At 42.8% G+C, this 72,089-nt stretch overlaps 1 protein-coding gene across 4 annotated transcripts; it reads right to left on the reverse strand.

Moving 5' to 3' along the window:
• Positions 1–8,035: 8,035 nt before the first annotated feature.
• APLP2 (amyloid beta (A4) precursor-like protein 2) lies at positions 8,036–56,537 on the reverse strand. 4 transcript variants are annotated; one of them, XM_010581391.1, is made up of 18 exons: positions 56,367–56,537; positions 32,757–32,930; positions 31,401–31,530; positions 27,755–27,867; positions 26,004–26,179; positions 25,257–25,474; positions 23,381–23,548; positions 21,203–21,318; positions 20,764–20,838; positions 19,404–19,562; positions 18,880–19,008; positions 16,339–16,438; positions 15,603–15,773; positions 14,959–14,994; positions 11,913–11,995; positions 10,999–11,073; positions 10,386–10,541; positions 8,036–9,600 (listed from the first exon to the last, which is right to left on the reverse strand). In XM_010581391.1, exons 1-18 carry the CDS (start codon positions 56,457–56,459, stop codon positions 9,499–9,501), a joined length of 2,274 nt encoding a protein of 757 aa, XP_010579693.1. In that variant the 5' UTR covers positions 56,460–56,537; the 3' UTR covers positions 8,036–9,498. The 4 variants fall into 4 exon arrangements, with proteins under 4 accessions (XP_010579693.1, XP_010579695.1, XP_010579694.1 ...); XM_010581393.1 differs by lacking the exon at positions 23,381–23,548; XM_010581392.1 differs by lacking the exon at positions 14,959–14,994.
• Between the last annotated feature and the right edge of the window lie 15,552 nt (positions 56,538–72,089).

Genomic DNA, 72,089 nt, shown 5'->3' on the forward strand with positions numbered 1-72,089 from the left:
AAGCTCAGCTGTTGTTTTTTCTTACTGACTGAAGGAAAATTAAGTTATCATGTTTGAGTGTACAGTTTAAACTTGCTCATGTTGTTCTGAAGCGAAGTACAGGTAAACTTTAGATTTAAATGGCAAAAAGACAAAGGACTGGAGATGTACTTTACAGCTTACTTCCTGGAGTCACAGCTGCAGCAGTTTGCTTAATCAACTAATTGATTAATTATCACTTGAGCTCAGGGACTGAGACTTTTGTGAGCTCATGTATTATTTGATTCATCTTATGTAGGAACTAGTTTGCATTTTGGAGCCTGTACTGTCTGTCAGACAGCAATGGATGTATAAATGTGACTGTAAAGCTGCTTTGTTAGCTCTCCAGGGTAAAAAGTAATCCATGTCTGTTCTTGTTTTGACAGAAAGCTTTCATTTTGTGCTTTCTGTTTTATTCTAAGTGCTGTATGCTTTCTCTTGTTGCTGTGATTCAACAGGGAACAGGTGTAAGTGAAGAAGCCTCAAAATGAAAGATGACTTATAGCCATGACATATTATCTTTTAACTTGGTACAGTTCAGGTGAAGAACTATGTATGGATGCAGATGAGGGCATATACTTCTCTGCAAGCAGTCACCTAGTCTAAGTCTGTTAAACACACCAGAATAGCCTTAAAAGAACAATAATAAAAAATAAAAACAAACAAACAAGCCCAACACCCCCCCTCCAAGTGCTGTCCCCACTACCACCACAGTCAAAACCCCAAACGCACGAGATAGGTTCCAGCCTGACGTTTACTATTGTAGAAATGAATATTGCAGCCCCCCCCCTCCCCTAGGGTTTATACAGGGGGAAAAAAAAAAAAAGACCCCACTACAATAAGAGACCAATTAATGAGTTTTTATTCAGCTCTGCACAGTAAAAAACATAGAGCCCACCATCATCTACATCTAATAACACAGAATACTAGCATCTCTTTCAAGTGAGCCAAATTCTAAGTCCTCTGTGGAAAAAAAATATAATCATAATTTCCAAAGCTTCTGCCTTTCTTCGTAAAGATATTTCAAACATACCAGTAAAGTATTACATTGCTGGATGGACTCAATCCAGTCCCACATCCCTTACTGATTATATATAGTCTATAAAAGTAGAGAACACTTGAACATCTCAAAAATAAGCCAATGTCCCCATCCCTTATAAAAAATACAGACTGACAGTACAGGAAAAAATGCACCGTCTAAACCATGAGCATGCAATACCTGATCCGGGGTGCTCTGCTGGATAGCAAAACTGATTTCTGGGGAAGATTCAACTCCACTAATGATTTTGGGTCATAGGAAATTCAAGTATTCTCTAGTTTTTAAAAATAAACTTAAGCAAATAGGTCTGAAAGTAAAATATGAGGACTTTTCTCATCTGTGGCTTGTAGTTCTTGATGCATCATCTTGAAAAATGAAGGATGCCTCATCGTGCAGTGCAGCAGCATCCTCCGCAATGTTCTTGGTATTCACCCTTCAAAACAAGGAGACAACAGTAAGAAAAAAACCTCCCAGAGTTATGAGGAGAGGAAGGCACAAAATACCCATCGGCTGTACAAAAGGGATTATTACATTGAATAGCTGGAGCTTGGCTCGGGGACACAGCAGGGTACCCGTGAGCTTGGTCCAAACGTTGCCGCAGGGGCACGAGCCCCGGGATAGTCCCAGTTGGCTCTGATTCTCGGTAGCTGGACCGAGCTCCGGTGACTTGCTCCAAGCTTGTGTCACCAGCAAGTGGCAAAACCAAAATTCAGCCCAGAAAAAACACAAACCTCCATAAATGAGTCCCAGCAGAGAACAGCCAGACCATCACTGTGCCTGCAGTTTCTTTCTTTTCCAGCATGCAAATACTCACGTGGCAACGAGCTGTTCTCCAAAGATGCTGCGGGAGGAACGTCGCCTTCCTCGTGCCTGCTGAAAACTCACGTCTTCACAGGATAAGACAAAATCTCAAAGCCTGTAAAGCAGATTATCCCTTTACATCAAAAGAACAGATGCTAAAATGTGGCGCCCAGGACCCTTCCCTCCACACAGAAGTCGGGTTTAGCTTCACAAGGACTGCATCCCCAGAAAAAGAGCTGCACACAAATAAGCACATTTGCCCAGTGGAGTAAAAAAGGATGCAGTTTTCCTGTGGCCTACTGTTAAGATGGAGTAGGAATTCACCTTTGGACTTTACTGACCTCATATAATAATTCATATAGTTTTTTCATGGCCCCAAACCCACGGAGAGGGGAAGGGGAGCCGCTGCACAAAAAGGCAGCGTTCTATTCACCCGCAGATCGGTGACCTGATCTGACTTCAGAGTTGGCCCTTCCAGCGGGAGTGAGGCGAGATGCCCTCCAGAAGTCCCTTCCAACCTACATTTCTCCATGAGCCCGCACCAGCTGCAGGATTATTCCCTGCCAAACCGCCACGCTGGAAAAAACGATTATTACTCACCTTGCATTTGATTACGCAGTGCCAGCCCCGAGAGAATCAGCTCCACTCTGTTCTTGTGCCAGTCTCTGCTGCAGGAACCGGAGGCCCTGGTAAACACGCAGAAAAACAACTCCCCCTTCCCCAAACACACCCCGCAAACCGAAAGCCCACTGCGTAATGCCTCTTCTCAACTAGATTGCTTTTAGGACTGCCTCTCTTTGCTGTTTGTTCAAAGGCACGTCCTGGGGGGGACCAAGCCCAGGTCCAGAATTGCAGGTAGGCACTGGGTACCCTTCCCAGGAGCACAAACCCAGGGAGCAGGTGAGGGAATCGAGCCCTCCCTCCCTCTGCTCAGAAAGCCTTGACACTACTTTCTCCCTGCAGGTATTTTCTCCGAAGCAGCTGTGCTTTCAGCTAAAAAAAAAAAAAAAAAAAAAAAAAATCCACGCTGGCACCATCCAAAATACCGGAATTTCCCTATATTTTGAGCTCGCCATTGCTAGACAGACTCGTACATCTCAGAGACTTTGCAGGAGGATGCACTAAACAATTGCTACGATACAACCCAGAAGGGACATTCAATCCAACTCAGTCACAACTGCATCTTCCTTACCCCTCATCTACATTGTCCAGCACGAGCAGCAGAACAAAAAAGCACCCTCAGCCTCTTAGATATTAGAGCAATAAATTCTGCAGGGAGAGAATTTCAAAACAATTTAAGCTCATATTTGTTTCTCCCAGTCGGAGAACCTACGGCACGCAGCCCGCGGGATCTTACGTAGCCAGCAATAAATGCCTCCTGCAGGACACCCAACCTCCTTCGTGGCTTCGCCTCCTTAGAAATTTAGGATACAGAACTCAGCCCGCTGGGGAAAGAGGTCGGAAGAGTCCCTGCCCCTTGGCGAGCCCGCAGGGTTTGCTAACGTGGGCGCAGTAGCGATGCCAAATGCGCCTACGAGGCACGGGTGGCATGGCAGCAGACCGTGCTCAGGGTACACGGGCATCGTAACGACAGGACTTTCTCAAGGCTACGGCACCAGAGACACCTCTCATCAGCTTTATAGCTATACGCAGATCGCTAGAGTCACCGCAGCTTATAGGCTAAGGAAAAGACATTTCGCCCTCGTGACGAACAGCTTCCTTTCTCGTAGGAAACGCATCTTCTGTGTCCTCGGATGGAAGAAACCCCGCAGCTCCTGGTAAAACCGATGGCACGCTGCAGTCTCGGAGGTCACCAGGCCTCCGTGGTACAGGGGGAAATCGCATCCTTTTCCTCTCTCCGGGCACAGATACCTGGAAGGAACGGCAAGGCACACAGCCGGCGTGAGCAGAATTTTCAAAGCAAACACAATCAAAGCCTCGGGCGCTTCGCTTATTGCCGCGCAGTCGGGCGGAGAAAAGCCGCAGTTTTACAGGCACGGACTTGGAGTTGGTCCGTGGGGCTGCCCCACGGGCTCTTTTTTGCACACCCACACCATCTCCGGCTGGAGAACAGACGCGCTCCCTGCCACGTAACATTTGCAGGGGGCAGGTGAGGAGGAGGAAGGGCTGAGGGTGCCTTCAGCGGGAATCCCCGCTCTCGCCTGAAAGCACGGTGAGAAGCTCCCGGGCCAGGGCAGCCAGCCTTCGAGAGGTTTCTGCCTCCGGAGTGACCTCCAGCCCGGGCACTGAGGAAGGATTTGGACGGGCTCACGCCGCCAGGGAGGCTGCAGAGGATGCTAGGAGGAAAATCCACAGGTAAAACTGGCTGCCCCTGCCCCTTCTGCTCTCCCATCCAGAGATCAAAGGGACCCTCTGGGGAAGTCCAAGGCACGGAAAACAGAAAATCGACTAAGTCACGCACCTTCCCACAGCGCACGCAGCCAGGCTCTAAGGAGGGACGATGAGGAAGCCTCCAGAAACCAGGAATATCCCCAAGCTCTTCCAGTTAGAGCCAGCAATTTTGGAAGAGGATATTAAGCTTCACAGACCATGCTCCATCCCCTCCTTCTCTTACCTCTGCCACGGCAGGCTTTTCACCCCCTCCTGCTGACATACCCCATGGTAAACTTTTGGGGAGATCAGACCACTGCCCTCAGGCCCCAGCCTTTCCCATCACCCTCAGCCCATCGCTCCCGAGCACCAGGTTTCTTCGGCGTGCTGCCGGCAACAGGCACGGCGGCCGTTTGGAGAAATCTCCCAGATACCCTCCCCTCCAGACGCCGGCCGATGCTATTTTAACAACCAACTCGTTCAGCCCGCAGCCTGTTCTCAGATTGCTCTTGGGAAAGGAGAGCTGCTTGAAATAAAGGAGTCTACATTAAACCGTCCTCGCTGACCATGCAGAGAGCCTACGGGGCAGAGGTTAAGTGCTCCCGCAACAAAGCACAGGCTCCCCACAGGTCACTGGTAAATACAGCAAAACTCTTGCGTTTTTTTGACACGCTCATTCCTGCAGAATCACGTACACACGCATTAATGCCTCGTCTCTGTTATGTGCTGCACTCAGCAGAGCCTTCTCACCCCATCTGCTGCGAAGCTACCAGTACCCGCTGGGATCAAAGGGTGAATTTGGGGAGAGGCATCCAGCACTGCCTGGTTAAGGAACGGCACAGGTTAAGGATGCCCTGACTCCTGCACTGGAGAAACAGCTTTTAAGCCTGCTGCCTTACAGTTCCCCAAGGCTTTCATCCCGTGCTGTTGCCAAGGATTGCGGCCAGGTGATTTGCACGTGGTCCCACTGAGACCCGAGAGCACAAACGGCTTTTTACAGGGGCTGAGAAATTGCTGCAGAGCCGGCACGACCCGGAGCCGGCACCAGCAGCGCCTGGCAGGTGGGATGTCGTGTCAGCGCGGACGAGATCATTATACCGATTCCGTTTGCCGTCCTGCTTACAGCGGGGAGATCAATGCTCATTTCCAGCAGCCCGCTGGCTTTCAAAGGCTTGACTGAGAGATTTTCACACTTTCCAAGCTACTTAATGTCAGCATTGAGCTCCACTTGCCCTCGCTTTCCCTACCTTACTCTTTATTACCCTGCTTGCCAGTTACCTGTTACCATGTCCTATAAAAACGGTCTTTCTCTGGCTTATCACTGTCTGACCCTTGCCGTGCACATCTAAAAGCCTCTGCCATCCAACAGAGCCACAAGCAAAGCTCTGATGCCAACTACCGAGTCGCAACGTCTCTGGAGACCCACACAAAGAAATTCCCGGGTGATGAAACCAACTTTAAGCACTGCAGTAGAGCTGGACAAAAGGACGGAGGACACCTAACCTTGCGATCTGCAGCTTGCTCTCGGAAACAGCAATGCTTAGGGCTAAAACACCCCCAGGTGTAAGGTTTTATGTGCTCCATCAGGTTAACGTTACCTTTTGATGGAGCTGCACAGGGAAAGGCACCACATCACCACGTACTTGAGCTCCTCACCTCACAAGCACCTTCAACCTCTTCTGTCGACCAGGGCTGAACGATTGAAAACACGCTCCACATGCATCTCGGTAAGCATTGCTTTCCACATGAAAGACAAGCGAGGCTGGTAAAATAAATCCGCCCACGTTACATCCAGCTAGCACTATGCGCAGAACTGTTTCAATGTACGTTACCCCACTGCACCCTCGGAGGAGCAGTATTAAGAAACAGCTTTACAATAAGAAAGGAGACAAACTGACCCAGCACGTCCTCCTCTGCTCAGTGTTCCCCGTTACCAAAGGCTCCTCTCTCAGATATCCTTTTACCTTAACTGAGAACTACGCTGCTCCTCGCAAAAGGTAAACAAAGCACTTTTTTTTTTAAATCAGAATTTTCTTCGGAAATGCAGCTCTCTATGACACCCTGCAAGTCTTTTACCAACCAACTACCCCACTCTGCTTTAGACCGTCTAATTTTTAAGTGTCTTACCATGATGAAACTTTTGATGCTTCCCCCAACTACCCTGCAGTCTCTTTGCTGGGATAGCAGCCCTTCATCGCACAACTGGTACCGGTTAGCATCTGGGCCATGTCTTAGCATCGATCTTCCAGTGAGTACTTTTAAACATTACTTTTCAGAAGCTGCAGTCAAAATCCATCATAAAGAATCGATCCTGAGCACTTGGCAGTCTGCGCCAAAGCATGTAACTAATAGACTTTGATTCCAGCCTGATGTATTTATTTTGTAGGACTAATAGAATTTATCGAAGGAAAAATCTAATACCCAAATTAAATTCTGGAATTCAATCCACAGCCTCTGTAAATTTGTTTCTCTTTCAGGTCACCCTACCTGAGGGTGCAGTCCAAGAAACAGCTTTGGACTGAAGATATGCTCCGGCATAATTTAAATTAAATTTACAGTTTAAAATCAAAACTCTTTCCCAAGTAGTTGTGACAAGCCAACAGACGGCATTTTCTAGGACAGCATCTGTTCTTTCCCGCAGAGACTGAATAATTTAACCAGAACATGGAAGTTCCAGTGGAACCAAGGAGCCCACAATTAAGGAGAAACAGGACACACGATTGTTTCCTATTCAAAATTGCTAAGCTTTCATGTTTCCTCTTACCTCTTCTCCCCCTCTTCATTCAGACCTATTGGGAACTGCTCACATCAAGGCAAAGGAAGATAAATTCTGCCTCTTGGCCTCCTAAAACAGCGTTCAAATGGCAATGACTCTTGGGTCATTTCACCGAGACGCGAGAGAGGAGGAATTTGCGTTCGAGGTCACACTTCAAAGAAGGAAAATAGAAGGGGAATGACATACAGGAGCAGAAACAGCTGTGAGCTTTACAGGCTGTTAGTTTTAGGTGTTCTGGAAGAAAAAGTTAAACCAAAAGTAAAGTTATTTCCCTTCGTAAAACAAAAACATTAGAAGTGATACAGTAAACGCTAACCATAGTTAGACAGTTAGTGCGCCGGACTTTTTACGTCTTCGAAGTATTCCAGATCTGGCCATCCACAACAGGAAGAATCCAAGGAAACTGTGTCACTGTTTGAGGCCTGTCTTTTTCTAAGCCCTCAAAGATTTCCTGCAGCCTCCCTTCTTCTGTCCAACCCTATTTCTAATGCTCACGGGCAATACAGGCTCTGAGCGTGAAGCCAGTGCAATCACCCCGCTACCCAAATCCGCTTCCCCACCACCTGGATCTGTTCCTACAGCTCGCGAGGAAGTGCAGGTGGATGGCTGAGCAGCAGGAACAGCTTGCTACCGCAGAGCGCTTTGGCTCCGCTCGCTCCGAGAAGCCGTGCCAGCGGCCGCCTTCACCCGGGGAGAGGTTCCGGCGTTTTTACAGCCGCAGAACCATTCGTGATGTCTTCTACAGACAGGCAGATGACAAACGGCAGCCACAGCTCTAACTGACCTGCGCTCCAGCATCTAATGGCTGCAGCGTTGAGGATGTAATGTTATTCGGGAGTCCCGGGCGCTGGTTTAGTATTGCACCTCCTTCTCTCCGCAAAGGTCAGCAGGATCTGGAAATACCACAGAAGACTCTGGGCACAGCTATACATTCCCGATACCAGCACGTTCCTTCTCGCTGAAGTGGCGGTGGACAAAAAGGTGGGGAAAGGTCTCCACAGGTTTGGCAAGGACACAGTGGGAGGAGAGAGAAACTTAAGCGAGCTTGTGAATAAAGAGAAGAAACGATCTGGAAGTTAAAGTGTTTATTGATGTGTTTAAACTTTGTACATTCCCCACAGACCACACTAAGGAGTTTGCAGGTAAATCTGTGCATAGTGGGAAGAGACACGGAAGGGGGAAGAAAAAATAAAGTCACAGGAAAAATAGAAAAAATACACCACAGGTTACCAGAACCTCCAGATTTAAAAAAGCCGTGAGCATTAACACCAACTATACAAGCATTACAAAGACATGATGGTGAGTGGAACAATACCCCTTTTGTTCTTCTTGGGGCCTATGCATCCAATTTCCCTTAAAGCAGGCAGTTATCCCTTTCCCAACTTGTCCCTCTCTTCCCTCCCCAGTTAAAGCGAACTCCACCTTCATCAGCTCCCAAGGTACTGATTATTGCAGTGATTTGTCATTTCTGGGCGAACACCCAAAGCCGTGCCTACGGCCCAACATCACCAAAAGAGATGCAAAGGCTCAAAAAGCTGCGTCTCTTAACTACTTACCATGCTGGTGAGGCAGGAGAGCTGGGGGAAATTAGAAAGTAGTAGCAAGAGGGGGCTGTTAATGCCAGGTGAGTACTGAAGGAAACTGGTTCAGAACAGAGGATTTAAATTCAATACCAGGAACTTCCAACTCTAGAGCAGAACTGAATCTGGAAGGGGAATGTGCAGACCCCAGTATGCACAAACCATGTTCTAACATTCCACTAGAATAACTATAAACAGAGATGCTAGAAGCCTTTTAACTCCTTGCCTCCAGGGAGTCTTGATTCCTAGAGCCCAAACTGCTAAGCAGCAGGGTGCACACCACTGGCATATGAGGATGGGTTTTTTTCTTTTTTTTTTTTTCTCTTTTTCTTTTTTTTCTCATTATAAGGATTTTTGTTAGTTACCATTCCCAATTGCTTCCTTGCTTATGCTGTCATAGTTCCTATCCCTAAATTAATCTCTTTGCAACTCCCAGCGAATTTCACTTTAAAAAAAAAAAAAAAAAAAGAATACTGCTTTATATATAAAAGCCAAAATGACTGAAGAGCCACAACTGTCTCCTTTTTACAAGGTGGGCTGGTATAAATGACCCTCAATATACAGGTGGTCTATCAGAAATAAAAATCAACATTTCCCATTTTATATATATAGAGCTTGTATCAGACAACAGTACAACCGAACTGGTATTTTTCAGATTATTTAAAAAAAAAAAAGAAAACTACATCTCAGTCAAATATCTGCAATAGATCCATTTTTCCCATTTAAGGAGATTTATATATCATATTGTTATATTATCATTTCTTCACCCATTTAAAAGAATGGAAATTGCAACTCTACAGTAGTAATTATAGTCTTAATGATCCAGGAGTTCTGAATGTAAGATGAAGTCCTCTCGAAGCAACTGTTGGTCAGTAGTTGATCCAAAACGCTGGACCCCTTTGGCCCTCCGCCCTGCTCCTTTCCTGGTCAGGGCTGTTGTATCTTCATCTCTCTTATATCTGCATCTGCTCCAGGTATTTGTAAGTGGGGTTCTCGTAGCCATGGTTTTGCATCTTGCTCAGATGCCGCTCTTCTGGGGTAAGCATTGGATCAACCTTTAGAAAGACCAGACGGTTACCGGTCAAAGGAGGTACTTCCAGGCCTTATTTCATAGTAACAACAGCAGACAAACGACGGATAAACACCGTGGCAAGCAGTACACAGGGAAAAAAGTAAGCCACAAAAAATAATTTGCTTAACAGAGTTCCTCGTTTGGGTGCTAACGCCTCCTGCCTGCCCTTGTCTCTTTGGGGATGTTCTCCACAAATCTCCGATAAGTTAGCTACAAATTTGGGACCCGCTTCTCTCATTAAAGAGGTCGTTATAATTTCATGCATCGGTTGGGCAAAGGGGAAAAGCAGCTTTCTCCAGACTCCATTAAGCTGTCATTAGGAATGTGCATGTTGGAAGCAGAAGGAAGAAGAAGGAACTGCTTCTCAGCGTTCAGCTGATTGTGCTGGCTTAATAGTTGTTAAATTAGTTGGGAGGACAAATTGCTATAGATTGACTGACTTACTCCCCTGCTAAAGATATCGCCTGAAAAGCTCATTTACTGCTAAATCCTATCCTGAGCCAGACAGGGAAGCCTAATTGAATTCCTTGTGATAAGCGAATACAACTGTGAAGTGACAGGTCCCAGCATGGCATGCCGATGACTGATACCTGCATACTAATAAGTAAGCGATGAAGATGTCAGCATCTACAGAGTTAAGTCCCATCTAGCTAGGAGCAGAGCAGTTGATGGCTTGGCAGCTACTGCCATCTTCGCCCCCTACACACAACATGTGATTCAATGCTGACTATTTTCATCCTCGGTTATGGAGCAGGAGTTGTTTCTCACCTCCACAATTCCATGGCTGATGGTCCCATACTGCCTCTTCCTTAGCATCACCAAGCTGATGACTATAACAGTAGCTATGGCAACAGCAATCACCAACAGCCCAATAAGGGCGCTGCTGCTGAAACTGAAGTCATCGCGAAGGGAGTTGTCATTATCCTGGAGGGAAGAAAACAACAAAGCGGGTAGAGGAAGAGCAATGCGGGAGATGCGCTGCTAAACGCAAACCTAAAAGGTGGCCACCGATAAGGTCTTCAACCACCTGCGGAATCAAGACATGACTGATTACAGGGGACAGTGTATATGTTTCACCTCTAAATATTTCAACCAAAAGGATAATGAACGCAATATTGTTTCCCGCTTCGGCACTCTGGACAGACACTGACCCACATCGCTTTCCTAACCCAGGAAACACTTTTGCAACAGAAGAGTCAGGTTAGTATCTAACATGTGTTTACTGTTTACATCTTTATGCAGAAAGGCCGTACTGCGTTAGACTCTGCGTGACCTCCCAGAGCAGTGTCAAGGCACCAGACCCTGAATTCAGTAACACACAGGAACCGAAATCCAGCTTTAGGAATTCACCGATCACTGGACTCGGTAGCCACACACGTACCGGCTCGTCCACCAGCCCACCGACACGCTCCGCATTGAAAATCATTTCCTTCACGTCAAGGGTTTCATCAATTACCTGAAAACAGTCACAAGAGCATTTTATGAAAGGAGCCATACAAAACAGGTGGGAGAAGGAATATGAAGGCAGACAAGAGACCTTTAATGAATACCAGCAAAGGCTCAGAAACACCTACCATCTTTCCCCTGCCCTCAACAGCGTGGGACGTTCTCCCAACTTTTAATGCCACCTGATTTAGTACTGCAACCGTTTGGACGTCCACACTACATCAAACTGAAGACCCAAATGAAAAACTAGGTCCTAGCCTTGGACACAGCATTTCTGTCGTGTCAGATCTAATCTGTGCTTTAAAACAATTTTGAAAGGAAACTCTCAAAAGTCAACTTTTTTTTTTTTTTTTTTTTTTTTTTAATAACTCAGAGAATTGAGGCAAGGCGGCTGCCACTATAACCTAGTGAATTCTTTACACTGTAGCTAGAGCTAATAGCCACTGGGTCACTTCCCTTCAGAGGAAGGCGAGGCCTTTCTTACCATGAAAAATAGGTGGGAAGACGGATGGAACACCCCAGCATTCAGTGTATTCAGATAGCAAGTTACCTAGCTAAAATAAAGGCATATCAAAGGGTCTCTGCTTGGGAAAGCAGTTACTAAATCAGACGGTTCTCCAACTCGGACTGCCAAAGATCTGGATCTCTCTCCTTCCCTCACCCTCCTACCCTTCTGATGCTAATCAGTATTAAGAGCCTACAATAGTCAGAAAACTGACTCCCCCACACCATATGGATAATGAATACACTGACATTCTGTAAGCAGGAAGGAGACATGGAAATAAGCCACAGCTATTAATTAGTGTCCACAGCAGGCTTTGCTTTACAAAATAAAGGTGGAGGGCTCACCACATTTTCATCCACTTTGTTCTTGTTGTTAATCACTTTTTCTTCAGCACCAATCAGCCCATCCAACTCAGTCATGCCAGAACCTGCACCAAAAGAGCAAGGCAGGAACCGTTAGGCAGCCCCCAGTGACATTTAGGAAGGGTTACCTACTCTTTGTAGAGCTGCCATGGCTAGCGTGTTTAATCGCATGGACCGCTGATTATTAATCTGTCTTCATGCTGTTGTGTCAGAAGGGGAGCTCATAAGCTAATGCTACAGTGACAAGTGATTGGGGGGGGGGGGTCGGTTAAGGAGGGGAAATGAGGTGGTAATGAGAGGAGCAGACAAGACTCACCAAAACCAGGCTGAAGAGTAAATCCAGAAATACCATACTGTTAAGTGCTGCTGTTAGAAGGTCCAAGGCAACATATAACACAAACTGTGAGTGCGCAGTTCCTTTCTGCAAATGTCACCCCGGGTCACCGCCACCTCACCGTGACCCCCATGACAGAAGTATGCATCTCCTCTCTGCTGAGAGCCAACGTGCAGGGAACGCTTTCAACCGCACGGTCAGCATCACCCATTCTTTTGAAATCAAGCGCATCAGCAAGCGCCTCGGGAATGAGAATTTCAAGGTCACCCAGCACGGCTCTGTAATGAGCTGCTGTCCCTTATCTGGCACGAGCCCAGAAACAATAAATCCCAGGGCAAGGGAGGAGCAAAGAACTACACTAGCCTTTGTACCAGAACATCACTCACCCATTTCTAGGCTGAAACTAGCACAGGCTCAAGAGAAGAATATAAATTAACAGAAGGTGGCTGCTCTGCATAAACTGTTTTGATCTGAAGCGTTTATAAATAGATCAGATCAATAACAGAAGAGCCTGATGGAAGATACTCAGCCCTAACGTAACATAGCAAGTTAGGAGAACGCCCATTTGCCATTATCAGTAGGGACAACATAATGTCCTTCACAACACCTATGCCACCTCCTTAATGCAAAAGCAGGACAGCAAAGCCTCAAACCTTCACCAGGGTCTCTCCAATGAGGAGCACGAGGTGGGGGAAATATTACTACAGCACTTAACACTTTGCCAGTGATTGCATACACCTCTCCACAAGCTGCTGAGCTTGCAGGTTGCCTAAGACATTATTATGTCAACGGCCGCTGAAATTGGCAGCACGTCCTTTGATGAGATGCAAGGAAAGGCTAGTTGGCTCCAAGGCAAGTTTTTACAGTGACAAGCTTTCACTGCCTGAAAATGCCAAGGAAACTAACGTTTCACTCCAACTCCTCCCAAAAGCATCACCTCAGTTTTAGTGCATTCCCCTTTTCCTGTGCGGTTCTTCGGAGACAGTAATGAGATTCCAAGCATGGCCAAGATTGCCAGTCTGACTTCTCATGGCTGTCAAAGCAGGTCACATTATTGTGAAAGTCAATGATTGGGATTTTCTGGAGAGACTAGCCACAAATAGTTTTTAGAGAACTACTGTGTCAGCTTTTAGCTTATGGCTGCTTTATTCAACTCTCAGGAGCTAACATAGCATAGTCTCCAGGGCTGGGAGTTCACCTGCTGCATTGAGCTTTGCTATTTGTCACAGAGTGCTGTACCAAATAACAGACCCAGTTCTATGTAGCTCAAAGGCACAGTTTAGATTATATACTTCCCGGGGGAAAAAACCACACACATGCACAACTCCCCCCCAAAAGTCCCTAGCAGCCCTCATGAAATTCAACGAAGAAGGAATGGAGAGAAGGGGCAAGTGCAGGATATAATCTTTGTCCCCAAGTCATCAGAAAGTCTTCCAATTACCCAAACGGGGAGAAGCAGCCTATATTTATCATCTTTAAGTCAACAAAGCACTTGTCCAAAAAAAACCAAACCCAAAAAAACCCCCAAAAACCCCAAACCCAAAGAATTTAAAAACCCCATCAAACTAAAGGCTGTCCCAATTCTTTCCAGAGCAGTCAGTACACTGAATTAGCAGTACACTGTTCCACAAGAGGGATGAAGGTGACTTACATTTGTAGAGAAACACCAACAATGAGACTAGTTTCAAGCTACCCGACCTTCACCATGTTACAAAGCTACATGTGGTCACACGAAATGGTTATCAGCAAAATCCTTTGCTCTCCTTTGAGATTCTGCACAATATATTTGGAACTAAAGGCAGATTAAAACGCTGGGTTTACTCCCCACACATAGCACACGTACCACTGCTCTGCAAGAGCATTTTAAAAATTAGCCTTCCATTTCAACTTCAGGAACTAGATCTGTGGTAGCAGATCAGCTGGGCCGGATCTTCACCTGAGACTGTATCACTAAGAGAGGATTTAATTTAATGCCAATATTTCTATGCCACTCTTAAAGCCCAGGCAGACCCTTTTTAGCCAGGCACTGAGTTATGGCAGAAGTAACAACAAGCTAAAGGAGAAATGGATAATCACACGGGACTTTGCTAGTACGGAGAGAAGCTACGTGTGAAAAGGTGATGCCCAGGCGACCACAAACACAAAGAAGGAATCTCCTATTTTACCTGTCCCAGACTAGCTGCACTCTATAGTATTTATGAGGACATTTAGCTGGGAAACACAGCCTATGTCTGCTGCAGCACTCTCACTCCTAGTTTAGTGCTGTCATCGGGTGGTAAGGACAGATTCCGCAGCCGGCAGAAGAGCCTCTAGACTATTTACCATCAGCACTTCAAGGTTTATTTTAAGAGGTGTCGAATATGAGTACACATGGAGAGATGCAGAGATGCAAAGTACTGCATGGTTGCAGACAGACTGCTAGGCCCACATTTCTTGAGGGCAAAGAAGCTACTCCATGCACTTAGAGACACTCTGTGAGCCCATCAGGGAGGAACATACACAATCAATTAGATGCTCAGACTAGCTCGTTTCTTTAACACTAGGCCTAAACAAGCAAAATTGAAAGTTACTGATCTAAATGAGAGCAGGGAAATGAAAATAAAGGTGAGTATGAAACTAAAATGAAGCTATCAAACACACTGAGAAGGTAGGAGAGTGATCGAAAGCACTGTGAGGGAGCAGCTTAGAACCAACCTTTTTTCATTGGATGGTACAAATCCGGCTGAGGATCTAGCAGGAGGGAAAACAAAAACAAAAATAGCAGAGAAAGGAGATTAAGAGAGAAAGGAAAAAAGGCTTGCGCATGATTTCTGACTCAGACCCTGGGAAAAGCTTTTAGTTTACAGCTTTCTTTAAGCTCAGGACTCTGTTCCAGCATTTTTTAAATAAATACACAAGCGCACACCAGCTGTCAACACCCGATGATACAAAAAATATAGACATATATTTAAAAAAGAATAAAGAGAATTCCTGCAGCCCTTCAGCAGGTCACAGCACAAAGACTTAACATAACATGACAGCGTTTTGGTTAAAGACTGAAATTAATTCCAGAGTCAAGCCACAAAGTAAAAATTTAATGCTCCCTGAAAAATGGGAAGAGATGAAACAATTTTGCAAAGCGAAGAATCGGAAAATAAAGACAGCAGCTCAGTGCAAATTACTAGTGGCACTGCCTCTTTCCAATGGACAGAGTCTGAGGGGTACTGCCGGGGCAACTGCTTCACTCTTAAATCACCCAAAGGGATGGAGCTTTCTGTGCCACCGAGCTGAGCCTACCGGCTAAGAAAAAGTGCCTACATTTTGTAAAGCCAGTGAACCCAATTTTCAGTTCCACATACCTTCGCTTTCAGGCAAGGCTGGGAAGGTTTTCACCTGGAATGGACGGAAAGGTTTGCCCTCCAGGGGAATTTCTTCACTCTCCTCAGAGCTCACTCTGACATCCACCTGGGATTCAGAAATGGAGGATGTGAACTGATCCATGTCTGCACGTTGCTCCTGAAGCAGCTCATCTGAAAGGAATAAGAGGAAATATTACACAAACTGCATGAAGCCTGGCAGGAACAGAAAGGGGCAGATGGTTTGAACCTAGCTGAGGCAGGGCTGCAGGGGAACACTGTTTGGGGCTGCCAGGTTATCTTATCTCGCATGCTCTGAAGTCTCATCTGGAATTCTCAGTAAAGGCGTTGGCTAGAAATACATACAAATAAGGGCCAAGAGGCTTGATGTGGCAAGAGGTTTTGGCAAGATGGGATTAAACTCACATAAAGCGGGAAAGCATCTGCTTAATTTTATGGATCTTTTTCATCTCCCTTTGAGAGACAGCTTTGCTATTCTGAATGTTGTTGACTTTTTTTAAACAGACAATGAAAGTTCTTAGGAACAAGCTATTCTGGCTGGCTGCATTGCAAAACCCAGAGAATATCTGCCCTGTGGTACCTAAGCCTAAGCCCAAGTGCTTGTTGTTGAGGGCATCCCCTCAAAGGAGCTAGCAATCTTTCTGGAGCCCGCTTCACTTGATACAAAAGCTTGTAGTCTAACACGGTGGCACTGGAGCTGGCACACAGAAACACTCACCAATCTCATCCTGGATTTCTTCAGCCACATATGGCACCTTGTAGAGCAGAGACAAGCTTTGATTCATCCGCTCCTCAATCACATGGAGATGTGTCATCACCTGCAAATGTACAAGAGTGTGTTGGAGTAGGCAAAGACTGTCAGTCACTTGATTGGTACCGTTACTTCGCTTGTTTAATAAAATACCTAGTACTGGTGGATCTGCCATGACAGACAGTAGAACGGGACACAGGTCCATCCAGTCCAATTCCCTGACTGATGCTCTCTAACATGTCATGCTTCACTGGAACTGGCCATTTGTACATGGCGCTCTCAGTATTTTGGGAAAGGAAAGGTTGGGGGTGAGAGAGAAGATTCAGCTGACTCTTGCTGTAACCAGCTCTCCACTGGAAAACACTGAAGCTGGTATTTCCCGTATGCCAGATACAGTCATAATTCACTTCCCGCAGCAGCTACAAGCAAGTGCTTTATTAAATGGATTATCATTCCTGACTACTAGAAAAGATACACGCAAAGGGAGCAGACAATATTATTTATCAACTCTGGTTTCAGAACAAAGGTGCCTTTCAGAACAACGGTGGCATTACATTTGTCTTACACCCACTACACCCACTCACTGGCAACAGCCTTCTCCCTTCATCTGAAAAATAAATTCAGATTCCACGCAACCTCAAATCACTCTTCCCTAGCATATTAAATTCTCTGGTGAAGTCAAGCCTGACCTGAAGAGGGTGCTGCATAATCAGGGATCACGCAGACCAAGAAAAACATTTATGTGGACAGCCGTTGGAAAAAAGCTAAGGAGTTGAATGGACCTGTTTTACAGTCTGACGTGTACCTGACCTTTAAGAGCAAGGATGAAAGCAATTTAATTTTACATGTAGCAGCTTGTCAATCAAGGGAATCGATTGAGGAGCTTAAAGTGCACCTGAAAAGTAAAGCAAATGGAAATTGAACTGTACCACCCACATCCCTCGCATGTCGATTTGTTGACACTACAGCCTTCAGAATGAATTAAGAACTGTTTAGATTTTAGCTTAAGAATACAGTTCACACACTCCCTCTTGGGCTTTGGCAGCATTGGAACAAAGGGTCAGGGTGGACTGTGCTTGATATGCCGAAGCTGTCTCTGAAAATGCTATCACATATTCTGCATCGCAAGCCAAACATCATCTTGTAAATTCCACAATTGCTACCGCTCTTTCCGAGGATGCACAGCTTAATAAGAATCATAGAAGCAGTGGCAGACAACCTGAGAGACAAGAGTTGAAGGTACACTGCTAGCACGCAGAAACAACGTGAAACCCATGAGACCAGGCACCTGCAAGCGTGAGGTTTGCTTCTAGAAAATCACTGCAACACTGCTCCACACCTCACCAGAGGTGACAGCAACAGAAACAGACTCCAGTCCCTGTCTTACTCTTAAACCATGATATTTCCATCTACTGGTTATACAGCCAAGTAATAAAGCATTTTTTTTTCTCAGCGTCTATTTCTTTCCGTTTGGCAGCACTGGATGTGGTCCACCGCATTGTCTCCTTGCAGCTCTCCATTCTTTTCTGTTCTTGCGTTATCTTTCACACGTTACAGAATTCAAAGATACTACAAAGCAGCAGACCAGCCACAAACTGGGACTGGCGAAACACAGATTACATTCCTAAAGCTGAGACTGGACAGTCAGTTCTCTCTGCTTCTCCCTGAACGTGTGAAAGGACATACCCTTATGAACAGATCTTTCAATGTTAACAGGCCATTCTTAATTTGAATCTTAGTTAGGCCTTTCAGTACATCTTTCACCGTTTTAAAAGCGGGTTGTAAAAACAAGTACATAATTCAAAAGATTTGTGGAATATCTGCAACTGCTCTTACAAGTACAATGGCCAGGTCTGACATCCACTTGAAGCAGCATATTCACATACACTACCCAGCAGACGCAAAATGATATTCTGGCTGCTCAGGAGTAAAATACATGGCAACAGCACAGAATAAACTCATCGAAACAGACTTTCTAATAAAGCTAACGATGATCACGTGCTTGGCAAGGGTTATATATGATGCTTTGGAAACAAGGCAATAACTTTGCAGAGGCACAAGAGAATCCCCACAAACTCAAAACACAGGCATTGTGAAGAACAAGCCTAATGAAAGGAACACACAGACAGGAGGTCTTGGAAGAAGCGAGGAAGTCTCTTCAAGGATGACCAAGCGCCCAGTAAATAATTTCATGGGTGTGTGACAAGAGGCAACAGAAAAATTATAGCGAACCAGTTCTAAACCCCTGGACTTGTCACAGTGACCAACAATAATTCATGTATAAACCAGAGTTCCCCTTCTTTAACACTGAGTCAAGCACCACGGAAAACCATACAGGCAGCATATCTGGTGACAGGCAACAGGCACACAGAATGGGAGATCTCTGCACAAGTATGAGAAGTTGCTATAGTACCCAGCAAATTAGCGTGAGGACTCGACGCATGGCTTCTAGTCTCTGACAGCCAGGGTTGGGTAACAATGCCTCCCTTGATAGAAACATTCTTTTACCTGAGATTTCATCTGTGCAGCCTTTTCTGGGTCAACTGCCAGGACGTGTTGGTAATGGCGGATGGTGTGCAGACGGTCCTTGTTCTCAGCACGAACATAGCGCTTCAGAGCTTGCAGGATGCGGTGGGGCTGCAGGATTTGAGGAGGGGAAGAGTTCACATCCATTTGATTCAAATAAAATTCACAGCGGAAGTACAGCACTTCGGATGTCAGCCTGCTTTGTTACCGGACAGATCAATCACCTGCGCTAACTTCTTAGGTATTTTCCTTATAATTAAGTCTGTTTGACTCGGAACACTATGCCTTATGAACACTAAACAAAGTGGAGGTTTTTTTAACCAGGCAGAAAGGAGAGTGAGTCCATTAGGAGACTCGCTGCTAGGTCTGCAGCACAAACTGCCACTGGGAACCTATTCCCAGCTTCTGCCCCTGCAAGTCACTGGCAGTCTCCTCACCAAGCCATTCCCACCTTCCACCCTGCCCAGCGCTACCCTATTGTCAAAGTTTCTTGCAAAGAAACTCACCCGCGGCGGGTCAGCCTGCAGGGCAGCCAGGTAGTTCTCCAGAGCAATCCGACGGCGATCATTCAACATGGCTTCCACACGAGCCAGGTGAGTTTCCACAAGCTGCTGCTTCTCACTTGCTGCCTCTTTCTCCAGGGATTTAACCATTGCCTGGAAGTGCTGCAACAAAGTAAGGAGTCTGTATGAAATGCACTGTATGCATCAGGGTCACCTACTGTCTCTCACGTAACTCCTCAGAACAAACGGAGCCTGTCACGCTGCATGTCCTAGGCATTTACAGTAGGAGAGAAGGGCACCGACAGATGTTGATGCAGATTTCGCCTTTGCAAATTCAATAGTGACAATTTGCCTTCCAAGCTTCCTTCACAAACCATTTCAAAGGTCTGAGGAGGACACATGGCCTTGCAGATAAAGATCAAGTTGAAGTTGGGAGATCCACACCGTACTGAACGAATGACACAGTATTAACTCTTTCCCTCAACCCTGCAATATAGAAACAGGATAAATCCCTTCAGCCTAGAGCCACTGATCTGAATTTGCAGTTTACCAAGGCATTGCATAAGGGGTTTTTCATTGGCACATCTTCAGATCCAGTCTCTATATATTCTGTCAGAAAGGTCACAACACACATCTCCAAATGAGCCAGACAAGTCCATTAAGCATTGTTACCTTTCAACAGAGGTGATGGAAAACTCTTTTGGACTTATAGTGGCTTACGTTGAAAAACGTACAAAGAGAAAACCGTGTTCCAGGACAAAATCCAAAGTGGGCTTAAAAGCTGGAGTCAGTCACTTAGTTGTATATTGGTTTGAGGAAACTTCATATAGTTGTCACTGCCAGAAGAGCCTGCCCCTAACAATGCCATACTGAGAATATCCCTGATTAACTTCACAGTCTAATGGAACTCTCCTCATAAGGCAGAAGAATGGCATTTTGGCAGCAAACCAGCTTTATCTGCTGTCTAAATGGTTTTCACTAAGTCTGCCCAAACAGGAAATGTGTGTCCAGAAAGTCAGGGCCAATCTGAACTGGGCTGTGAGGCCACTGCTAAGTGCAAAACAGGCCAAAGGTCTGAAGTTACAATTTGGCTCTGCTGTCGCTACGCTTGAGGGGTGAGATAGCTTCCTACTACTGGGTTTAGGAAAGGACCTCGCACAGTATCGGATCATCTCCAGCTTTAAGAACAAAGCACGCAATTGAATCAGATCTCCTCTAAAAGGCAGCTGTTGACAGAACAGGAAAGCTGTTCTTCCATCTCAGTTGTCTTTTGGCTTTGAATATTACAATCTCTCATTTAGTTTTTTGCGAGGATAGAGGCCAAGCACCAGTAACTTTCCTCTTTAGGTCCTTCACCTCTTACCTGAATGAGAGTCTGCCTTTCTGCCTTGGGGAGATTTACAGCTTGGTGCTCTGCTTCCTCCCATTCCTTTTTCACCTGGACAAGAAAAGGACAGAACACATCAACAAGACACAAATTTACGTCTGATCTTTGCAAGCTAATTTGCCTTCACAGGTAGATCCTTGTACAGCCTGGCTAGGTTTTGAAGGCACAACAGAGCTGCTGTGGGGTTTAAACCTAGCACTTAAGCCCTCTGAGCAGCAAGCCAAGTGTCCCCAGTGATTCCTCTCTCCCAATGCTCTGAGGAAATGAAAATCCAACTACCACAGTGTGGTTGTATTACAAGAAACACACAGAAGGCTGGCGACTGGAAAGGAAGTCAGTTCAACATCAATTTGTCCAGAAAAACATGGGCGGAAACTATGCAGCGCAGCACAAATGACTGAAGCTAGATGCTCACCCGGTCCATGCGGTTGTGGTGTCTGACCTCCAGCTGCTCCTTTGCCTTCTGGAAGCGGGCATGTTCATTGTCATCGGCAGGGGTTTCAAAGTAGACATCCACATCATCAGTTGGCACTGCAAAGAGAGGGAAAGGATAAGCAGAAGTTCAGAAAACTGTGATCTTGGATTGCAAAGAACAGGTAGGAGAGGAATCTCCATACCTGCATAATTAACAATCTGGCAGACTGAGTTTACTGAACCGCCACCTACCAGGAGTCCATTTTGGTATCTTTAAGCTGCCAATTTACTGCAACATCAGTTAGTTACATCATCCCAGAAACACAGTAATGCACTGCGGCAACCAGCACCTGTTCAGTCTTCTCATTAGTTCCGAGATGAGCATTATTCAGCTCCAGCAACAGAATGACTTGGATTGCAGAATAAAGAACTTGTTTTCTCTTCCCTTTCACATTGGCTTTGGATAGTTTAAATGACATTTTGTGCATTAGCTGTTTGCTGACAAGCTGGCTCCAGACATCATTAATATGATTAGGGAGCTTGACAATAAATCTGCACAAAACACTACCCACTATTTTAACACTTCAAACCTACCTTCCCTACCAGATGCACCATGCAGGACTAACAGGCAATGATATTAGACAAGACAGCAACAGAAGGAGGCTCAATGTGACAAACTGACGTGTCCAATAAACTGGATGGTTTGTACCTTTAAGACATTCAAATTCAACAAAGGGAGAAATAAAATTTCAGAACTGACAATTTCAAGCATCTGCAAAATCCACAACAGGGGCTTTGCACTCCATATACTGCAGTTCAGGAAACGCTGAACCAAGTTTGTGTGCTGCAGTTCTAGAAACTACACATCCCAGAGCCCTTTCTGAAAGGATCTATGGCAAACATGATGCGCTCCGTTGTTGCCCTTCAGCAGAGGGAGGGCAGAAAGTGGAAGTTAAGGCAACCTTTCAGCTGTATTAGTTATTTGGGTGGAAATAACCTCCAACATGTCATTGAAAGATGGCATACTTCAGAAAAAAATTTACCTGCCACTTAAGTATGGATACAGGTTAAGAGTTTAGCATGCACCTGAATCCACCAACCTTTAACTAGGGAAGGAGGAGTGAAGAAGGGGAAAGGATTACTGTGTGAAATAACAGCAACACACAACATAGGCATCACTGTTGCGTGCAAGGGACAACGTCAGATCAGTACTGTATTCTGGGCCTGCTCATGGCATTTCTGAACCAGGCTTGGACACAGAGAACTCATTCTCCAGCCCCAAATCCCTCTGTAACAGGACAAACTTTTGTACAAAAAGCTCCTGATATCCGCATCTCTTATTTCACCACTTCAGTTAGATCAGCCCAATCTAAAGCACTTGCATGAAGCCCATTTTGTAAACAGGATTATGACTGTATAGTCAGACTGCCAAGCCCCAGATAACACAAAAAGCCTTTCAAAAGGCTTTAATGGTAGCTGAAGTGGAAGTGCTGGAGTTCAACAATAAGATTAACAAGGAGGTTAAAATGTTTTTGGTAGTTTTATCATCTGACATAAAAGCCAGTTGAAATTGGTGCCAAAAACCTCAAGATCTCAAAAACGCAGGGATTGAGTCATGATTCATATTTCAAACCGAGCTGAAAGTGGGAATCTGAATTCTGTACTACTTCTCTGATATTTTCCCAAAATAAAATAGCAAGAAAATGACTACTACCAGGAGAATGGTGAGTAGCAGCCTACTTTTCAGCACCAACTGGTCAAATGTACACACAGCAACACCACTGGGGAAAGTGAGTGCTTCCTTCCATGTATTTGGGAAAAAAGTCAGTTACGCAAACAGGCAAGCTATGTGTTTTCACAAGAGGTTAGAGACAGCCCCTGGTCCCTGCTACAGATCTGGAAGAGGACAACTAAGCCCTCAGCAAGAGCTGCAAGCCAACGGTGAGCACAGACAGCACACGTTGAGGGCCACTTTCCCCAGGAAAGTTCACCCTAAAGACCTAGAGAAGCGGAGACAAGAGGAGACTGCTGCAAAAGGACAGACAGAACTGCTGCAGACACCAGAACCAAAAGGATGAGCTAGACGTATCCTCTCTTGACCGAGGCAAGGAGGAGGAGACACCAAACGCCAGACAGACAGAGGCTAGCTGCAAATGGGCCAGTGGGAGGCAGGACTTACTCATCTTTTTACACACAGCCATACAATACTCCTCTGACTCAAAATTGTTCCTGTTGCCTCCGCAGCCTCCATATATAAAGCGAATGCATTTTCTCTTGTTAGGGTCGAAGTACCAACGAGGCATCACAGCCCGGCAGGGCCCTGTCATCGCCTCCTGGGAGCAGACAGCTGTGTGGAGACGGGTTAGAATATGAGCTAGTGAGGAGCACAGGCCTTGCCGAGTGACTTACACAATGCAGTGGTGGCTCTAGTTCACACCTTCTTCTAAGGCACCAGCACTGGCCTCAGCATCGCTACTTCACTGACCAAAGGGCTTTTGTCAGTTTTGGGGGGATTTTTAACATTGTAAAAGCATTCATCACAGGGCTCACCAGCGCTATTCAGGGAAGCGCCTGCACGTCATGCTTTGGAGTGAACATGCAGCAGCAGGCTACCCGAGCAGTTGTCTCAACACAGAGCTCTCATCTGCTAGAGTGATTTCTCCTTAGCTAGAGGCTGAAACAGCAAGGATCTACTTTGCCAATGCCACAGTGTTATGCCTCAGGTGTCCCAGTGGTAGAGCTTCCACTCTTGGTATAAAACCAACATGACGGAAAGAAAACCCATTAGGGCTGCTTAAAGCATTCAAAGATGTCCTGTTCCGCTGCACTCTGCCTGGATAGACACTTCACATCTTAAAGGTGAGGTGTAAGAGCAAGTGAAAAGGCAGGCTAAGCAAAAGTAACGTGATTGCCATGGCAATCTGAGCCGATAGGTTTTTAAGTTTTGAAACATCTATACGCTAAATATTGAAACTCCAGGTAGCCACGGCACATGGACTGCTTCACAATAAGCAGGCAATACAAGCAGCTGGGTTATTCTGAGGCAAGAGAACAGATACGGCCTGTAAGTTAGCAACTGTTCAGGGTACTTTCGGGAAAAAAGACTGGGTACCCCCCAAAACAGACACCCCGATCATATTGTTCCAATTCTGTTCCAATACCTGCAGATCTATAACAGTCCTGTACATATATGAGCTAAGCCTTGTTTCAGCAAATAAAATTATCTGCAGCATGCTGGCATTTTACCAAAAAGATGCAAGAACTGCTGGCAATGATTCAGTGATCTGTAGCTAATTGAATTTCATTCCCTCTCCCCTCCTCTTTCCTCTGCAGACACTTCTACACATAAAGCATAGCACATCGTATAACGCTGAGGCACCACACAATCGGCAGATGCCCTCTGCAGTGGCACCTACCACTTAACAAAAGCTACCTAAAGTATAGTACACATTACTACAGTAGTAAGTATATATTACTCATATAATAAAATTGGGCCAATTGTGTTGGCTGACTTACTTTCATGAAAGAGAAGGGTTTATGCAAAGGCTATTAAGGCAGCACCAAGTATCTTCCTCGCCCTTTAATGGCCAGATGGCAGCTTTATGCCTCCTCTACAGAGCATGGCCCACAACTTTTAGCTTCCTTTTCATAAACTGGTATAAAACACCAAATCCAAGATAATCACCCCAAACCAGGATTTTAAATTCATAGTATACTTCAAGTGCTTCTTTAAGATTTTCCAAAATTAGCCTATGCAGATATGGTTTTCTGACTCAACACTGCACCTTCATGAAGGTGCTCATTCAATGTGCCAAACACTAGGCTTTCTGCCAGCAGAACTGCTGTTTATCTGGAAACATATGGCCCATGCTCTAGAGAGTTAATTTCAACACTTGAAACATAAGCATCATCAGCTTTCCTCTGTTTGCTAACTTACTGGCAAATAAAACTTCCAAGTGGCATTTATTGACTTGATCAAAAACCCATCACCAACTGACAGCCAACAAGAATACTCTCAAGGAAGCAAGAGGCCTGTAGGCTAGAATGTGTCTTACATTTCATATCGCTGCTGACTTCTTTTTCAGAAACAGCCTTGTCATTGCTAGGCTCTGTGGGGGTCTCTTCATTGTAATCGTCAACTTTGTAGCTATCATAATAGTAATCACGGTCTTCCACCACATCCTCCTCCTCTTCCCCTTCATCTTCTTCATCTTCCTCTTCTTCCACAGCTGTTCCTGTGAAGTCTTCTACACCTGCCTCTGTAGGAAACTCACTGAAGGGATACAGTTAAATTAGGGGGTAAAGTTAAGGCTAAGAACTTCGCAGCCAACCTTTGATGTACCAGAAAAATGATTCTCTTTTCACCTGTTCTAGAAACACAAGAGATGGGAAAAATAAATATACCAACTATCGATCAGTCCATCAACTGGACTTCCCTCATTACAGACAGCTTCTCCATGCCCCTGGCTTAGTGGGGTTTCCTTGCATTTTCTCATCAGCTTCTTTTCAGTAAGTGAAAGTCTATCCTATCTGGGGGAGGTACCTACTGTAACAATCAGACAGTCTTTTGATGGGTAAGGATGAAGGGAGGGGGGCTGTTTAGCTCCTCCAGTAATAGGAGCAGTGCAAAGTCATTTGTCCTTCTGTAATGCTTTTTCAGGCTCAGGATACTCCTTTGGGAAATACAAAAGCACAGAAATTCTCCTCTCAATCGTCACCACAAGGGAGTCACCATGTGAAACACTCACATGCAGCAACTTCACATACAGAACTGTTAACATCTACGCCAGTAAGAACCCTACCTTTTATAAATGTCGTAGTCTTCATCCTCATCTTCATCCTCCTCCTCTTTGGACAGAGCCTCATCCACAACCTTTGTCTGAGGACAACATACATATTCTGTTCCATGGAACTGGTCTACTCCACAGGGCAGCAGCATGCCGTAACTGTGCAGGATCATCCCTTCCGTCAGACAGGCCTGAAAGAGGAGCCCATTTATGTCAGTTTATCATCATGCTCTTGCTTTGTTTGCCTATCATAGATCCCAAGAATGCTACCAACGGTCTAAATTTTACAACAAGGCAACAGCAAAGTACAGCCTAAGTCTCAACATCAGAGGAAAACGGATTTGAAACTTGTAGCTTAAGCAAAATCCCCAGGAAGTCCCAGACTGAGCCATGCAGTGCTTCCTGGTGTTAATGTATCAAACACCCCCCAGCCCTAACAACCGCTGTACCAGCTACTAGGAAGACAATTAACTCTATCCCAGCTGGAACCAGGACGCTCGTCAGCCTGGCTAAGTTCAGGAAAAATAACTAGACATTTTGTGCCAACTCAAGGGAGAGAGCACTTGCAAGAAACAGAACTGTTGTTTGCTTTTCTGGGCTGGCCATTTAATTAAACTTTATCTATGAAACTTTACATTGGAGTAAGTGAATAATCGCTCAAATGGACTTTGTGTCAAGATTATTTTAGCATGCTGTAGATGAAAATCAATCCGATAATTCAAGAAAAAGCCAAATGCAAACTGTGATTAGACATTATGTCTATACACTTCTCTTAAGCTAAGGAAATACATGGCCTTGTGGTGCCCCAGAAAAGAATGAAGAAAGGCTTTATTATGTACATCAGAACCCTTTTGTTTGTGCTTTGCTTTGTTACAGCACAGATGTAAAATGAGCCAAATAGTTGGAGAACTTCTCCAGAAGTATGTTAAAAGCAAGTGATTTTTAAATTTGCTAGACATCAACAAGTTTATCCTCAATTAAAAGGTGACTCCCCTAGCACAGCTTTATTTAGACAGGTTTTGGCTCCCAGGATTTTAAAGAAATGGAAAGTTTAACTGGAACATCCTTAACCTCATCTTTACTAGTACCACCACGACTAATCATTGTGTTTCTGTTTCTACAATTGCTGTTTCTACAAAATGGAAAACATGTACATTTTGTCATGATCTTTTTATTACCCCCAGTTCAAATGGGTGCGCAGAAAATTTGCAACATTTTTGCTAGTCACTTAAAAAAACCAAACCAAAACAAAACAAAACAAAAACCCCAGGGCTAGATTTATTCTGAGAAGATAATCCATCTCTTATGTAAAACCTCCACTAATCAGTCACAACGAAACTCGGATTGTTCCCAAGCAAGCACTGCCAACCAAATCCCCAGCAGCAGCAGGTACATTAACGCAAAATATGCAAGAAAAACGGGAAACATCCTATGACCAATGTAGCTCTCTGCCCTGGAAAAGAAGGATGAGCCATTGGTTAAAGCAATATCCTAGAGACCCAATTTCAAATTCCTAGCTCCATCCTAGAGTATGATCTTGGGCAAGCTACTTAGGATAGCTTTTTGTGACTGAAGAATAACTCAGCTAGCTACACAGGTTTTTAAGTCACTTGAGTACTTTTAAATGTATTTTTTCATTGCTCCCTGCCTCAGTCTGCAACATGGGAATAACAGACCCCAGAGATAAACACTGTTATGCTCCAATACTACAAGCATCCAAGTGGACAGATCCAGAATAAATATTCCGGCTACAGCAGCTCAATTACCTCTTTTGCCACAGTCTGCCAGTGCTGATGGCTTTCACATACATCCATCCGCTCCTTGTGGAAGAATCGGCACTTCTCTGGAACCAGTAGGACATCGCTTACAAACTCACCCACTGAAAAACAAGAAACGTCCATAGTTCACACATGTCCGACTTCCAACAGAAACTAAAGCCAATACCAGAACTCCCCCTAAGTACACCTCGTTGCAAGTGCCTTAAAGGTTTGGTATATTCTTAACGGGGACAGGTCAGATCAGCAGCTCTCTCTGGAAATTTACAGAAAAACAGAGCCTCAGAGTTTCCAAGGTAAAAAGAGGAGTAGGGGCTCATTCCTGAAACATTACGCAAAACCTAAGGCTGAACTGAAGGCAAAGTTTACAGTGCAAGTTAATAAATAGTTGCTCGTGGAACAGACAGGATTGACTGAAGAGATTTCACACAAATCTTTGAAAAGATTGCATCTGCATACGAAGTTTTCAAACCACTTAATCACCAATTTCTAAACAAGCTGCATCATACCAAAGTGAGTTCATGCTGTCTGGTGCTGTAACAGCCTGGAAATTTTTACGTGCCGCAAGTGTTATCTATGTTTTCAGTATCTGGGTATCTGAGTAAGTCTTGTTTGTTTTTGTTTTGTTTTGAACAGTTTCCAGATGGTTTAATTCAGGATTAACTGCAGCACATTCCCTGACTCGGACAGTCCTAACCAAAACACAGAGGGCTGGAAAAATAAAAACTATACAGCCCTAAAAACAGACTAGAACCAGAGTCAGCAAATACACTGCATTCCAATATTTAGATAACCACAACAGCACCAGCATCATGAAATTCTGGCACAATCTTAAAACCAGACTTTTGCTTTTGAGGAAGGTGGAAAGGAGAGAGAGAATTGGTCTGCTCTACAGACTCTGTACTAGTTGGACTTAAAAGATATTTAGCCTAAGTTTTCACCACAACTCAGTTTGGTACCAACACACGTCAAAGAAGTACAAGAAGTACATGAGCACGACTTTCTGTTCTTAGCCCAGATGTCCGAACAAACAAACAATGCCACTGGAATACAAAACGTGACATTTTCTCAAAGCTGAGATTTTTCTTTCTTTCCTGCAGATCTAAATGCCACATCCAGTAATTTGAAAATAAGGAGACATCTAGATACTCTGAGAAGACCAGGAAAAGATCTTCAGTTCAAGTGTTTCAAAGTAACATACCCTGCATACTTGACTGGCAGCTTTAGGAATCCTTTGTTAAAATTGAAGAAAAGTTCTTTAAGTTAAATGTCTTTTCTCGTGGAGACTCCAAGGAGCAGAATTATTTGTTCAAGCAACCTTCAACATTATGATTTCAAAATACATTTTAATATTTTGCATGACCAATTTTTTTGCAGCCCCTTAGTAGTGATACCAAAGGCTTGTGGACACTTCTAAGCGCTGTACACAAGCGAAGTAGAGTTTAGGGACAGATTATCTGATGACAATTGCAAGGTAACAAAATCAACTAGCATTCATCATCTCTTTTAAATTCGTTAAATTTTGAACTACTAGACACAACAAAGAAATGGTCTTTTCCCCATTTTCTTCCGTCAAAACAGGTCAGTTACAATTTTGAGTTAATAATCCTTCCTCTTTCACTCTCACGAGAGGTTAGTTGAAAAGTTTCTGATAAGAAAGCTAAACCCGACCAAACTTTAAAATCAAGAGACTGTGGTTCTGGGGACTGAAGGCAGAAGACTCATGCTGATCAAATGCAATAATCAGTACCAACAACCAGCCATTAAACAGCCTTTTTGAAACACACTGAATCCTAGCACCTTCGCATAAGATACATGGAAGGTTCTCTCAATTCACCTAGGGACTGGAAAACCCTTACGTGCTACACATTAATGGACACTTTTCCCATTCATGGCCACTGCTATCAAAAAAGAAAAAATCTTCTGCCTTTTCAGATCAGAGCAGGCCAGGCGTAAGAGGTGTTTCCATGCCACCTAACAGCCTAGCCAGAACTGTCAGCAGTTTGTCTTTTCACACCTCACCAGGCTCAGCCCTGCTCCCATCATCCTATTGTTACCTTTATTTTACAGTTCAGCGGGAGCGCTAATGGGTTCTCCTCTTCTCCCCTCTTCATCTTTGAAATACAAAAGAGCTTTCATGGGTGGGGGGAGGCAGGAGGAGGTTAAACATGGTATGACAGCAAGATCCTACCTCTAGATAGCCTGTGTGTTAATGTAGCAAGGAAGACACAAGCAGGAAGGGGAGCAAAAAACCATAGTTCGACTATAATCAAAAAGTCATACGCACCCCAGAGAAACACATCATCCATTTACAACAAGCAATTTGTGGACTGCTAAAGAAAACGAAAAGGTACTTTATACACATACAGACTACTGACTTGCAACTCAGATCTGAAAACCAAAGCTGCCTTGCAGGCTAGACCAAGTAAGTCAAGAACACTGTGACAGACAGTAATTAAAAACTTTAACAGATAGTTTAATGCTTATCAAATTTTTGGGCAGTGTCACTAAAAGCCTATTTTTCAGCTGGAGAACAGGCTTGGGGGAGGATTCCTTCTGAGAGAGATGACTCCTTATAAATCCAGAGATCTTGCTTTCATCCTCAGAAGTTCTCAGTATGATCAGCTGGGTTTGGTTGCTTCTCAAACCTGAATTTCCACAACTATAAAGAGATGCATCTTTCTCCCAGCACGTATCCACACCAAATTCCATTTCTTATGAAGTGCTTTATGATCGTCTAGTGGAGGGTAATATATATAGGAGAACAGCACCCATACAGTTCTGCAGATTTGCTTGTGTTCTCCTATGTCAAACCACATGCTACCCTGAGACATGGATACAAATTACGAAAACTGGTTCCTGCTGAATGCTCCCAGCAATCAGACTCTCCAAGACTGCGCAAGACTTCTTGCAAAACAGGTCTTTTCCAGTGGATAACTGAAAAGAGATTCAGCCAGCTGAGACTAAGCTTACTACTACGAACACATGCAGTGCAGCACAGTGTCAGGCACAACCTACAGGTCAAAAGCTGCAAGGTAAACAAGCTAAACATGTTCCCTGATTCAAGTGGGTGGATAGATTCTGGAAAGCACCATGAAATCCACCGCAGTTTATCTCATATTATTTCACAGTTCAAAGTCGGGACATGGGATACAGCTGCAAGAAGCAGGGCCTCTTTGAAACAGCAAAGTTTAAATATAGTCATTGAAACAGAATAGAGATCTCTTGCCAAGACCAAAGCAGGAAGCCTGAACACACTGAGCATTTAAGTCTCCAAGGCAACAAAATATTAAAGCTCCACAAAAATAGGATCAGAGTATTAAATCCCAATGTCTTTGTGATACTCAAAATACAATAGCCTTCAGGTTTTTATGGCAGTTGCAGAGAGAATGGGGATTTCTTTTTCACGCCAGGCACCATTATTCCACCACAGCTGTTATCTAGCCATCGATCTGTTCGAGAAAGGCAGAATTCCATCTTGTGGAAATAAAAATGCTTAAGTGGAAGTTGGACGTGGAAATGGCAACCTAATATGACAGAAGCCTTATAAACTCTGTTGTTCTCTCTGTAAGAAGCCAAGAGGCAATTCTTTGCTCCTCCCACAAGAATGCACAAACACATCATACAACGCACTCACCCAGGCACTTGTAGGGCACAACAATATGAGTGTGGTCCTTGCACTGTTTCTTCCCTCTCTTGCACCAGCTGTCGATGCTGACAGGTTGATTGGCTTCCACAACATTTGTGATCTGAAGGTCTGGATACATCTGTTTAACAAGACACAGAGATAGGTTTCTCTCCAGAAAGGACAAAGAACGTGCAAAGTGGCTCCTAACCAGAAGCAGCGAGGCTGATTCTCTAACACAAAAAGAAGTTCAAATTTGCACACGGACACACATTCTCTTCTGGATCAAGCTTACAACAGCTGAAGACATAAAAAAGCCCCCAGCTGTTTGTCACACAGGGCTTGAGAAATGGCATGTGTCATCATTTCTCTGGGTCAAGAGAAAGCCAGGTCAGGGGCAAGAGCCTTCATTGGCACTAAGTTGAGGTGTTTGGCTTTGCACGGTAGTGGAGAAACATTTACCTGTTCTGTCTGGTGCAGCACGATACGCTCTGGAAAAGGGCAGTCACCAACAAATAGGGTTTAGTAATATCTTCAGACTCTCGCCACTTGTCAAGCTAATACGCACCTACCTCCTCAGGTTTCCTTATGCCTGCTCCATTTACAGTGTATTAATATGATCCCTATGTCCTGCTTGAGTTCTCAAGCCCAGACACTGACTTATATTTAGGCTTCTGCTACGTGAACCAAATGTAGACCTAGTTATATCAGCCTTGTAAAACAGTTTTAAACGTTTTCCAGTCCAGACATGGTGTGCTCTATCACTTTCCCATTTAAAAAACCCATTCTTTGTGGTACTTTATGTGCCTGTCACCTCAGAGGAGCGATTAAAGACGCTTATCAAGGCCAATATGCTACATTTTATCTGGAACACACTGAAAGGAGATTATGGTTTTTTACAATGAAGCACGAAGAGCCTAAAAATACCACCAATATTTTGATGAAAATATTTTTCTAATGTTCTGGCTCATCTGAACATGTTACCGAGAACAACACAGCCACATTCTAATTAAAATAGGTGTCAGGTTCCATTTTGCACAGACCTGGAGCAGATGCTGGTTAACCAGCTCAGAGGCAAAACATTTGGAGAAAGCCCTGCAAACGCAGACATGGATGGATACCTCTCGGACTCACAGACTGAGGACCTTCTGGGGCAGCACAAACTGATCTAAATCAGAGCTAGCTCCTAAATCTCACTGCAGTGTCCTCCCTGCTCTTCCTGGGCAGTAACACAGCAGGACAGTTCAGGGAACTAAGCTAGTCAAAAGAAAGTCAGTCTCCTGCAGGGTTAATTTGCTATTGGCCAGCTACATTGGAATCCAATTCCTCAGCAGCAGTGAAGATTCTGGATCACACAGGAAAACTAACCTCCTGGCAGTACTGCAGAATCTCTTCCTTTTTTCCAAGGCAGCTCTTGGTCCCGGAAGTGTCAGGTTCCCATTTCCCAGTCTGGATATTCACATGCATATTTAGCTTCCCACAGAACATGGCAATTTGAGGCTCTGCCACAGCAAACCCTGTCCCAGCATTGGCTGCGAGTGCCTGTGAAGACAAACAAAACCAAAACATGTTGATTGCATTATCTGATCGAATGCAGAACAACTCAAAGAACCAGAAACACTCTGGCATCTTCTCAGAGCTCCTGCTTAATCCAGAATATTGGTGGAGTCTTGCAAACTATTTTGTAACCGTATTCCTTAAAGCTGGTGAGCCCACACCAAGTTTTCACCAGTAAGCTGTTTGTTTTTCCAAACACTGTTTTTATTATTGCAACAACAGCTTACTAAAACCAAGAGTAATTCACACTTAAAGCTTGTGCCCACAAAGGCTAAAACAGATGTCCGAAAAACTTAGACACGTATTTGAAGATAAATAACTAATACTAATAACTTTTGGCAGAAACACCTCTGTGAGGTTACACACAAAGCAGGTATTGCTACTACTAATACAATAACTGCTTCCCACTGCAAAAATCCAGAGTTTGAAGCCACATGTTTCTCCCCAAATCTTCAAATATTTGGGACAGAAACACCCAAGCTTCTTGCTCAAACATACAAGTAAAGATGACTTCTGCTGAATCAGAAAAACAAAGCTGTTGCAACCAACTCCTCAAAGCCTGTTGTCTCTCATTCAGTGTACTCCTATGGGGATTTGTACTGCCTCGTTTCTGAAGAATATTCTGTGCACTTCCCACCCTGCACCAGCAGACAAAAAACCGACAACCCAGACCCACACTGGGGTCAAACTGCAGATTGATCAATGAAAGCAAGGTCAGGCTCCCCTTCTGAAATCCTGCTGGCTGACCAAAGGAAGAAAAAGGGGATTAAATTAAATTGCAGACTTGGTTTTTTTCTGAAAAGACTTGAGTGGATGCTGGGAGCTGAACATCCCCTCCCTACGTAACTACTAGCTGTTGTAAAAGAGAAAGAAAAACATACAAGAAAAGAAGAGGTATGAGGCAAAAAACAGATGAACTCCTAAATCGGAAGCTCTTTAAGGTGTTTAGGGGAATGAAATCCATTTTAACTACTTCAGACAAGGCAGATTAGAAACAGCAATACACACAGGCTTCAGGGCACCACTGCCCCTAAGCTTCTTTTTTCCTGGCAGGCAGCACTACCCTAGGCCACCAGTCCTGCCTTCATATTTGACTTTGCATGCACTCAAAAATGCATACATTACTGTGGACAACGTTCATTCCCTATTGCCTGCAGATCCCCATCAACTTATATCAATACCCGTACACTTAAAGCAAACAAAGGAGCAAAGAGAAGAATTCAACTGGACAACCGGTGTGCAGCTCCTAGTTGCTGGATACTAGGAAAAAAATTAACATCACTATAAGTAGCTCATTTCTCCCCCTCCCCGTTTGCACACAAAATCACTGCCTGGAGATAAGATATTTCAACACTCAGAACATCGGGGATTGTCTAGCACTGAACACAGGGGCTAGCGCTTGGGGGATAAGACCAACTTGAGACACAAAAGCATAAATTCACATCTTAACTTCAAAAAAAATCACCCCTTGAATTTTAAGAACTATTCAACTGCATGTCACTTAAGAGAAACAGTCTTACACAAGTGGTTACTATTTACTCTAACCCTTTCACCCAACAGACACTCACCAGAGCAAGTTTTAGCACAGATCACAAAGTAATGAAATACTGAACTATACATAACAGATACCAGCATCAACGTCCCAGTAACAAAATGCTTCCAAGCTCATATACACTTTCAAGTTTAGTGTAGGTACATTTGTCATACTCTCTGTCCTAATGGAGAAGACAGTGACGCGCTTCAGGTATAGGACAACTTCTGACGAATACACTGAGGCTAAGGGTAACAGGGTGCAATAATAAACATGTGCTTCTAACAAGTGCCAACTGATACGACTCCGCAAAACCTGGGCTCTTGCGCTGCCTTCCTCCCTGCCATATCATTTCACAAGAAAAAGGCAAACGTGGAATGGTCCTTCGTAATTCTATAAATACACACATAACAAACTTCGTAAGAGGGCCTTTTTATCTCTCTCCAAACAAATACCACTTTGGTACCAACAACCACTTTCCAGAGCGCACAAGACTTGACATGTTAAAGGAAACAATCCACAACACAATTTTGTTTTATGACAACACTACAACTACATCCAAGATTCAAGCTGAACTCTGAAAAGAATAAAAAGAAATGCAAGATCAAGTATGCACAAAGCATTAACCCTTGTAAGAAGAATACAGTGCATCAAAAGAGAATAAAATGTACATGTTATGAACAGTTTGGAGATCATTAGCACCGCCTATGCTTGAAATCTGTTTTCTTCAAAGCAAACTTAACAAGCACACAGCAAAATAAGGTAACTGCAAAAGCAGGAGAGGCGCAGGCTCCATCCCGAGAGGCAGAAACATCCATCAGTAATCCATTCATAACAGCTCTTGCATGAGCAAAACTCCTGTTCAAACACATACCAACCTCCTGAAATCATGACCACCTCCTATTTACATGCTGATGCGAGCTCCTGTTTATTTTTGCGGTCTCTCCGGCCTGACACCTCAGCACTGTGGCAAAGGTATCATTCCTCCTCCGTGGATTGCTCAAATAGTTTGCATATCAGTCGAGTGCTGTTGCCGTAGCTACCAGAACATGCTAAGCCCCAATTCACAGCTGAACAAACGAGACTAATTACTGGCTTGATTTCATCACTTTTAATCAAATGGAAGAAATCTTTTCTTGAATTGCACTGTTGAGTAAGTTAATGAACTCTGTTAAACACAAGTTGAATTTTTAACCCCATGACCTGCAAGATAAGATTTTTGAGTTATGGGCTTCAATTTTTCACCACTGGTGATCCACTCCAGCCACCAATCACATCAGTTATTTAATTTAGCATTTTAATCTCATTCTCTCTGTAACGCGAGAATACAGCACAGCAAACTTCACTGGTACCAGTGGACGCCACACCTTTAACACTGCTACTTAAGTAGTGAAGAAAGTCACCTACAGGAGTTTTTTGGGACAGTCACTTCTGTTGCTTCACACAATTGCCTTTGGTGTATCAAAACCAAAAGCAGATCACTCAGGCTGACAATGCCTAAGGTTAGCTCGTCTACATTCAAGCATCACTTTGCAAAAGGAGGGTTGGGGAACATGTAAACCGGCAGGAAGCTTGGAATAAAGCCACATCCTTAGTTAAGCTCTTCAGTACTTCAGAGAATTCACCCGTTCCACATTGCAGAGGGATGAACAAACTGACAGCCCATTTTTCCTTGGGAATTTCCCAGCCATAAATGGAAGCAGCCGCCTCTTTTAGTGCTGGGGAGCAACTATTCAATCTCTTAAATAAGCAGACTGCCAGCTCAAGAGGGGCAACATATACATAATAGAAGAGAGTTCATCCAGTTGTGTACGTCCTCAGCAAACATTATTTTAGTAGCTATTATCCTATTAACATATATCCATAACAGGAGAGCAAGATGAATGTTGTTGTTTGGGAAAAGACTGTTACATAAACCATTACTCTCTTCACTGGCACTTGCATTTACAAGATGTTTCATGATAAATTCTGCTCTGCCTTTTGGTATAATTCTGTAATCCAGTTTGCTTTCCAAGACCAAAGAAGTATTTGATTCCATAAACACATAAATCTCTGGCCAGTTAATGTCAGTTAAATTCCTCACCCTGTCATGCAGTGCCTGATTTATGGTTGTGAAACTCTGGAATTCAAACCCCTCAATCTTCTCCTTCTCTGATGGAAGAGTCTCTGCCCAAGTATCCCATCTTTTATTTACTACTAGCCTCTTCCACTTGTGACAGCGGGTTTGACTGGTGAGCTTTACCCATCCAGAGGCCTGGGCTCTACGCTCTAAAAAGGGTCACACCTTTCTTCCTGTATCTACCATCTCAAAGGTGGGATGCAAGGCTAGAGAGATTATGGGCACCACACAGCATGATGATGTTCTTTAGGGAGGATTTTTTGTGAATTTAAACCGTTTCAGCTCTCTAGCGTGCCTCTACGTCAATGCTGGGAACAACAGTGTACAGGAATTCCTATCAACTAATGTAAAATAAGGAATATTTCATATCTACCCCTGAAATGTATGCATTACATTGCAATTCAGGTTCAAAAAGGCATAAACATGAAAAATACACCCATTCTCCTTGCCTTGTATTTGTAGGATCTATTAAACCTCATCACAACACAGCTTATTGAGCATGCTGTCTATTCAGCTCCCTGTCCAACGCTATTCAGGAAAGCCTTCTGGCATGCTGCTGAGGACTTCAGGATAGAAAGGTGACTGGAGTTTCTCTTTTGTGAAGACTTGTTGTTCTTTACATTTCATAGAAATGAGTTCCCGAGAGCTTTCCTTCAGAGCACAAAGGTGTCCGCAAAACGTCAAATTTAAATACATTCTGAATTTTCCGTGAGGTCAAACATTACAGTAATCTTGCCCATCTGATCAGATTACCCAGAATATGGGTCTTTATTCCAGCAAAACCAGAGTGGATGGGAGCTTAGCAGGAAATCTTACATTCCCTTTTCATTTCTGCTGAAGAGCTGTTCACATAGCATATTGCTTCTAAAGAAAGTCTAGGAATATGCATTCTAGAAAAATCACAGTCTCCCAGCTACCACATTTGGTGCAAACATGTCAGCTACTGGGCACGTGCAATGCCTGTTGCACAAGCACGATGAGAGAAGTAGGCCCATGGTTAAAGGGCAGAAGGGCTGCAAGGCTTGAGAAATATTGAGAGCCTGCTAGGAAAACTCGTACTGCTCGCGCTTTCCATCAGGCTTCCTCTGCCGCAACACGAGGAGACCTGGCCAGTTAAAACCATGGAAGATTAAGTTGCTTTAAAACTGAAACTCCAGTCTCTAGAATTTCTAGGCTGCTGAAAAAAAAGCTCTGACTGTGAACTGCATTGACTTGGTGGCCAGAGAACACAGGTTAATAGCTGCCGAGGGCATTCACCGCCTCCAAAGAAAGTGCACAGCCTTTTACAGGATTGTCTGCAGGTCGGATCAGATTTCCAGCTCAGAAGAGTTACAAGTATTCCACAACTATTTGCTGCTACACTGACAAAAAAATGCCAGGCATTGAAAGATTACTTTGCTTAATTAAAAACAAACAGCACATGCCCCTCGAAAGTAATACTGCTTATTAAATCAGAATGCACATGAACCACAACCTGAGGGACTTCAGAACATGCTGTTCAGCACAGTCCCTATCCAGATAACTGAACGCTTCCCACCTCTTAATTAAAGAAAAAAAAAAAAAGCAAGCAAGCTTTTCTGGATTCTTTTCTTTTTTAAAAAATACATTTTTCTATTCTATCTGGAGCACAACACTGCAACTCTTCCTATGCCAGTGTAACATCCACAGATATGGTGGATATAAATTGAACTCGCAAGACCACTGAGGAACTCTAACAGCTCCTTTGGTACAAAAATGAGTCTTGTTACCTTATCAGCCTTCCTGTGAGCATAACCCTTGACGGCTGCCACTTTTAAATGCGCGAGTATTCTAACTTTTCACCCTTTCCTTGACTGAAAAATTGGTACCCACATTTGTGCAGGGACCCAACTGCTTTGAAGCCCAGATGCATGCTCCACATTACTGCTGTCTACAGAGCTGAAGTTCACGGGCATTTCTCCTTCCATAAGGCAAAATAAAAATAAAAATAAATTTTTTTGCCTTGGCAAAATAAAAATAAAAATCAAGATCAAGAAAATGTTACAGTCACAAACTCTACACTGCCAGCTGATCTGAAGCGTTAAGCTGGAGCTTTTGGAACAGTTGGATTGGCATTGTAGAACTGAGCCTTCCCAGGTCTCGATGTGCCGCACAGCCCTTAAAACCTAATGTTCATTGCCATGAATCTCACCTGTGAATTAATGGTTTATGACAAGCTAGTATTCAGGAAACCAACACTTCAATTAAAGAGGGAAGTTGGCAGAGGGACTTTACGCCCAAGAACTTCTGAACAGAATACTTAAAATTCCCATTTTTGGATGTATAACTCATAAACATGAGCAGAGCTTTCAATTCGTGCTTCAAATTGTGTTTCACACTTTGTTTTCCTTAGCTTCTCTTTCTGCTTTTATTCAGCAGATAGGTGGCTTGAACCCAGGAAGGCTAACGAATGCCTGACACAGCAGGCAGTAAATCTACAGACTAGCAGCTCATCCTAGCTTTATTGCTTTATTTTTTTTTAAATTGCTGATAATTACAATAATGCACATGGGCAGGGGTCCAAGACAGGAAGAATTATTGTCTGCAGGCAGATCTGGTGTGAGCTGATAATACCAGCCTGTGTTTGCTTTTGAATTTAAATGGCAGAAATCTCAGTAAAGCAGTCTTTGGCTTACTTTAACTTGCTGGAAGGGGTGGAGTTCTCATCTGCTCGTCCTTTATTGACTTTTGTGGTAGAGGATTCTGCACCAGCAGAAAACTGGAAACCAATGCAGGAGCTGCAGTGCTAGCTGGGGTACAGTTTATATTTAGATCGCCGCTGTTTATGGCTAACACGCAGCCTCGAACACTCGGAAGTTCAGTGACAATAATCTATGTACTTTCATACGTACCGACAGCAACCGTAGCATTACAAAGACCAAAACACTGCTGAAGCCTGAAGCATTCCCTACTGCTTTTGCACCCTCCTCCTCTACAGAGAAAAAGGGATATTTCCAAGTACCTGTGACTCACAAGCAGTCTTTTTGCCCTTGGAATTTGTACTAATGAGGTAGCAGATTATTTCCCCCTCCTCCTCCAGTTTATCATGCTCCATAAACCAAGCCTACATGAGTCATTGGGCAGATAATCTGCCTGTCAGACATTTGCACTCAGGAACTGCCACATTCACATAGGGAAAGCAACACTGCAGGCAGTACTGGTACACAGCTAGTTTCAGGGAGCAGTGATCAAATTCAGTAAAGCCGCAATTCAGCACAGTCTTGGCTTCCTGAAGTTGTTTGTGTAACATGGTTGCCTTTGGCATCCTCTTTTCTAGCCCCAGAGAGACAAAGTTCAGAACAACTCAGTTGGAACATTCCCTGAATAAATGTTACTGTACCCAGAACAGTGTCCTTTAAAAAGGATTAATTGATAGGCCTCAAGCTTTCAAAACTAAAGCTTGTGTGTAATGGCGGGGCCTGGAACAGTTTACCTCAAAAGCCACCCTAAAAATATAAGGGAGAGAGAAGAGGTAGGCAGTACTACTGTGCCATTAATAAGCTTTACAAGGTGCACAGGTAGGTCCAAACATGCTTAATCAGTCAGGCTGCCCTCCGCTCCTCACAAGGACGTCAGGAACAATTTTCATGTAAAGCATCAGATGGCTGCACTTATGGCCGCTTCCTTCCCCTTTTCAGCAAAACACAGCAACGGGGCTATTTAAAGTACCCTTTTTTATGGAGCGATTCTAAGTCACATTACAGCACATGGAGGCTAGACCTATTTATTACTGGGCTAAACTAAGGCACAAAGTCAAGTGACTTGCCTAAGGTCACCTGCCAGTGGGCTCAGCTCGGTTTAATCCTCAACCCCTCATCGCTCCAATCTGTGTCATCATTCTGTCTTGCACAGCAAGACTAATTACTGCTTTCCCACATGAATTATTTGGGCATCTGAACCACAGAGACCCAAGATGTCTTGTTAGGTAGCCAGCAAGTGAAAACTTCAGTGCAAGTTAATGTTTTCATGTAGGCTAAAAATCTACTGAAGAAAATGGCCATGGGGCAATTTTGCCTTCCTGGACAATCGGAAGGGAGATCCAAAACACAACGTAGGAAAAGTGGCTATGATTTAATAGTGTTCCACTCCACTTCGGAAAAACATTTGACTCTCCTTTCAGCTCTAACTTTCATTACTGAGCTGACTGTTAATATGAACTATCACTGTTCACAGCATAAAGGCCTCACTGACAGCAGCACACATGTGGAGGAGTAATGAGATATGCTATTTTGTAACTTCTCCACACAGTTCGACAGCAAGTCCCTTCCATCTTAAGGCACTTTATCTACATAAGAGTTAGTGAATATAATCACTGTGGTTACCAGGATACAGAGATTCCATAATACACAAGAAAGTACATTTACAAAATCTTTCATCACTTCAAAACAATTTGTTCGAATCAAAAATAACTTCTGGACTAAAACTCATCACTTCTCACATACACACACAACTTGTCCACTAACTTTCCTAGTGGACAAAACTGGCAGAAAGGAGACCAAGAGAATAATTTATTAATATCAGGCAGGCAAAACCCAAACCTTTACTATTGATTCAAAGTGATTTACGTGCCAGGGGGGAAAACAACAAAACCAAACCAAAAACCTCCCCCAAACACCATGAATATTTGTTTTAGAGATCTTGCAAAGCCCACTGGGGACTTCGCAAAAAAGCCTGCAATGGAGAGTCCACTGTAGGAACCTGCGATTACTCAGTCTAACCGTGCATCTAACCACTCGAATGACTTGAGATAAAAAGGCTGCACAGATTGTGTTTTTATCTAACACATAACTGTCCAAAAAGCAAGCAGGAAACTGAAGGGCGTATTTTAACCGAGCATCAAGAATTTGAAGTGGTAACGAAAAATACCTCCAAAAAATGCAAGATAAAGAAAAGATAACAAGCATGAATGCACTTTGGTTTTGGTTTCAACCATTCATGAGCTCAAGTATCCCTCCCTTTATAGATGTTGTTCAGTATCACAGATCGGCTATTTATGTGCACAGACTGCAATTGTTTCGGAACACGATAAAACGCTCATTTGGTACCTTAAAGTCCTGCAATTAGGCTACACACAAACTTCCCCACAGCACACAGGAATAATTCAACAGGCATTGCTCTAACTCCACTGAAGCTCTGCGGGTCATGCTGATGGCTTTCCACCCCCAAATTCACAATGTTCTGAAAAAAACCCACCCCAAACCCCAAATTAATTGGTAATTCTGCCCTCCAAACAGTCCAGATGAAACTTCAAATCTGGAAGAGGAAGCCATGACGTTTTTAAGTCTTGGTTTTCCAAACCATGCTAATGACCATCTTTTGAAAATAGGAAACCCACAGCTAAAATACAGGGCTGCTTTCATCTTTGCTGCTCCTCTCAGAGCTTTGCCAAGTGTATGCTGAACCAGACCAAAATTAACATGTTACCAAAAAAATTATGGAACAGTCTTGCTGTTTTCAGTGTCCAAACTGAGGATATGTTTACACTTGAAACTTTTAAATTCTGTCAAAAGCACAGATTACTTCTATAAATTATGGGTCTATGAAAATAGTCAGCAGTTAGTAGGTACTACTGAGAACGGGTAACTTAACTTCAGCTCTTATTAAATATATTTAGGAAATAATGCAAATTCAGATTCTTAAACCAAAAACATCTCCCCACGCACCTTCCCACACACCTCCTCCTGTTATTTATTCTGAGAACTGCTCATGGCTTGTTATGGAGCATCTTTCAGGCAGCACCTTACATCACTGCTCACATCCAAAACAAAATCTTTTAAGAACCTTTAATGTCTGGAGGTGCAGAAATCAGTACTTTAAAAAAATTGTTGTATTTGCTGTTTAAAGATTCCCATACTGATATTCTAAGTTTATTCAGCTACAGTAAATGGTATGTTTTTTTCTTAAATAGAAAACTTCAACATGAACATCGCCTCAAGAAAGTTTGGTTTTCAGTTAGCTGCTCATTAGGAAAAGTTCCTACCACTTATGGCTTAAAAAAAAAAAATGAATGCAAGAGAATTAACTTTGCAAAACCATCTCAAATTCTCACCAAAAAATAGTCTTTCATTTTCCTGACTGCAGCTATTTTTGATCCCAGTAAACAGCAATAAAACTGATGAAAAGCTGCCAGTTTCCTTCCACTAATGCTGGCAACCTGGAGGTGAGCGAGCAAGCAAACAAGTGCAGGATAAACAATGACAAGCACTTCTTACTTAAGTAGCAGAGAGGCTGAAGGGCGGGAAGATGGCTCAGAGCAACACTTCTTACTTCCAAAAGTCAGATGGCGAAAGCTTTACTTGTTTATTTTAAGCTTGTGACCCAGCAGCCAAACGTACCCTCAGAAGGATCCCGGTACTAATAGCAGAATTTAGGCTCAAATCTCACCATTTACTTCCTTCTTCCAAAGCAGAGGATAAAAGGCCCACTTCCATCTATCCCCTAGAGCTCAAACACCTGGAGCAATATGACACAAGACAGAGGTCAAATGACAAAATGCTTTCTGAACCACCCCTAAAATTCTGTCAGCAGCAAGGTCATAGAAAGTGATGAAAGGACCTCAGTAATGCCTTAATGGATTTCAATTTTTTTACTCTTTAAGAGCAATCCTGACTAATTTAGTAGCATTTTATTTCTGAAGCATTAATTCATCAGCTGGAGTTTAATAGTCACAGCGTCATATCATAGCTAGGCTAGTGCACTGAAACTCTAATGGATGTATTAAACAGTTTCTTTAAAGGAAGCAACAGATCTCTACTTAGAATAACTGCTTAATGCTATTAGAAAATTAAGTGGTAATTTATAGCACAGACTAAAGCTGGCTAGGCTGCGATCCCCTTTACCGATTTTGCTGATCCTGAAAGTAAAACTAGTTCAACAGAAGCAAGCCTAGAACCTCAAATATTTCAGGGCTATCATTGTATAACATTTAACTGGCTTTGTATGTTGTACAAACACACCTGATTTTCATATGCTGTTTTATAGCTCTTCAGTCTACTGAACTAGATCAGATTGTGTAGCATTGCACAGAAATAAAACAAAATGGGAGAACTGATTTTTAGCTGTGATAAAAATGAGATTTCAACTTGTTAGCAATTTCTTCCAGGTTTCAGTGGGAAGAATGAACTCTGTGTGCACTGATACCTATTCCCTTGAGGTTTTCTTAAGCTTTTTCTGGAAGTTTTCAAGATAGGGAATAGAAAGCAACTCTTGCTTCTTTTCTGCCTACTTAGTTGAACTACAATTGAACATTAGATTGGTGGAAGAAGTTATATACTGCAGCTGCATACAGCTTATGGTCAGTTCTTTGACAAGTTTTAAGAAATGTGGCACTTCAGTAAGGACTTTGAAGCACAAAACCATATGAGCTGAAAGCTTTATTACAAACGTGGAAGCAAAAAAATGCCTGTTCTGCAACAGTGAGGGAAATTGCTCTTTGAAAAAGAGCAGGCAGAAGAGTTTTAGACAATCTAGTTATACCTTAAAGAGGCAGTATACACCAAGAACTTCCACCACCTCAATAGAAATTCCTTTGAGGTCTCTGAAAGGTACTGCTTTTTTTTTTTTTTTTTTTTAAACCCTTTGTCCAGGCTGTCCATCTTAGCAGCAAAACAATTTTTTTGCCTAAAGACTTAGTATTCTCCAGCTGGAGGAACAGTAAAGAAAAACATCAAGATGTGTTATTTTGAATACAAGGATTCCAAACAATTCTTTATTTTCCTATTTGGAAAAGGCTATCAGACAGGAGAAGAGAGGGACTATTTACTACTTCTTGGCGAAGCTTTTTTGCCTGCTCAGATACTCTTGTCCAATGTGATACACACTTGAGTGAGAAAGAAAGAAATGGTCAGCCATCATAAACAAGTTTTACTTTCTCTGACTCTACAAGCAGATACAGACAGCAATGGAAATCCTGACTTAACACATAAATCCCATCACTAGGACAGTGATTGGAGGGTGGATTGATTTGCGTATTGATGCAATAGGTCACCCATTTTCCTAGCCATAGGCTGAGTAGTTTCAATAGAGCTTTCTCAAAGTCAAAGGCTGAAAATGTTGCACGAAGTTTGAACCCCAGAGAACGGTGGCTATGTTTTTCCCTAGTTGACTTCCCACATGGCCCACTAAGGCATTTTTTTGTTTCAGAAACACAGCTATGTACGCTTCTCAGCTGCAAATACTAACCTTGCCAGAATCTGGCAACTCATATTGTGAACTAGCCTTATGGAATAGATACAGATGTCTCGCATCGTAACACATCAGCACCCAAGAAAGCCATGCTGAAATTATAGCTTGATGATGCAATAGCATGAGACAGCTAGAAACATATCTCATTCTCACATCCTCATTTTGGACATCTTAAAAAATAAAAATAAAATAAAATCACCGAGAGTCCAAATGAACTCCTTAACAGACTACGTCTTAATTATCTCTGAGGCTGCCTCTCCCTGCACAATCCCCAGCTAGCCCAGACAGCAGCGATACCAGTACTAGATGTATTTGTGTCATGAGGCTAAGAACATTTAGAAGACTCTGAGAATACTGCACTGAGAATTTTTGTATCCTATTGTAATACCAGTTTGAGGAGGAAAACAGGTTAGGTTACCGGCACAAAATGAATTCATGTGTGTCAAGGGTGTGTGGTAATTCTAAAGCCTGGACAGCAAAGACAAACGGACTAACTATCCAGTTGCACGATTCCATTAGAGGTTGTCTATAGTTTCACAGTTATACCTATCAATAAAAGGGATGTGAATATTACCCCAGAGAGGCAGGAATAATAAGAACAGTCCTCTGCTTTGGGGCCACTATTTGTTCCCAAAGTTAGGATACTTCCTGTAGTGGTGAGAACTAACAAATACTGCTAAGCACTCGATTTTAAGTTTCACTTGGGAGCCAAGGTGCTGCAGAGGAGACCAACTATCCATTCATACGCAGGTGAGAAAAGGAAAGCAAGAAAGTGTGTCCGCAGGCAACAATAGGCCAAGTGTTTCCATATGCAAACTTGGCCCCAGTTTCATCTTTCTGCTAGATATCTGAAATTTGGCTCAAGTTAAAGATGTTCACATCCTGATGCATTCCAACAGATTGTACCACTCCAGCATGTTCAGTCTGTCGGTATCTTTATTTTGTACTTTACATGACATGTGGTGTATTTTGCAGCTTAATGACTATTTTAATCCTCTTCATCACCGAAGAACGTCATCTTAGATGTGATGTAGATACATACTGCTAGATGGAGGCTGCTCAGAGATGTATTTGAAGAGATATTCCAAAGCACAGAAGTCATCCCAAGGCAAATATTACAAAACAAAAATCTCTGCTTTACTTGATCTGGAGAATTTCAAGCTAGCTGCTATAACAGTAAAAATCTACCAGCCCCCTGTTACAGCATGAGAAGCAGCTTACAGGCAAGTCAGTAACATCCTCTTAAAAAAAAAAAAAAAAAAAAAAAAAAAAAAAAAGAATAACTATCTAAGTGGCAATGCATCTCAAAGTCAACACCAGGGGAATAGCTGCTGGAAGTCTAGCTACAAACAGCTGTGCACATTAAGCCCATCTTAGACAGTTAAGACATTGCTACCAGCTGTGGCTAAATGTTTGTTATGCCCTCAGTTATATGATCAAAATAAATCTAATAATCACAGACTATTAAGTAACAGAACAGTATGAGTAAAGCTATCAGCCACTTATACAATGGGGAGTAACTATTTAGCTTTTTGCAAAAACCCTTAAAGATAGTGACAGAAAACACAAAAAGCCAAATTGAAACCAAGGACAGCAAGGCAAATGAAGTATAGTCATCTTTGCTTTTGCCTGAAGCAAAAGGCCATTTAGAGTCTTAGAAAGCAGTGCTCCTCACTTCTCTTCTACAGTACAGATGAAGCTTGCAGCCCAAAGTTTTGTGGGTATCTTCATAATATTCTTCTCTGGAGCAACCAGTTCAGCTGTTCGCATACACACAACTAAAAAGTATGACACTGGCCATTTCAGAACAGTAATGCTCTTGAAATACATCAGCCTCTATTACAAAAGGACTGCAACAACGTATTCTAGTCAGTGCCCTCCAATGAAAAGGGGAATTAACATGCTATAGATGCCCTGTGGAAAACCTCCCATACAGTTATACTTTGAAAAGTATTCTTCTCATCATGCTAATTCCCATGTGAAGCAAGCTGCAAAAGCTTGCTCAATATAATTGAGTGCAACAAATCCATCCAAACCTAGGAATTTCAGCCTCAACTTCAAAATGCCTTTTGTCTGTACTGCAGATTTTACATTTAAGCAAATTTGAAAGATTTCCTGCCATCTTAACAGCCCTGCTACATTAGGAATCCAAGCTCTTCTCATTAGTCTTTCCTTGGAGCCACACTGCTGAGCAAAGGACCTGCTGGACAGGGAGAGAAAGCAAAAGGACTTAAAGTTGATCAGCTGGTTGATATTTCTTTCTTTGTCTCAACCTGAGAAACGAAGACATTCTGAAGCAAGATGTAAGCATTTATCTAAAACAGTAGGTATAAAATACACTACTATGGATTCAAATGTAGGTAATAGGTTTCAGCTCTTGTGATTAGTCTAAGTTCTTATGCGCAAACTCAAGTTTATCTTGTACATGCATACAACGAAAAGACCAATAAAAACAAAAGCATAAGCACGTAGCCAGAAGGTGAGGGACTTAAGCAAATCACAAGCTGCGATTCAGACCATAAAGCCAGCTGCGGACAACACAGGGATACAGCAGTGCAAAATATTACATTGCATCAAGCCTGCACTCTGGCAGGCCATTCATCTCCTGCCTTTGTTATTGGTAAATTGCTTCCGAGAAAGCGGCTGTTGCCCTAAACAGAATATCCACATACTGGCTAGCTTTGTTGCAGAGCAAGTATTGATGCAATTTGAACAACACAGCATTTATCAGGAGTGATGGGGGCAGGAACACTTTTTTTCCTGTTTTTACAGCCTGCAGTGAGTCTCTTCTGCTGTGACATGATGCTCTGTCCCAGGCCCAAGCTTCACACATCCACAGGAACAGCCTAACTTCATTCCATGACCCCCATCAAGAATTCACTCCACCTGTTCTGGGGTCTGGCTCTTGCCCAGGTAAGCCTGCAGATCCATGTGTGTACATTCGCATCCGAAGGCTGAGCTCTAATGCACCAATATGTCGCAAACACAGAATTCCAAATTTTTTGGCTGGCTACCAGGAAAAAAAAAAAACCAAAACCTTCTCCACTGCTTGACATTTCCAGTGCTGAGGCTACAAGGCTCTACTTAAAGACTTTGGAAATGAAGCAGTTATTTGAAGCCCTGCAACTCAAACTACTCAGAGGCACTTAATCTTATTCCAACAGTCCAAATGGGAGCTGCGAGCATCCTGCTCCATTCAAGAGCAATAACTGGTTTCCACGATAACATACGCCCTCAACAATTTCTCAGTTTCCCTTTTTCCTGACAGGCGGCAACATTTAAGTACATGCACAAGCACTGCCATACCCTGCACTTGAGAATTAATCTTTGACCAAAACCGTTACACAGGCTAATGTGCTTAGCTTGGATCCTAACGCCCTTTCATTCTTTAGGGTTTCTAAACCCATATGTGACCTTGCTGTGTAAAACGAAATAGACATCAAATTCAATTTCTTCAGCTAGAGCTTTGATAAATTATGCAGAGAAAGACTCATGTTCAAATGCCGACACACTCACTGGGAACTCAAACCACAGGTCTGAATCAACATTTTGCATTTAATCTTTTGAGAGGAATACTTAGCAGATTAAAACAAATCTGCCCTTCTCTATTTCAGGCCACAGTTATTGTAAGACTACCAGCGTAAGAAGTCAACCAGCATTTGGTATTAGTGAATTATACTAATTCAAGCAGATTCCTCTAGGACCACTTTTGGCAAGTTACTAGTCCCAATATTAATAGGAAAAGATTAAACACCGATAAGAAACCCTACTACTTACCTTAGACCTGGCAACGCGTCATGTCAAGTCCAAATTCTCATATAGAGAATTTGGTGATTAAAAGCTTTATGCTGGAGGTTACCATACGTCTAAGCAGAGACCAGCTTCTGTTGTGAATATGCAATCCAAATCCGCTTGAAATCTAACATGAGTGCATAATGTTTATTGTAACAGATGGTATAGGCAAGATTTTTCTTTTTGTGGCTGTCACTTCACACTATGCAATGACATCATAACTAGTGGGATTCATCAAGCCAAAATCCAAAAGAAAAGGGACAAAGCTTTTGGCAGGAAGCGGGAGCTAAAAATAACATAAGAGCCTTTAAAGAAAAGCCCAAAGATTAAAAATGCAAATGTTTGGCTTTTGATTTAAGCATCTCAGTACTGAAGTTAGCATAGGGCAACTCCTGGAAAGTACCAAGTAGTTTACCAAAACGCTGTTTCATCTTTGCAGCAACACCATCACAAGATGATTTTTGAGGTCTCCTCACTATTTAGTGCTTTGAGGTGGCAGATTAAAGAACCCAAGCACAGCACCTGCGTGAGAAAATGCAAGCCCCTGTTATAGTAAGAGAGTTAACAGAATAATAAAACTCTCTCTACTGCAAGTATTAAAAAGCCCCAAACACTGACCAACACCTCAGAACATATCAGACATTTGAAAATGTAACCTAAGCAGAAGGTGTTTGTTGGAAGAAAAAAAGACCTAAATGAGTAACGGAACTTGCAACGTTAAACACTACTTTTATTTAAACATGAAGTTGTTGGTAAGAAGATGATAATTAGCTACTCTTAAATGGAAACTTCACTAAGTATCAACCTACTGTTACAGTAAGGAGGAACCACGGCCCCAGCCATCTCTGTGTGCTCGTGTCTGTCTGTCTGTCTCCGTCCTTGACCTGAATCAAAATACTACACTTCTGACTGTTGTAATTTTGTTATAGGGAGAAGCTTACTGTACGAAATTACTTAAATGCATCCCTGTCACTAAGCCAAAACCTGGAATCCAAGTGCTGAAGCATAGTTACCATCCAAGCTGCACCTCTGCATGATACCATGTATTAGTCACATTATCAATAGTTGAGGTGAACCGTAACACTACTGATGACTCAGTGCCTTACCCCGGAGCTAAGACACACAAAGCTTTACTGAGACAACTGGGAAAGAAAAGTCAGCTCCCGCCCTCTGTGTTTTTGAGTGCTTTTTTTTTTGGGGGGGGGGGGGGGGGGGTTGGTGTTCAGGCTGCATCTAAGTTATGCTGGCAATTTTTAAGCCTTCATATTTGGCAACTTGAAAAACTTTAACTCAAAGTCATCATTTCATAATGATTTTCAGTTAGTCTCTAAACACAGAAAAGCCATCTGAGCCAAACAATTATTGATTCTGTCTCCTCTGTAAACTTCTCTGAAGCTCACACTCTGCACAGAATACCAACTTCAGAGCCCGCTTCATCAATTGAAGGGCTTGTCTAGCCACAGCAACCTGCTGTACTGCTCACCTGTGCAGGAAATCATAGCAGTTGAAATAACTCATGAAACTTTCAAAGGTTCAGAAGAGAAATCCCACAGAAAGGTACCGCAAAGAAGATTAAACTCTGCAGCCAGGCACCGTTCAGCAGGCTTGAGAGCCAAGACTTCCCCCAAACCACTACTAAAAGATGTTACTGCATGGCATAACATAATCATCTTCAGAAAAAAATATCTGCAGAACACCACCTCAGGTAAAGCCATCATCCTTGCAGTCAGCACACAAGCACTGTGGTGACCCAACAATAACAGCAGCAATAGTCCTTACAGACTATTGTGCCAGTTTGACCAGGAGAGATCAAGTCTTGATCTCTAAACCAGATGAAGAAATACATACGTACACGTTCAGGAACCAAGTCTGCCTGTAGCAGAAAACAAAAGACTTTCCGGACCATGCCTCATCCATCAGTTCTCTCCATTACAAAACACAGAGAACCAACATGTGATTTGACTTTCTGCTGTCACCAATAAAATGGAAAGGGAAATAAAACATCAAACGCCATGGAGAGTGGCAACATTTAACTCTGCACACTGCTTAAAAGTGACTAGCACACTGCTGAAGATATAAACCAAAATGAAGGTCTGCAATGTACAAATTTGTACAAGAACATGATCATGGCTGACAGCACGAAATCTGACAACAAAACTTTATAATTAAATTTAATACATATATGGGGCAATCTCTCAAAAATAATGAATGCATTCTTTTCCCCACTGGCTGTATACAACACATCCACTGTAATACTTCAAAATGAAGTGCTGGCAAGCAGCTTAGCCACATGCGTTTCTGATCAGGTGGACACCTGATTACATAAAGTCAAACAGGCCATGTTTTGCTGCTAGAAAGATTAGTTTAACACCATTTCAGAACATTAGCATTTTGATCATTCATCTCAAGTGGGAACTTAAACTTTTACAAATGCACATAAAGCCAAAAATTTTGCATTTTCAACATCAACCCAACCAGACTGTGGAGCAAGCATTAGAACTTATTGACCATTTAAAAGCCATGCTACAAGGTGAATTTGACTTCTGTCTTCTTTTGTATGTGGACTTCCCATGTTCTTGCATGAGGAAATAGAGCTTAGAGAAAGCACAGTCAGAAATAGATATTTAACTCCACCTGAGAAGGCAGGTGGGGGTGCAGGTAGTAAATCTGGTGCTGAACAAGTTAAAAAAAAGCGACATCCACATGCAAGATGCGCACAGGGAGTACATCCCCGCTTACAGTTGCAGGGATTCATAAATTAAAGGAAGTGCAAATCTGACTTTAAGAAGTTACTCTAAAAAAAACCCCACACAAACTGTTTCTTGTGAAACACACATTTCCTTGTACACTGCCCCTCAGGAGTGAAGGTTCATTCCTATAGCACCCAACCAGAAGTACAACCTGCCCTATTTACATAACAGTAGTAACATGCTAAAGTTACTTTTTAGCCTACTGTATCCAATGCAGAGCCATCAGCTCTCCTGAACCAGAGGAAAGAAAGTAGTATGCTATTTTGGTCAATCCACAATAAAGAGAAAAAACTGACAATTTTATATATGAGTTACTTTGAGACTCTGCACAACACTGTCAATCCATTTCCTCTCCCTACTCCCACAAATCTGAGACTTATTGGAAGCTACAGCAAAAAGCTGAAAAATGAAAATATTGGAATGGAAATTACAAAATTAATATAGTCAAAGTGCCCTACGGACTCCATTTAAGGTAAACAGTAAGGTAAAACCTGGGACAGGATATGCCATTTGCCTGGGACAAACTTGCTGCTAGTAGAGAAAGCAGAGCATGCCCATTATGGGTGTAGATGACACTGTGGGAGAAAAAAGGGGAAATCTTGAAAGTTCAAGTACAGTTCTGAATTGGAAGCCTTACCAGAGTGGTTTCTAGGCCACTGCAAGTATTTGAAGCATTCCAATTAAGAGCAAGCATCATCTTAAATTAACAAGATGTTTCAGAGGTGCTGACTGCATGAACTAAAAATCAATGACACTAAGTTTTACTGCATGTAAGTAGCATGAGAGCAAGCATCTGAAGGATTACGTCAATTTAGAAAACCTAAGTAGTTAATGAGAAGAGTCTGAAATGCCAAAGTGTAGATAACAAGAAAGATCTAGTTGGGGACAGTGTATTTCTCTTCTATTTTCAACTGAAGAACAAGGTTATGGTTTAAGTACATTTGTAGAAGTAGATGCTACAGTCAAAATAACTTAAGTTTACAAGACTGAGTCCGTACGCCTCCAAAAGACACATACATAGGAAAAAAGGCAGAATTTTTATAAGCAACATCTAGAGAGAAGCCCAACTGGTATAGAGAACACAGACGCTACACTAATCCCTCCTTGCACTATGAAGTGCTGAAGGAGGAACAGTATGTAATTATAATAAAGCTCATATCCAGCTAAAGCCACCTACAGAATAGGTTTTGAGTAACTCTCAGGCAATGCAATGAACATATTAACAAAAAATTCATTTAATCCCTTGTAGAGATATTAATGCCTAAATAACATTTAAGAGAGGTCATAAATATTTCACATGTGAAACAAGGAGAGCTGAAGGCCTTCTCCAAAGAGCAGAGCTTACCTTCAGGTGGCATTCTACAATGCAGCAGAAATTCCAGAGCCTCTCTGCAGTATCAGACGTCCACCTGATTTGCTTTATTTCCTTATACGTATCTCTGCTTCAGAGAAGCTTTTGTTGAGGCTTAGAAGAGGCACTGCATATAATCACTTTCATATGAAAGTATATTTCCTAACACTTACTGGCAAGCGAAGTTTTAGGATCTGAAAGCAAACTAAAGGCCACACGCTCAAGGCTGGAATTTTACTGAGCTGTTTCTACTCAGGACTTCAACACAGAAGTGGAAATTTCCCCTAGGTGGAGTTCTTTGTTCAATGCAGCAGGCAATTAGAAGTCCCTAAGGTCTGCAGAAAAGGCACAAGACTGATATTTTTGTCGGTGAGATTTTAAGAATTAAAAAAAAAAAAAAAACCCCACAAAAAAAACATGAAACCCACAACTCTGCTGTAAAACACACTTGTTTTTTTTCCTCACCCCAGATCCTGGTAATTTGGAACAGGCAGGTAGCAGACCTAAGCATTCAAGATAGCTTTGGAAAAAGACCACTAAAACCAAACGTGATTAAAAAAGCAGTATTGAGTCTGCATCGCCTCAGATTTGATTATACAAAAAGGTCAAGTGATAAAAAGAAACTCTGCACCTTTAAAGGCCTTGAGGGCACAGCAGAAGTAGTTTATCATTGGAATACAGATCAAGTTAGAACAGATTTATTTTCTTTTTCCAGTTGGCATCAGTGTCCTATTTGAAGTTCTCAGGGACTTCACAAGCAAAACACAGCAGTCACTGAATTCAGACATAACTCTAGGACACATACTATGATGGAAAGAAAAACATCAATATCTGGGTATCAATGGTTTCTCTAAGCTCTTCTATTCGAATTCATTTGGAAGAGAGATTGTCAAAGGTTATCTGCCATCAACTCACAACGATCTGAAAGGGAGACTGACTGTCACCGACAACAAGCCCTCATGAATGCTGTATTCAAAGGTTCACATACCAATAATTTAAGAAAGAAAAATCTGCCACTCCCCTTCCTCTGTGCAGGAAAGAAAGAAAAACAAATTGTAGTCGCTAAGAAGATTACCCGGTGTTCTAGGGACAGGGACTGGTAGCTACGATAATCAAGTGAAGGAAAATCCACCTAATGGGACCGTGCCAATCCAACTAAACTAGTAATTGAAGACATTGCTACGCATTTTCCTTAACTCCAGTACACTTTCAAACATCATCTTTTATTACTGGGGGGGGGAATCAATCTCTTGCATATTTTTCATCACATTACTGGATAGCATCCAGTAACAATCGCAGTATAAAAACCAAGAACGGTAACCATTTCACTTCCTAAGCTCTGCATCAAGATACTATTCTTGCGAAAATCTGGCAGCAATAAAGACTCGAGAGCTGCAGTCCCCCACAGACAAGACAATAGGAGAGGATGCAGCAAAAATAAGAATTAAAATGTCACAGTTGACATTTTCTGTCAGCAGATTAAGGTAGCTGTTGTGCCTTCAGAGGATGCAAATTCTGCTGCAGGAATGGCTGAACAGATGGAAGAGGCAACGAGGACAGCCTGGTGCACTAACATAACCCCACACTAGTACCGATGCCTGTCAGTGAAGACTGGACCGCTGCAGGTTGGGAGTGAACCCACGGCCTGTAAAACCAACCCTATTACAGACATCGCAATCCTCCGAAAAAGAATGAGGCAGAAACAGTTTCGCTTTAATCCTTTTCAAAGGGGTCAACACCCCCATTCTCTGGGGCTGCCAGCCCCTCCTGGGGTGCTGAGGTGCGACACTGCCGCTCTCCCCTCTGTGCCAAACCCTTCGCCAACCCTGTGACTGGCGAATCCTGGGATTCTGCTTCATCAGACAGACACAAGGCTTCGGAATAAAATTACAGCTAGATTTGTTTTCCGACTTGGCATTTTGTAGCACATGTCCATAAGCAGCAGCTTCCAGAAGGGATGTGCATAGCAGCCGAATTTGCCTCGGATATGACAGAGGAAGTGACCTACAGCTGGAGGAGTTTCCAAACAGGTGCAAGAGATTAGATTTAACACGGTCACCTCCCAGCAGCCAGGATAGTCCCCTACCACCAAGGCAATGCCAAGTAACCTGATCTTGGCATTAACTAGACACCCTCAGAGCAGCCCTACCGAGTCTTAAGTTATCTTTCCTGCAAGATAACCTCCACACAAGTTTTTCCAAAGACAATTATCACCACATTCCATTGACTTATAGAAATTTAACAGAAGGATTGGTACAAAGTAGGTGCAATACCATTCCTCAATAGCAGCTGAATACACAAAAGTCGTTGACTAGACTAATTTCACACAACACACATTAAAAAATATTAAAGAACCACGCTTATTGCCAGTTAGTAATTACCACCAGCTTAGGGCTTCAGATTTTTGCATTGCACTGAAGTAGAGGTTCTGCTTAACCAAGCTTGTTAAATTTTACTCTGAACTACCAAATCAAGCCATTCACAAGTAGCCACAAGCCTGTTCTTTATCCATCCCTAAATAACCCAGAACCTATACAAAACAGATGTAGCTGTTTTGCATTTCCAAACACCACTCAGGTGCAGATTATTAAACTCTATTTAAGTGCCATGTTTGAAGCTCAGCATGTACTTTGCTCTTTGTTTCACTCTAATAGATAGGTTACAGCGTAAAGTTTTTAAATCTACATGATTTTTTCCTACCCGTCTTGTTGTTTAGATAGCTAGATTACACAAAGTTTTTGGTTTTAGAGATAAAGTTAGAATTCTCCCCCTCCAATTACTTTCATATATAGATACAAATGTCATATATATATGTGTGTGCGTGTGCACGCACATATATATGAATTGCAACATCTAAGCCACATCTGTATTAAGTGCACACCCTTTACACTTGGCTGAAGCATCCCCTCTGGAAGATAAGGAAACAGTTCCAACCCGAAGACTTATTCGGGATCTATCAAGCAGACAGCAGCCAAATGGACTGGTTTAACAGAGGTTTTTCCCTACGAAATTGCCCTCTAATACTCTTTTAAGCTTCTAGACCAATCTGAAGCTCACAGCTCTTGCCACCATGCCAAGAATACAGAGGTCACTTCTCAAAAAAAAAAAAAAAAAAAAAAAAAAAAACAAAAAAAACCCCAAACCAACCCATGCTTATAGTGAAATGAAGCTGCTAAACCATGCGATCTTTGGCCAGATAAGAGGCCTGCGGTATTTGGAGTGCTTTCCTGAAAACAAGGGAAAAACGCGAACCCATCACCGCCTACCCCGAGAAGATCTTACAGAAGCTGGTCAACCTCCAGGTCCTCCCACGCAAGCAGAGACACCTTGAACGCCCCACTTATCTTCCGCCTTCACAACCGCAGCCCAGCTGCAGGGTGACCCCAGGCGATAACGCCCCCCCCCCCAAAATTCACCGCCCTGGGTGTGTGGAGAAAGTCCCACCTGGGGCTGCGCCGGAGCCCGGTTTCCCCACGGCCTCTCTTCCACCTTCACCCACCAGCCGGACAATGCCCGGCACCGGGTACCCTCCCCCAGGGCAAGCCCGCTCGGAGCGGGGGCCGCACCCGCCGCCTCAGCCCGCCTGAGGTGAAGAGTCAGCAGCGCCAAGCCCCCCCCCCCCCACAACGGCCGCCCGCGCGCCCCTAACGGCCGAAACCCGGCCCCCTCAACCCACCTCGATGTAACCGGCGAGCGTGGCCGCGGGACCGGCGAGCCCCAGGAGGAGCAGGAGGGGAAAGCGCAGCGCGGAGCCCATCACCATCATCATCGCCGCCGCCGTTCCTCCTCCTCCTCCGCCGCCGCCGCCCAAACGCTACTGCGGCCTCAGCGCCCCCCTCGGCGGCGCGTCGGGAGCCGCCTGGCGAAGCCCCGCCCCGCCCCACCCGCCCTACCCTATCGCGTAGACGCGGAGGAGTGACGTCCCGGCAGCCCCCGGCTAACGGCCAATCGCCGCGCCGCCGAGGAAAGCCGCCCCTGCCCCCTGGTGAGGAAGGACGTCTGGGCGAGCGAGCCGCGCCGCCCTCCCCCGCTATCAGCCAATAGGAGGAGGAGCGGGGCAAGGTGCCCCGCCCACGGGGGATGGCGAGGTCCCGCCCCGCCGAGAAATGGCGGCCAAATCTGCGGGCTGAGGCCGCGGGGAGGCCCTGAGGGGAAACGCGGGGCGGGGAAACACCCCAGCGGGATTTTTCCTCACCCCTCTTTTATTTTCAGGCTGCCGTAGAAATTAACCGCCCACGGGAAATGCCTTACCTCGAGGAGCCCAAAAAGCCGTGGGCTGGATGGGGGTCTGTGGACTAAAAGCCCTCCGGCCTCGTTGCTTCTCCCCGCCACAACGATGAGGAGAGGGTTTGCTGGGCGGTTTCCTCATCTAAAAAGAAAACTCTCAGCACAGCTATCCCCTATTTCTTAAAACCCTTGATCCGTGACGCTACCAGCAAGCTCCAAGCCCTGCTTGTTTTGGAACAAAAACCAACGCAGTTGTGCTTTTTTTTTTTCTCCCCCCTTTAAAATACAGCTATTGAATGACAGTCATAGGTTGTTTCATCCCACCACCAACACCGAGGGCGGGTGCTCACCGGGCTCTACCTGGAAGAGAAGATGGCACGCATGCTGCCAACCATCGTGAACGCAGCAAAGCTCTCCGTATGCTTTAATTAAAACAACTGGCACAGACCCCTGATGACACATCATCATCATTGCCTTCGCCAGTCTGCACGCCGGTCAGTGTGAAACAGCCGTGCCTGCAGTCTCTTTTGAACAACTGGAGCACAGCACAGGTTTCTTTCAGTGCAGATGCTGTGCCACAGCTGGGGCCACTATTTAAGGGCACTTTTCTGGCTTTAAAACCAACCATGCCAAATTTGCATTGACTCTGTTTTTATTTCACCATGTTATTTATAAAAACAAATTTCAAAAAACCAAACATCTTTGTACAAAATGTCGCATAGTTATAAAACATTCCCATTCTCAACTTCTATATTCTTTAGCGTCTCTTACAAGCACTATTTTCTGAAATGGTTGAAGGGAATATTGCTGAAATGTTGCAGATAGGGGTAAATCTGTATGAGAGATCAATAAGCAGCCCAGTTTTAATTAAAACAGCTGACTGGTCCACTAGTCACTTATTACAGTCTCTTTTTTATAGTATTTGAAAAGCCTTAAATCTCTTTTACTGCACTCCTCTGGCATATATAATTTTCTTTTCAACTTGGCCAAATTCAGTTGGAAAATGGAGTGAACAAGTTTTTTGAAAATTGATAGATTTTCATGTAAATATTTTATTATGCAATATGAATACATGAGTAAATAACAGGAGATTCTGAGCTAAGCTTTTCCCTTTTCTTAAAGGAGGTATTCTTCTTTCTCCCCAGGCCAAAATGTACAAGCTCTTTATACATCTTTGGATAGGGGCTTTCATTTGAGGTTGACTTTATATAGCATTTAAAGTGCTATATAAATTAATATACCTTTAATACTTAATATTTACATAGTACTTGGTGAGTATTAATTAATGTTCACAACCCCTCTGAGAGCTAACATGGCAAAACAGCTACCAAAAAAAAAGAAAAAGGGCTTGTTAATTTGGGGTGTGTGAAGACTTGATTTTGGGGGCACAGCAGAAACTGAAGTAATTGGCTGCAGGTTACCAAGCAGCTCTTGCAATCGAGTCACAAATGTCTTAAGTACAGAGACATGCAAAGTATGATGGCCCTAATGAGAGTCTGAATTTCCACAGCCACATGGTGCCCGTGTCAGAAGTCAGAGCAACAGTACAACCAGAATACACCTAGTCCTCCACCTCAACCTATTTGGATATAATACTTTATGGTGGGGCATTGGCTGTTAACACAAAAGAAAGCAGCATCCCCACAGGCAGGCATGACTTAACCAAACAGATACTTGACTTCAGAGTATTTTTACTGACACAGCCCCGATTACAACAGTGTTACCCTCCATTTTTCCAAAAAGCAATTTCAGTCTGATAACTTTTGGAGAAGTCTCACAGATAAGCATGAGGTATGACCTCAGCTGCATTCTCACCCCCTGTAACATAGCCTGCTCCTAGTACTACACTGCAGACACACCAGCGCCTAAGAGCTGAAGTCCTGCCGCAAGGCTGCAACACAGCATATTCTGCTTCAAAAGCAAGACCATCAGTGCTCGGTTCACTACCTAAAAAACAAGCAACAAATCAAAATTTGAAGAATAACAGAGTCCCCTTCATAGAGAGATCAGTTCTCCCCAGGAAAAAAAGTCCCAGAAAAAAAAAAGTTCTAATCCACCTGATCTTGTTCTTTCCTTGGTGGTCATCAAGAGCTCTGAATGCAACTGAATTCACGTGGCTGCTAGGTGGCAGGGAGGAAAGGAGATTGAGGCAGAGTCTCCAGCACAATGCAAATGCTATTCCAGCAGTTGGAGAAACCCAAACACTTTCAGCAGGAAAAGGCTTTGGAGGTGGTTGCTTTCAGATGAGTACTAGTCAACATAGGAAGGGCAGGTTACGCGACTGCAGGTATGCTGACACTCACAGTGGTGATGGTTAATTTACCATGGAGATACATTCCAGATGAGAACTGGTAGTTATCTGTCACCTGTGACAACAGTGCCACTTTGAATGAATGCTGTAAGGCTGCGGCATTCCCTAGAACACCTTTCCCGTTGTTACCCCTGTTAGGTGGCAGATTTCAGTTTGTTCCAAGAATCCCATTTTATATGCTTGGTTCCAGGGCTTTTAGTGCCCTTTTCCCAGTACATCTGTGCTAACGAAGCACTGAGAATCTCATCCTCACCTTTGGCTGCTACTACTTATTCTGTAAGAAACATTTCAAAGTTAACATCTCTGCCCATTATCACTTGCATGACCACAACTGTGTGAACAGAAAGAACCTATTTATGACCGCAAAAACATGCCCTGAAAGGGCAATGTTAAGCTCTTGATAAAAAGGGCAAAGAGAAGTCGGTGAGGAATGTGTCTGGTACCATTAAAGTCACTGGGAACAGCAACTTTAACGAACTGATGTGCTGAAATCCTGCCAGTAGCTGGAGAATGAGTTCACAGAAGTGAGAAAGTCTTTGAATATTCTCACCATTCTCTTAAACCTCACAAATTAAAGCATAAAATTGATCTAACCTGTGAACAGTAATGTTTTGCAGCTCTTTTAATTAAAAAACTTGATTGAAGATTTAAATAGCAGATCATATCATTCATACTAGCTCTATGTGACAGATACAGGCAAGTTCGAGGTTGCAGAGGTAGAGCCGAGTCAGCCTTGGTTTTAGGAGATAGAATGTAAACTGACTTTAGAAAATTACTACAGCACGTGGTGGGCTTGAGTAAAGAGAACTCTATTCCAGCACAATTCGGCAATGTAAGAAAAACTAAACAGTGCTTCTAGAAAAAATATACCGCCCAACTTGCACGAATGATATACAGTTGACTGCCACAACGCATCACGAGCCATACTGCACTTAGGGCAAGACCTCTATCTGTTAACAAGGCTGTATGAGGGGCATAAAGCAATGCAAAACTTTTATTACTCAACTAAAACTTGATGCAACATCCAGCTATATAAGTGCCTTTGGGAAATAATACTTCTCCAAAACCCATAAATAACATGGGAAAGTTGCCATCCTGCTCTGGAATTGGACATCTATATTTGGCTGCAAAATCTCTTTGTGGAAGTCTAGGGTTCCTGCAGTTTTGCAACTCAGTCTTCCATCTGTAATTCAAAAGGACAACACATTGCAGACAAGGTGTACAAAGTCCAGCAGCAATGAGATGAAGGAAACTGCTGAAGAAACTGGGCTTAAGGTATACACAGAGGATGAAGATGTTCCATAGAAAGAGAATAATTGAAAAGATGCAGAGACCTTCTAGGCCTTGAAAGATAATGCAAGGCAGACAGGAGTTTAAAAAAAAAGGCGATTCCAATGGGAATACAATGAAGTTTAGAAAAATGAAAGGATGGAGAATAAATAAGAACAGATGCATTGTAAGTGGAGTTGTACCTTAAAAACAGGGATAAAAGGAGTAATTGCAGGCATGAGGAAAAACAGCATAGGAATCTGTGAAAAAGGAAGTGACACAGTAAATAGTGGTGGACAACAAGCCTTTCTGTTTCTACTCAAAGACATCTTTAAAAGGGCTTGGCAAGGAATGGAGGAAAAGTCTACCCCTTATTGTATCAATGAGTCCTTAACTCTTGATGGCCATTTTTCTCCTGCTCTGTTCTGTGCCTCAAACAGTGCCATTAAGCTGGCTTTCATGCAGGTATTCTGAGATTTTTCCGGGGGGAGATTTAAACAGCAGGTTGTGCTGCGTTAATCTCAGCCAGCGTGATCCTTGCCTACAGCATGTAACAGACTGTTAAGGAAACAATCGTAACATTAATACTTGCTCTCCCATAACTGCAAACTTCAAAATAACCCCTTCTTTTCAGTTTAGAAATTACTGCTTTGCTGAAGGACATCAGCACAGAAAAGGTGGCAATGCATTGGAAAATGAAAAATACATCAATCAAAGATGCTTAAGGCTAGCACAACAAGACCATGGCTGCTAAAGGCAGCCACTGGTCCTTCAGTACTCTGCGTATCAATCCTAGCATCGGGAAAATGTGCTACGTCTATGATCTCCTCTCATTTTCTAGATGGAGGGCAAAACCAATGACCATGATGAATTTAACTGGACAGTTTGTTTGTCTGGAAAGAAAGACTACCCAAGACAAATGCAGCATCTGAAAGATACAAGCAATCCTTTTTGGAATAGATTTGCACATCTGTAGGATTCACTATCCAGGAACGGAAATTACCTCTAATATATAATTCAATAGAGTAGTGAGCCCACACTCAGATTCAGGATCCCAAATGCAAAAATAGAAAAGAGCCTAACCACCTTTTTAGCTAACCTTCAGGTTTTGGAATATACAAACTGGGTATTTATGCTGCTCATTTTCTCTCTCCAGATGGGTGCGAGGCTTTGGGCACAGGCAGGATCTCAAGGCAGAATAATGCCTGATGCTTCTGCAAAGAGCTGCAGCAAACACTTAACCGGACACATGGAACTCAAAAGGCAGGGGGTCTAAAGGTCTACAAATAAAGGCATAGTCCTGACACTGGGGGGAGGGAGGAATTGCAGAAAATATTTAGTAAATTCTCACTCTTTTGCATCCTTGTATCTTCCTACAATGGGCTGAAGGCATCCTGTCATCTTCATCTCTTCTAGTCCACCCTTGAAGACAGAAGTGTTGTTTAGTCTCTGAAAACAGCAGGATCAGTCATTCAAACCATTCCCACTTAAACAAGCCGAGCAGTGCAGTTTATGGGAGAGAAGCCCTATGAGAGCTTAAAGAGAGAAAAAAACCCAAACAAACAACCCACAATTAAAAAGAATCCACCAACAACTGAGCATATTTTCCACAGATATGGGCTCATTATGATGTTGAGATTTCTCCTGTTGTCCTTGGACAAAGTTTCTTTCCTCTCCTCTCATCTGCTTGCCTGTCTCACTCAGACAGTCTCATTTCAACGGTGTGAAAGGTTGTTCATTTTATAGAGGCCTTTCATAAAAGATGAAAATTCAAATATGTTATAATTAGCTCCAGTTCCACATAAGTCAGTATTATCGCAGCTTTTATATTAGATCTGAATTTGTCCCACAAATGTGTGTGTCAAATATTACAGTGGAATGATTAATGATACCACACATAATGGAAGGATTAAGCATTGATGCAGGAGAGTTGCTTGAGAGGAACAATTTTAACTTCTTTCCACTCATAATTTATTTTTGTCCTGTACTGTAAAAGAAACCTAAAATTGAAAATAAAAATGGCTTGTGTTACTGGCAAGCAAAAGAAGAGATCGGATCATGATTGAATTCTTCATTCAGTATTCATTGGTGGATTAAAAACCAAATCATCTTAACAAATGGCACAGCAATGAACAACATCAAATGTAAAAACCTTGTCCTGCTGAATAAAGGTAGAAACATTTGCAGCAGCTTTGAAGATAAGTGCAATTCAACAACAAAAAATCTACCCCTCCCTCTGCAATCAGGTCTGATTCAGTGCCTGTTACATCAGGCATCATGGAATAACCTGTGCTAACAAGCTCTTTTATGGCACACTGAAGTCACTTTTTATTCCCCCCCTTTCCACCCCATTCCCCCCAATCACTTGTTGGTGCACTTACTCAGTTTGCAAGCAACAGGGTGTGTTAGGAAGTAACTTATGACACAGCAACAGACAATAAGGAATTTTAAGATGTCTAGGAGACATGTCATGTCTGATACTGCAGAGCTTTATTACTGAGAACTGTTGTTTTCCATCAGCTGCCCAATACTTTTAAGTGCTTATTTTTCTGGTGCTCTTAAAAGCAAAATAACTCCACCAAAAATTCCCTCCTTACTCACTCTAATTTGATATCAGCATAGACAGCTGCAGTTTACATCATTCTATTTAAACAAACATTAAGGTACATTTCCTGTTACAACAATCATTAGAACCCTGATGGACCCAACCACCCAGTCATTCTTCCTATGTCAACACAGGAATATTTATTTTAGTTTCTTGAAACGCACACCCTGGAGACAAGGGAGTTGTGCACCAGGTACTGCTGGGACCTGCAGCTTTGCCCTCCAGTGCCTCTCACCAGACCACACTTTGGGAAGGAGCTGAAGGGTCTTGTGCTGATAGACAGCCTAGTCTTCAGCTGAGAGTTAGGGGGAAAAAAAACAGTGGGATTTTGGAATTCCCAGGCACAGGAATTAATATTTGCAGACCTCACTCTACACTTTTTTGTTTTTAAATGTCCCAAATACAGACAATGCTCTCAAGTACTATTTATTTATAAACTCTTTTGAGAGCAGCTTCATATTCTGCACTGGGTTTTTTATAACCTTTGAAATGTACAGTTCTTTGGAGGGCCACAAGAAAATGAGAAGTAGCAGTACTTCCACAGCTTTCAAGCTACTAAGGCAGCAAGAAGTTAAAAATGTAGGTTCTCCTGGTGATAAGAAATAAAGAAATACATGTATTTGAAGTCTGTTTCAGTTCAATAAAGGCATGCAGCAAGACACAGCTGAAAGGAACTGGGACATCTGAGTAGAAGATGAATCCCAATGTCTCTGAGGAAAGGAGTGGACTGCCTACAACTTCCACCCGCAAACCCATGGCCCGAGGGGCAGAACAGCCCCCTCAATTCCTCTCCTGAATCACATTTTCTCAGAAGATGAGTCAGCACCCGAGAGGTCTGTTTTAACAAAATCCATGTTGCTCCTCCTGTAACTTTCCGATTGTCATTTCCCATGTTTTGCAAAGGGCTGAATTAAAAGTTGCTCTTTTTTACAGCTTTTTTTACTATCATTTTCCCTCGTGCACAGCAAGAGAGAGTAGCCTGTGCTCTAGCCATCCCAGTTTGCCAAAGGTTGAAGGTGCCTTCCCCCCCCCTCCACCCCAACAATAAAGGCATTTTGCCCCACAATAATGAAAACATCAGTTCGCAGGAAAGCTTCACACCGATACCAGCGTATTCTGCATTTTATGAAGCAAATTACAAGGCTTCTTCCAAGTCTAGGTTTCCCTGCCTTGTCTCAGTCATTTGGTTGACTCCCTAAGGTCTCTACCAAGATGTAGCTCATTGGCTAAGTTATATAAAAGGAGTCTTAAGTAGAGCACTCTATTGAGGTTTGAATTTTCCCTTTAAAATGCAAATGGCTGGTAGTTAATTCCCTTTTGGGATTTAAGAGCTGAATTTAAAATGGGAAATGATGATACAAAAATATACTTCAGAAAGCATTGCAGTATGAGTAACGAAACATTCGCCACATGAATACAGATTCTTCTGGTGAGCCAGACATCTTCATTTATCTGCATTTTAACAGTTTCCCTCAAAACTGCTTTTGGCTAAATTTTTCCTCAACATATTACCTGCTGCAGTCTCAGTGGACTACAACAAGGGCAAAATTTGACCACGTTTTCTATTTTTTAAAAACTCATATATCAGCACATTTAAATATATCAATATTCTATCAGGTATTATAAATATCTCCCTCTTTTCTGTTAAAAAAGTCTAACAAGACCTTTTCCATGCTTCCTGAAAATATAGCTGGATGACAGACCTGTTTGCCAGCTCCTTTGTTGACTGGAATGGCTAAAAAGCTATCCAAAAAAGTGTCTACTCAAAGATTTTAAACCAATACGTGCTTACCAATTTCAAAAGGAATGTCTTCCATCTCACTTTTTCATAATTATCGGTTTACTTCTAAGGGGGGGAAAACAAGCATGTATAATTATGTCCTTAGGTCAATTTATGCTTAAACACATACATATGCATGTGCCCCCACAGACACACCCCTACAACCCTACACAGAACTGGGGGATGTGAAGTGCTCTAACCTGCATTTAGAAATCAGAGCGCTCCACTCCTTGCACGATCAGGCCTTAAGTAACACAACTGGATTCCCTGTATTTGTTCTGTCTTCTGGAAAATATACCTTTACATAACCCTTCAAAAGAATTCATTCCTATGCACACAGACACTGGCACAAACACATACACCCATTTTAATAAACCTGGTACCGGCAAAGGTTGGAACTGTATCGTCATGATATGAAACCCACAGATCATATGTCTAAAAGGGAACCGCAAAGTTTTCTAGCCTATGTTTAGAAGGGCCTAACCCTGTGATCTAGTTGAAGAACTAGAAATTATTTGTATTTGGATACACTTGCTTTAGTGTGTGGGCGCAGAGCTGGAGCACACGCAGCAGTGTGAAATAGGAGCAGACCCCAACCCAGGTTCCCCTGGCCAATGCTACCTGCTGATCCAGCATCGACTGCAGCAGGAGCCCAGCGCTGGCACACAGGTAGATCCCTTGGCAGGGTCAGCAATTAAATACCTACACCCTCTCAAAACCTGAAAAACAATGAATTACACAAGTCTTATTTCAAGTTTTTCCTCTGTCTATACAAGAAGAGATAGAATATATCAAATATTCAAACTTTTCCTTTTTGCCCTTCTTTTGTTTCCATGTTTTTCTGCAAATTGCATACTGTCCAAGTTCTCCGGGCTCTGTTCTCTCTTTTTTGTTACAGACTGACTTCAATCAAAGCCTAGATCTAAAAGTCCCCAAACAACCAACAAAGAATGTATTTCAGTACGTTAAATTTGAGAAGTCACAATAAGGGCCGTGGTATAATACTGTGATATCACTCACAAAGGACTATTACTTCATTGTGAATGAAAACAGCATCTGGCACAGGGCAGGAAATAATCTACCAAAAAGCATCCACAAAGTACAGCAATGAAAAATAAGAATCAAATGAGTTTACGGTTATGTAAGTTGTTATCTTCATTAAAGGATCTTGCATTGTGAAAATGTTTCTTTAAAGTAAGGGAAGGAAAAACACCGTACACATTAAGTCTTTTTTCTGCCTTTGACTCAAATGCTTGCCAGTAGCTTTTCAACAATTGTGTGATTCACTATTGAGTATTTAATCATGAAAGAACCCTGCATTCTGCACGGTAGAGGGTTCTTTCATTAATTTTTATTTTGTATTTATGTTATCAACCAACATGTCAGCTGTTAAAGAAAACTTGGTGAAAGACTATGAAAGGAGATAAACCCCCAGCAGGTGTTATAGAAATACCGAATTGTCTTTTACTCTTAATTACACCTTTAATGTGTTTTTGCTGTGTTGCAGTTGCTCTATATTAAATGAAATAGTATTTTGTAAAATATTTTTTCTACGGTTTCTGCAACCACTATGAGGAAAAAGTGAATGGGTCAAAATAAAACTAGGTAAGGGGCAAATTTGGGAAGGAAAAAATGAAAACAGGCATCATCAACAGGTTTCCTAGAAGTTCTGCGGGGAATTAGTGAGGAGACAGCAGAGAAGGGGAGCCAGGCTCTGGAATTCATTACACAGATTAACATAGAAGGAGATGTCTCTCTACAACTTTTTGCATTTGAGGAAGACTGCAAGGATGTGAAGTGGCTCATTCAACTTCTTAGTGTATTCTTGGATGAAACCAAACTCACCAGGGAGATAAATTCAGCCTTATCAGACTGATCCGAGAAGTGTAAAATGACCTAGTCATCTTAGATGTGTTACTGTCCTTTGCCTTCCTAAATACCTCAGCAACTAAAATAATAACTTTCAAGACAATCTCACCATGGTGGCAAAAAAGATATTTCAGTGTAAAAATTGGCTACTGACTGGATGGGCCTGCAGCTGGCAAGTCTCTTGATCAAAATGACTACAAATTTGCTTTAAGAAATGTCCTTGGTATTACTGTGGTCCTCTATTATTCAGGCAAATTCACTAAGCAGCAAATTTCAGAGAATTTTGAAAATCAGGGGTCAAATTGTGGGATCCTTTGATAAAACTCACAGCCCAGATCCTACCACTGTAGTGTATTAGCTTTAAAGAGAGTCTTCCCAAGCAAATGGATTTTAGAGCACTGGGAAATATCAATTCTACTCTGACAGCAAAACTCTTGAAACAAAGCTCAAGAAGGGTCCCTGCAAGATTAAGGCAGAGCACACCTAACATGACACAGGACATGCAAGCACTCAGCTGGAACTGCAGCAAATATTTTATTGTGAACTGCAGCCTCATGCTCAGGCAAGCAAATCCTGATTTTTTCCACTGTATGCAGGCTGAGGTTACAAGAGTTCAAAGCAACAGTTGAACAACTCTGTAATAACAGAAAAATGCTAACTACTGTCATAACCATGTTTGAAAGAAGGCTCTCACCCTACTGTGTAAATCCACTGCTTAGAAGAAAACACCTCTGTTTTGGGTCAAGCTGGCCAGGTGCCTGGGCACACCTGGAATACATAACATTTAGGCACACCTCAGTAACATCATACATGCTTTGACAACAAGGAGTATTTCCTGCAAGGAAAAAAAAAAAGGAAAAATAAACAAAGAGACTGGCTTAAAATAATTGGGTTACATTCTGTTCACAAAAAGATTTTGGGGAAACAGATTGACAAGTTATTTCTTCATAGCCTACAGTATCTGCATCTCTCCTCCAGTGTCATTTGTCTGAAGCACAGTGGAGGATCTGCCAGAATTCCCTGCTCTCAGCGGCTCTGTGCTTTTCCTCTGTGCAGCAAATTTTCATGTTTTTCCTGTCTGGCTGGCAGCAGAAGTTTTTCATTTGTAGCCATCTGCACCAGGGCAGAGGCTGCAGCTTCAATCTTAATGGCTGTCTCAGATGATACCATTTTCTTTTTGTCAGCTTTAGAGATAAGCCGACATTAAACTCACTGACAAATCTTGGCACTGGCTATAGGTTTACTCCATTTGATACCTATTGTTCTCCTAAGACACTTGTTTTCAAAGGCGTTCAGGTATCTGTCTATAGCATGGGTGGAATACACTTACGTTTCAAACTCAGTTTAGTTTCAAAACATTCCCTCCTTTAAACTAATCAGTCACTAAAGTAAACCTTTCTCTGCCACAGAGACCACTATCCTCTTGAAGGACACATCCAACTGCAAAGAACTGCTCTGCAAAAATATTTTGAATGCAATCCAAAACGACATTTAAATCAATGCAGCCCCACACTGCTGCCAGTGTCTGCTCGCACAGCTCTCGCTGCAGGGTCAGGTACTCAAACAGGACTCCGCAGTCTCCTATGCCAGAAATGTTGATTGCAGTGCAACACCATCAATGCTGCAAATATTTTTCTTTCACTTCACCACAAAATCCCAGAATACTGTGGGAAAAGTTCAGCAGCATTGTTCTTTGCAAAGGTCTGACTTTCTAATTATCATGATAGAAAACCAAGGAAAAACTTGAAATTATGGCAAGATTCAAACCTCAGGAAAAAAAAAAAAAAGTTAAGCATACAACCTCCTCCAAAATTATAAGCTGTTTTTTTGAACCAGACCCACAAGTTCTTCATTGACAATAATCCAGCAAACATTACACATAAGACACACTCTAAAGCAAAACCTAAGAAAATAAAAACCAAATGCAAACTACTTTACCTAAAACCAGGACTGCTGTAGGGACAAAGCTTTATCTATAACACCCAAACAACAACATTACACCCTGCCAGGGACCTGAGGCCACTAATAAATCTTACTGATCCTGAACAGCTTCACCTGAGGCGTCCACACATGGGCCCAGGAGCTCTATTTAAGCTGAGCCTGGGACTATATTCTTTGTCTAATTCTTGAGCAGTGTTGGGCTTTATTTTGGGGTTAGCTGTACCTGGTTATGGATTTCTGACCTCACTTCCCAGCTTGGTCTTGACTCAGTCTCATTGCTATGGACTTGGTAAGTGACTACAAGATCTTGTCTAATCCTGATTGTTCTCACAAGCTGGTAGCTATGATCTGCAGATTTAATTCTTGTCTGGACCTCAGACCTATCTCATCCTCTTGAACTTGCCTGCTGACCTGGATTTTTAAATGACCCTGACTGCCATCTCCAGGTAAACCTTACTCATCTTGTTCAGGTGCTGAAGGATGAGACTGTAGCTGCTGAGTACTTTCACAAGCTTGGAGATCCAGACTTTTGGATGAGAGCTAGAGACTTCTAAGGGGGAGGTTTTTTTACTCTTAGCACTCAATAAGGGCTTCTAAAGCTGCTTTGGAAAACGCATCATGCAAGAAGAAAATTTCTTTTTAAAAACCCTTTTTCCCCACTACAGCAGAGGAGCTAGTAAGACAGATAAGGGAATGAGGAATGTGTTACACAGGAGAAAATGAAAGAAATGTGGCTTGCATAGTCTAACAAAATAAACTTTGGGAGAGGATATAACTGCTGTCTATAAATGCATCAGGAGAATAAACACTGGGGAAAGAAAAAAGTCCCCTATTTAAACTGCATGAAAGCATTGGCACAAGAACAAATAAGTAGAAATGGGCCTTGGAAAAAAACCAAACCAACCACCCTTGTCTTCAGTGATGTCTTTAGTCTCTTGTTCAAGGCTGCAAGAACAAAAGTCTCAGCTTTTCCTAAGAGAAAGCCTGCCCAGGTTATGTACTGTGGTGTCTGTGATGGAGAGGACTCGGTGGTTTGGAACCACCTCTCCCCACCAATTCCTACATCCATGAGAAGGTCAGACATCTTAATCAATTCTGGGGATGGAGGAATACTGACCATCTGACAGATAGTATTATTTTTCAGTATGTATAAAGATATTTGAGTTTTCCCAGCTGGGAAATTTACTTTTTGCTGTTCTATAAACAGCCCAGATAAACAGAGTGTATGGTTGGTATGTATACTAAATGAGATCATAAAATATGATTTTTTTTAAATGTGGTTGCTGTCTAAACATCTACCATAAGTTATCACTGAGCTTTTTTCCATGCTGCCTCTCTTATTTACCTACTAAGTGTATCCAGAAGCAGGATGAGTATCTCTAAAGATCCTTTCTTTCCCAGCAGAGGCTGGGTAAGACTGACTCTATCATCTCATCATCACTTTTTTGAAAATAACTATCAAAGGGATGTGTATTAACAAGTCTTTTCCCAGGGCTGGGAAACATCTAGAAAAGTTAAAAATCCTCTAAATGTTCACAATTTTTTTAAAAGCCTTCATTATAATGCCTAGGACAATTTTAACAGAGAATATTCAACCTTTATTCAACTTTCTAGCAAACTCAGAAATATCAAAAAGCATTGTTAATAGTTTTCTGAGTCATTCTAGCTTCCTTAATGGAGAGAAAACCCAAATAGCCTCTGTGTTTACTTTGCAGTTGATGCACAAATTATTTCCTACTAATGACAATGCTTCTACATAAGCAGAACTGGATAGTGGTGACACTGAACTTGAGTGAAAAATCAGCCAACAAAGTTGGGTACTTTCAGTGAAATATTGTAAGGCTAATCATGGTTGAACATCTTTCCCAGAGAAGAAATGCATGTACTAAATAAACAGTAATCCCAAATGAAGAAGTAGTTGACCTGGATTTGAAGTTGAACTACATCTGTCCAGTGCAGACTGCTGGGAAGTGCTTCAATAATTAAGAAGTCTTGCAATGCAAAAAACAACTGTGGTGCATCGGTGTTCCTTTAGTTGCTGTAGCCCGTCAGCTGGAGCATTTACTGCTACCACAGCCACCTGGCTGCCTTGCTTAAGGGCCAGCACTCCACAGCACCAGCTGTGCACAAGAATGAAAAATACTTTTCTCACCCTGGAAAAGCTTGCAAACAGGCAGTTTACATCAAGACTTGTGAAATGCTAAACTTCCTTGGTTGATCTCTCTCTTCTCCTAAACCCAAAGACCTCAAGACTCTATCAGAAGCAGCAGCAGCCTTAATAAATATTGTTCTAATGGAGTTGGGGAGATAGTGGTGTGTGAGTGGCAAAGTATTTTCCCTGCAGGCATTTTTGCAGCCAGAACTCGCTTTTCCCATGCCTGTATGGCAGCATGGCTTTGCTAAAGAGGTTTTCACAGTGAACTGAAAGGCTCCCTTTTCCTAAGAAGACGTGATGCACCTTTTAACAAATGCACAGCAAAGATTATGGGGGAGGGGGGGGAGGTTGCTATGTGAACGGTTTCCTCACTTATTACTGTACCTGTTGCCTATATTTCTTAAATATTGGGGATAAATACCATTTGGGTGGGTATGGATCAGGAAAAGGGTAGCCAATAGTGATAGCATGTGATGAAATGCTTTCTCTAATGGCATGTTTTTGATTTAGTTTTAAGTAAAATCACTTTAAAGTTTTGAGATGATTAGGTAGATGCTATTAAGGCATGCTAATCCCCCGACTTCTTTTAGTCAAACCTTTCCTTGCAGTATAAGGGGATTAATTGAGCTTGTTTTTAAAAAAAAAAGTTAAACCTTTTTTGGGGGGGAGATGACCCTGAGAACCACAATGGGATAACTCTGTTGTGTTTGTATGTGTTTTACATGAGGCCACTTTAATTAAATTTATGTTGGCTTGCTCTAAACCAGTAAACTCACATCACTACCTTCGACATGGTTTGTATTCTCTGGGCAGGAAGTAAAGTAATTACATTTCAGCTGCATTATAATTTAGCAGGTTCTAAAAGAAACATGGAGAGAGCTGAAGTTTTTCCATCTTCTAGATTGGTGTTTTAAATCACAGCCAGCTGCTGACTTGCACAAGGGAAGTTAGATGGGTGCCACAATGCATAACCCAATTTCGTGCACCGTCTAATTTGGAAATCTAGGTGCAAGTACCTACTTATCATGTACAGATGTAGTCCGGGAGGTCAACAGGGCCAGTGAGGCATCATCTGCTTCTATAACTCAAATGAGTTTACAGCACTTCAGCATTTTTCTTTGTCATGTTTTAATCTACATGCTTCTCAAAATGGGATAACATCATGAAGAAAAATCAAATAAGCCCAACAAAACCAGAAACAAAGAGGTATGGACAGGAAAAGACCAAAAAAGCTTTTTAGGA

This window comes from Haliaeetus leucocephalus, unplaced genomic scaffold (genome assembly GCF_000737465.1).
Source record: "Haliaeetus leucocephalus isolate CR32 unplaced genomic scaffold, Haliaeetus_leucocephalus-4.0 Scaffold773, whole genome shotgun sequence".
In the NCBI taxonomy this organism is placed as follows: Eukaryota; Metazoa; Chordata; class Aves; order Accipitriformes; family Accipitridae; genus Haliaeetus; species Haliaeetus leucocephalus.

Bases quoted from the DNA above. Each gene is read 5' to 3' on its own strand.
- APLP2 (XM_010581391.1), bottom strand. From the start codon at position 56,459: ATGATGATGGTGATGGGCTCCGCGCTGCGCTTTCCCCTCCTGCTCCTC. The intron at 20,839-21,202 runs GTGAGCATCTAG...TTTCTTGTCCAG, and splicing joins ACCACAACCGCATGGACCGG to GTGAAAAAGGAATGGGAGGA. The intron at 14,995-15,602 runs GTATGTGGAACT...CCCTCCTGCTAG, and splicing joins AGCCTTGCCTGAAAGCGAAG to ATCCTCAGCCGGATTTGTAC.